This window comes from Lepisosteus platostomus, chromosome 15, assembly GCF_059453375.1.
Source record: "Lepisosteus platostomus isolate fLepPlt1 chromosome 15, fLepPlt1.hap1, whole genome shotgun sequence".
Taxonomy (NCBI): domain Eukaryota; kingdom Metazoa; phylum Chordata; class Actinopteri; order Semionotiformes; family Lepisosteidae; genus Lepisosteus; species Lepisosteus platostomus.
In genome coordinates this window covers 12,051,039-12,123,127 of record NC_142625.1, presented here as the reverse complement: position 1 = coordinate 12,123,127, position 72,089 = coordinate 12,051,039, and the positions used below count along the sequence as shown (strand labels likewise).

The window sequence follows — 72,089 nt, the reverse complement described above, 5'->3', positions numbered from 1 at the left end:
AATATTTAAGTACAGTATAATACATTTTGGCTTAACCTGCTTGGTTGAGAGATGGCCTCCTAACCATAGCACTAGGAGACTCAATCCCTAAAAGGAAACAAGTGACCTTCAGAACCACCAGTGTTGAAATTGCTGAAACAGAGAGAAGGAGCATGGAATACGGACACTACATTAAAGGAGGAAGAAGACATTTAAAAGCTGTGGAAGCCTGCTGACTGTGCAAGGGGCAGGACAGCTGGGATCGAGATGAGGGAAACTCAGGGCCAAAATGGATGAGTCAGAGGTAGGACACCGGACAGAGCCGGTGTTGACATTATGAGCAGCAGTGGCTGAAAGTGGGGGAACCAAGGGCTGAGTTGGATGCTGGGGATAATAAATAAATTATCTTTATACTTACTGTATAAAGAGTTTTCTGGACACTCCACTCAAAGCAGGTAATGGGGAATCCCACTGACACCACCAATGTGCAGCATCCACCTGGATGATGTGACAGCATCCAAAGTGTGCCAGTACACTCACCACACACCAGCTATCAGTATGGAGAAGAATAGAGTGATGAAGCCAACTCACAGATGGGGATTATAAGGAGGCCATGATTGGTAAAGGCCAAGGTGAAATTTGGCCAGGACAGAGTCAGGACCTCAGTGAGGACCTCGAGAGTCAGGGCATCTCATAATGTAATTCATGTGTCTAATTGTCATGATTGTAATCTTCTGGATATCCTGGTTTTTGGACTTTTGGACTTCACCCTGGTTTTCCCCCTGGACTCCTCCCCCCCCCCGAGCACCAGTGCACACTCATCACACCCCCCTGTTCGTTGACCAACCCAGTTCCTCGTCTTCTCCCTGTGTCTCTTCACTCCCTTCCGGATTGTGCTTTCTGCATAGAAAAACGCTTCATAACACTAATTGAGTTTCATCTGGGCTCCATGCTTTTCTCCCTCCTACCTAAAATATGCTTTCTACATTGATTTGTACAGTATCTCTACATTTTCCCTCTGTGTTTGTGTGTGTATAAACCCTGTCATGGACTAGCTGTCAGACAGTCCAGGCTAAGGAGCAGTTCCTCCTTGTGACCCTCTTTTTCAGTTTAGTTCTGTCTATGATGCGGTACCTTCTCCCACCTTCTTTTCTGGATAATTCTATCTATGATGGAGTTCCGTCTTGTGTTGTCACAATAGACTGTAGGCTGCCGTGACCCTTACCAAATATAGGAAGCTTTCTGATAATGGTTATGTGGCAAACTGGTCTTTGAGGGACTGTTTAATAGTGGACTTGGCACTTGAATCTAATAAGGTCTCAGTTATTTGAGGACATAGCAAATGATTATTACTGAGTTAATGAGATTAACAATGTGGAAGTTCTTTATATCCCAACACTACCAATTACACATTTTTATATAGACAACTGTAGAAGCCCTTTCAAGGAGAGACAAATTATTCATTTTTCTGATGTGTCTGTCATTGTCAGTCTCCTCCAAGACGTAGACACAGATAATAGGACTTTGGTGGATTATTCTGTTGAATGGTGTAACAACTACTTCCTTCAACCTAATGTGTCAAAAACCAAAGACCGCCAGCTGTAAACATAGTCACTGAGGAGTATAAAATCGAAATTGTCAAGAGTTACAAATATCTTGGCACTATTGTGAATTACAAGCTAATCTTTGAGGAAAACACAGATGCCATGTGTAAGAAGAGCCAAGAGCAATTGTTCTTCCTGAGAAAACTCCATTCCATGTATGTAGCAAAATGATGACTTTATTCTATAGTACTTTTATTGAATCTGTTCTAACAGATTCACTGTGGTAGCCTGGTTTGGTAACCTTAATACCTGCAATAAAAATAGACTTTGCTGGACAGTAACCAGCAACATTTTTGTAGTAGCATAACTTCTACATCTTCAGACATCTACATCAAATAAATAATGTAGACAGCCAATATAATCACTGACTGTCATGACCGCCTCTTGCACATTGAATTTGAGATCCTTCTGAAGAGGTGTTAGTGTGTCCTAATGCTCCAGTATAGTGACGGGGACACTTCGCTGTAAAAAAGTGCCATCCTTCAGAGAAGATGTAAAACTGAGGTCCTGACTCTCTGTGGTCATTAAAAATCCTAGGGTGTTTCTCGAAAAGAATAGGGGTGTTACCCTGGTGTCCTGGCCAAATTTCCCATTGGCCTTTACCAATAATGGCCTGCTAATAATAATCCCCATCTATGAATTGGCTTCATCTGTTCTTCTCTTCACTGATAGCTGATGTGTTGTGAGCGTGCCGCGCACTATGGCGCTGTGGTGGATGCTGCACATTGGTGGTGGTGGAGGGGAGTCCCCATTACCTGTAAAGCGCTTTGAGTGGAGTGTCCAGAAAATGCTATATAAGTTTAAGGAATTATTATTATTAATTATTTCTGCATGTGTCAATACATAACAAAAACAATAAGACATTGACTGTGGGACTAGCTGCTGACTGCTGTTAATTTGTCCCTAACTAACAATGAAATTGCCTGGCTGTCCCCTCTGTAGGATCTGTACCTGAATAGTAGCTGCCTGTTACAAGTCAGTCAGATCTGGAGTTGTCAAATATAGGTTAAGACACTGGAGAGCAGGGAAGAGAGACTCCTGATCCACAAGGAGAATATATAGTTAAATAAACACAAAGATATTAGAAGATTGGCATCCCCCAGGTAAGAAAGTCAATTTTTCTATGAATTGCTCAGGGAATGAGTCCCAGATGGCTCAGGGGAGTCAGACCTTCACTGGGAGACTCCTGAGGTTCAGCTCAGGTAGAGCTAGATATTCACTGCCAGGGCAATGAGTAACAAAGTTTCACGGAGAGACTCTAGATGTCTGCTCAGGTTTTGGTGGGATACTTACTGTCAGGAAGAAAGCAAGAATCGGAATCTCACAGTGAAATTCTGAATAAAAGTAAGATCTTCTTGAAAGGGGCTGGTTCCATCAGCAATTCTGGAGGTGATAGTGGTTAGAAAGTATGGTTATGTATGGGACAGCTGGCAGTGAGATCTTAGGGAGATCAGGGCTGAATGAATAATGAGTTTCAGGTGGGAAATCAGTCTCACAGTGAGACATTATAATAGTAGCGAAAGGCTAAAGATTCATACAGGTTTCAAATGGGAGCCATCTATGAGTAGGGAGACTTTAAGGAGAAAATGTTATAGAGACCAGGGAAGACTCTCAAGGTGTAGAAAATCTGGTCATTTCCGCTTTGGCTCACCAGTAAAAAGAAGATGGTGGAGGGTGAGACTGGCTAAATGGAAATGACCAGGTCGAGGTTTCATTCCACTACAACTTATACTCATTCATAAGGTTCAAATGGAATATGGAATAAAGCATGCAAGTGTTGAACCAAATCTGGATGAAAATAAAGTTAAAAGGTAATAAACAGGTTCCAACACAGCTTTACACACGTTTATCCATGCTCAGCTTCCATCAAAGGTGGATCTGTAACACTAAATCCAACTGCTTGTGAGGTGTGCTTAGAGTCAGTCTTAAAAGTAGGGTGACTTGGAGTCCATCAAAGAAATGTGGCTGATGTACAGTAAGTTTATCTTCCTTATTTTAAAAAATATGCTTCCTTATGAACTCAGTTGCAGTTTTGTCATGGATGCTTTGATGTATTGTGTTAAAAAAGAGTCCCACATGACAGTTACTGTTTGCTGATGTATGCCAAAATAAACTTAGGGGTAATGGAATTATACAGTACTGTTACCAGAAAAATGGTGATTTACTGCACATGTAATGTGCACTGTAAATCATTTTGTTGTATTACATTTAAAGCTGTTGTTAATAATACATTAATACATTTTCAATAATATCTTATCTTCCAAACGATAGTTAAAGATAAAGCAATTGTACAGCGCTAAACTGATTACTTATACAGTATAAGGCACTGATATTCTAGAGATATTATTGAAAGCAAACAAATTGTGTTGCCAATGTCATCACCACTGTACTGGAGTAGTACAGTAAGTTAGGAAATTAAATTGTTGTAATTTAACACCTTTTATGTTTTCCGCACTCATGGTTTTTCAGGGTTCCTTCAGACAAATCTCAATATTTTTCAAGGACATATATGTTTATTGTGCTTGGAGAAACACGTTTTGCAATAAATGGTTTGCGTGCCTGGAATGGGATAACATTAGCCATCTCTGTTATTAGTTACAGTACAATAAATGCAGTGTATTGCTGTAACAAAAGCAGTGAAATCAAACATCTTAGCTCTGTTTATTTTTACAGCAAACAAAGCAAAGTACATAGGTGAGGGCTGTATTTTACATTACCATAATTATTTAATTGTTCTGGGTAAGATTTCTTTATTGCAGTCATAACAGCTGACATTGTTTTGGTGAAATTGATATGAACATGTTTTCTCAAAGGACTCAATTGATATGATGACAGCTTGTACTTTTTTGGAAGTTAGAAGAGCAGAGTGAAAGACTTACACTCACAGTATCATGTGTCTAATCATTTGTCCTGAAGAGCACATACAAAGAGGCATGCTGTACATGCAAGACAGATCACATCACTTTCATGAACTATGAAAATCATTTTAAGATATTACACATCACTTTCTTATTTTGCAATCCAGGGCTTGAAAATGTTGTGTGAGTGGACTGGAACACTGACACTCACAGATTCCTACAATGTCTTACCATGAATTAGGGAGATGCCATGGATCTTAATTATTTTTACAATTTCTTTCCTTTAAGCTATGAGGATATTAAAGTCATCTCTAAGGTGCAAAATTCACTAGTTCAGCAAATTCTAATAAAGAATAAACAAGCTGATGACTAAAGTGTATTTAATATTGGTGTTATCTATCCTGGTTGAGAAAATGACAGAGTACTGTCAGTACTGTAACATTCCCCTAAAAGTGAAACAGATTTTGTGCACGCAGCTAAAAGTTAATCCGTTTCACAGGAACAAAAACAGAACACATCTTATTCCAGCATGGAATGAACAAGGCCTGTGTATGATGATTGTTTGAATAAGGAGATTCAGATAAGCAGTGTTTTGGAGGAACACAGATGGTGAATGAGAAGCATGTATAATGTGTCGCAATCGCAAACCCCTCCTCTTAAGGGCGCTCCAGCCCTTCCTTGTTTGCCTCATTCCCCGCACCTGTTCCTTGTTCCAGCCCCTTTTCAGTTCCCCCTTAAAAGCCAGATGCAGATGCCAATCTGGGCTCTGCAATGGTTCCTGTATCATGCGAGCCCGGGTCCTGGATGTGTCTGGCTCTGTCATGGTTTTAAGTTCCTGTTCCTATTCCTGTTCCCCCTGCTCTCTCTCTAATCTCTTGTCTTGGATGGATCACCTGGCCATGGACTTTTGCCTTGTTTTTGGACTTCTTTTTGGACTCGTCCCCGGATCGTTTACCTCGCTACACCTTCCCCGACCACCAGCACTCCTTGGACACGCCCCCCTGTTTTTATTCCCGTATCCTGCATGACTTTTTCCCAGTGTTTCCTCAATCCCGGATTGTGTCGTCCGTATAGGGTCCGAAAAGAACGCTTTCGTGACAGAGCGGTCCATCGTAGACGGACGATAAAAAACAGGAACCAGGTCGGAACCGGCAGGGGAAACGGGAACAGAAAATAAAACCTTAACTTGCCTGGTGCGGAAACCAGAGCAGAGCCCGGAACAGAGTGGGCGTCTGGCTTTTTAGGGGGGCTGGAAAGAGGCTATAATAATAATAAATAATTGCTTACATTTATATAGCACTTTTCTGAACACTCCACTCAAAGCGCTTTACAGGTAATGGGGACTCCCCTCCACCACCACCAATGTGCAGTATCCACCTGGATGATGCAACGGCAGCCATAGTGCGCCAGAACGCTCACCACACATCAGCTAGAACAAAGGGCAGGTGCACAAAATCAGGTCAGAAGTGAATGAGCCGGAACGCCCTTAAGGGGGAAGGACTACAATCGTGACATGATGTGGATGACAGGACATGAGTCACTAAATAGGTGGCGGCACTAGCAGGACCAAATAACTTGAGACTTAAACTCTGATGGGTAGCAGAAGATCCTTTGGTGACAGTGAAAAGCAGATTGATGCAGAAGAAAGAACAGAGCTACCACATGCTAAAAGTTGCTAGAAAAAATGGATGTAATATATTGCAATAAAAAAATCCAAAATAATAATTATTTACATTTATATAGCGCTTTCCTGGACACTCCAATCAAACCACTTTACAGGTAATGGGGACTCCCCTTCACCACCACCAATGTGCAGCACCCACCTGGATGATGTGACGGCAGCCATAGTGCACCAGAACGCTCACCACATACCAGCTATTAGTGGGGAGGAGAACAGAGTGATGAAGCCAATTCATAGATTCAAAAAGAAATTTAAGATGGATGCAGATGGAAGCTGTGAGAGACGGAAGAGTTGAGGACTGACGTGGCACCTGTTGGACATCAACTGAAAAGGGGGTAAAGGGGTGGGGAATAAACCCATTGCTGCAGCAGTCTGGGCCATGGATGCCAGGAACAGAGAGGGCTGTGAATCAGTTCTGCAGAGTCCTGAATCCAGAGCAGACTGACAAAGTGTTTTCCCACCCATGGGGTGGCATGGGTGTCAGTGAACAGGAGCTCCTGAAGAGACAGTGAAAAGAAGGATTGGGGACAGGGAGAGACAAAACAATTATAGACAATTAGAAACAATTACAAAGTATAGACCGGAACCATAAGATTGGTGGGTTGGATGCTTGACCACAAATGGAGTTCCTGTAAGGGCTGGTAACATCAGGAGAACTGATAAAAAATTGTGGATGGCCCGGCATCAGGAGAGCCATTTGGTTTTGGTGGATAGTTTGAGGTTGTAGAACGTGATATTGTCAGGGATCCAGCAGGTAGTTTTCCAAGAATCCTGTGAGTAGCCGAGAATTCTGCGGGATGCAGAGGCAAACAATCCAAAATCATAATCCAGAAGCAAGGTCGATAGGAGAAGCTAGAGATCAGTTAACCAGAAACAGCCGAGACAAACTGAGAAGACAATCCAAAAGGCGATATCCAAGAGACAAGATCAAAAGGGAAAAGTAAAGTCCAAAAACCAGGTAATCCAACAAGACAAAAAAGCACACTTGAAAACTCTAAAGGAGGCTTTTCAATAGTGAGCATGGTTTGGTGTGTGAGGGAACTTTAGATAGTGAACGGAGAGGGACATGGTTGGATAATTGGTTCAAGAGTGAGAATCTGTGGAATCTTATGTCTGTAAGAATGTGATGGGTTCAGTTAGAAGTGAGATCATGAAATAATGGGTTTGGGAATGTAATGGCGTTTGCGAGGGCAAGTGCGGGGCGTGACAGATATGGCTTGTAGGAGAAAAATATGATCAAGATAAATGCCAGAATGTCTGTCTTGTCTGTCATAAGTGCTAAACACATATGTCTCAAACCAAAGCAAAGAACACATGCTCTGTTCTCTGTTTTTGTTTCTCCAGATTAAGTATGAAACATCCCTTAAAATAATTTGTTGCTTACATCTCAATAGTTACCTTGCATTAGCATGCTGCATTGAAGTAAAATATGGCAGACCAATAGATGGTGTAATTATGTAAGGAATTGCAAAAACAATACCGCAGTATGCTGTAGGAAGTACTGTTCTTCACATAATACCTTTTAAAATAGAGTACCTTTTTAAAAGAATACACATTTTATAAGAGTATGGGTGCTGAATTCTACTCTAAGCCTGCATAAACTTCCCTTCCCAAATTCCCCCGTTCATTCAACTGGTGAAGCAATTTCTCACTTCTCTACTTTATCTACTGTGTAGGTGGTGGTGGTGTAGAATGGCTACTGTGCATCAACAAGGTGGGCACTGAACTTCATAGGAGGATGAAGTGGGCCCCTCTAATATGTAAAGTACTTTAGTATTATCCATTAGTATGAAAAGTAATATTCAGATGCAAATTGTTATTAATATTATTATGATACCTACTGCTACAATAACGGATTGAATGCTGGAGGATTCAGAATTCCACTATGTGGAATATTGGATGTTCAATAAAGGAATACAAAATATCAGGATATTTTTATTTTTTCCATTTAAAATCATCGAACTATAACTTCAATCTTTCTCTCTCCTAACTACTTAGTTTTTCAGGGATTTGTAATCTTTGCTTTTAAATGTTTTATGAAGGTTTGACAGATTCCCCTGAGATGGAAGAATAGCAGGGGAACCTAGCATATAAACCCCCTATTTTGGGGAGTTTTAAGCAGCAGACAGACCACATCTGTTGTTATTTAATCTACCTAGTTCTAACTCTAGTTCATTTAAATGCATGCTGTGGCATTATGTGGTGGTGTGTTCAGTATGGTAGCGGAGTCCTGGATTAAGGGTGATGCCTTGCCTTAGCAAGCAGAGCTGTCCCGTCTTAATAACGACAAGCTGCAGCTGTGAGGGGACCTTTAAGAATACTCTGAACACCTCCTTGGAGGGATGAACAAACCCTTGCAAGTGGAGAACCTTCCAGTGACAGTGCCGGAGGGGGATTGTGTCGCAAGAGTAAGGCCATTGTTTTTCTTTCATTTTCTTTTCTTTTTCTTTTCTCCTGTCCCACCATGCATTTCCACCAGGGCAAGCTGACCTTCTCCTCCCATGTCCTGCCATGTATCCCTACCTGGACAGGTTGAGTTGTTTTTTGTTTTGGCTTTGTGCTCCTTTTCTACCGGTCTGGATCCTACTAAATAGGGATAATCCAGACTGGATATTGTCATCCCAATCGATTCTTTTTTCCCAGGTTGGACCCCACTAAATAGGGACAGTCCAGCCTGGATGCTGCTCTGTAAAGCAGCACATTTTTCTTTTTCCTTTTGTTTTTTTCCCTTTTTGCTATTTTTTGGGGTTTTCGCTAACTTCACACTGGTGCCTATGCCCCTCAGACGGGGTGTGGACTTTAACCGGTGCTTGCCACGGCTCCTCCCACTCCCGCACTATTACAATGATTAACTCCTTCTTGTGACAATAAGTAGCAGTGGAATATAACCTCAACTCAGTCTATCCCACTGTCGATCCCATTTAGGCCAGTGTGCTCTTATTAGCTTCTTTTTTTTACCAGCAGGATGGTAAGGCAACAACTGAGGTTGCTTCTTTTTTTTCTTTTGTAATACTGTTTAAAGTCTCTTTCACCATCTATAAGACTGCAAGGGTCTGAGTAGACAATCTCTGTCTACTCTCGTAGTCTCTATATAGAGAATCAGCATCCTACAGATGCAGCCAATTCCTTAATCACCCACTGGTGGCCCAGTTGTTTATAAACTCCAATTCTGGCTGCTGTGTTACAGAGGTTTAAGAGAACATGGTTGATATTTTCACATTGCATCTTATTAATGTTGCCTGGGAATTCAAATATGGGTTGCTGTTCATGCTATAGAAATCCAGACATGGCCTGGAGTCATTCCTGACCTGTTGTATGTGGCATTTCAGAAATAACTGAAAGGTGGATATAACATTATCAGGAATAGCAAGAATGCCAAATGTGGAAGTTTTTTCTATAGTTCCAATACGTATCCAATTAGTCACACAAATACCCATTAATGGTAATAACATAGTTGTATTTGGACTCTGGATTTGCTGGAATTATTGCTGGAATTCAGAGCACTATGGGGGATACACCTTACATGTGTCCTCTTTAGTGTTCTCCAGAAATGGCCTTTTTTGTGACAAATTAAAACTCATCTCAAACATTCAACTGAACTGTTCTGTGACTTCTCGCATCTCTTCAACTCATCTGACATACAAGACCCAGGAAGTACAATATAGTCATCAAAGAAACAAACCCCAGAAAAGCAGTTTTTTTCCGCTAAGCTCTTCTGCAATCCAAGATGTTGTCATTCTGTTCGCTGACTGAATTGCTAATAAGTGAATTTGCAATTGTTAAATTTGTAAATGATGATGAAGAAAGATGTGAAGACGGGGGTTTGAATTTAATCCTTTCTGTAGGGGGTTTAGACTTCTAAGTCACAAGCTGGGGTTTATGGCAGGAAAGGGGGTTAACTGATAAGGATTGCAGATGCAAGCTAGGAACCCCCCTGGGTGTAATGTTAAACTGACCATTTGTCCAGAACATCGTAAACTGGCCAAATACCATGAACCCCCCTCTTTACCATCAGACCGAGTGACGTCAGAAACGGAGAAGAAAACACTATATAACCCAAAAGTTTGTAACAGTACGTTGAACAATACTTCGGTTTTGTTGTTTCTTGCGGGAAACAAGACTTCGGCTTTATTGTTCCTTGCATGCAATAAACTCATTTGTTTTACTTCATCTCGGGATCAAGAACCTTATTTCTTCTGTTACAACAATGAGATCTTACTGTACTTATATTCGTAGAATGGTTTTGATAGCCTCTCATTAATGTTTTATTTTCAAATAGTAGAGAAATATGGATTAAGATTTTTTTATAGAAAACAGAAAGTACACACAAGAGATAGATGCTTAAAAAGTCATAAGTAATTCACCTGTTAAATAGTAAATAGGACCACCGGCCTTCCTAATGTAAATCAATTATCTACATTCTGGTATAGCTTGTAAACTAGTCAATTTTGCAATGGAGGATTAGTGAACACTGTAGAAGAAGCAAACAAAATGTAAAAATTGGGAAAAGATTGGAAAGATAAAAATCAAGACTGGTTAAACACTTTGCAAATGATGTTTAATGTAGGGTTTAATTATAAAACCAAAACTTCCAAAGGGTGTGTTTAGACCTACAGTATGTTGACAGGCTGAATAAACGGAATCTTTATAGTTGTGAAAAGGGAACATTACAATGCAACCTGATACAAGTATTAAAAATTCTCAGAGGTATTAATGGGTTAATCCAGGGCAATTTTTCAGAATTAACTATGAAATACGGACCAGAGAACACAGGTTGAAATTACAGAGAAGTGCATTGCAAACTGTAAACAGGGTTAGACAAAGAGTATTGAAACAAGCTACCCACTCATGTTGTTGAAGCTGATACCCGGTCTACTTTTTAAGGAAGTGCTGGATGAGATCCTTAGACCAATTAGCTACTCACTAATTGGCTAGATGGTTTGAATAACCTCCTTGCCTTTGTAAGTCTGAAGTTTTTTAGCATCAGTCCCGTTATTTTTGTTCTTTTTCAATTCTGGTTCTTTGTGCAGTCAATATTCTTTGCATCGTGGTATTTTTTGCTTGTCACACAGTCACAGTGTTGTTCCTCATATGTTCTGGGGGACCTTCTGTGTGAAGCTTGCATGGTCTCGCCATACTAAAATGTTTTTTTTCCCTAGGTGATCTGGTTTCTACTCATTATCAAAAACTAAACTGGCTTTGTTAACTAATGTCTCAAAATTTTGCCTGTGTACATGTGTGTGTATACTACAATAGACAGGAGTCTCCTTCAGAGTGAACACCCACCTTGCACCCTGTGCTTCCAAACAGGCTTCATGTTGCTGCCAATCTTGCCATGTATGAGTGGCTTTCTGATAATGGGAGGATTTTTCCAAAATGACAAGAACAGGATGAGAATTAAGTCTACCTGCCTATCACAAAATAATGAAAACATGCCCCTGTCAATTTAATGTTTAAATATGTAGGCTCATAATGTGCAAATAGAAGATACATTAACATTTTAAATTACCTCGGGTCTCAATGCAGAATATTGGTTAAGTGTGGCTGAAATATTTGGTTAAGATATTGTAGCAATTTCGGGTTCGGCGAGGACGGACACAGTGACTCAGACTTCGTGGAGTAAAAAAAACGGCGCTTTATTTATTTCGGCACAACCAGCCAGCCAGCACTCCCATGCGCTCAGCCGAGAGAGAGAGATTGAGAGACCGAGCGAGTGAGCACCAGAGAGAGAGTGTTTGCTTTGGCAACACTGATAGTACCCATCGGTCATGCTAATAAAGCACCTTAAATTGAATTGAGAAAAGAGAGAGCAACACATGGGTAGTTACACAGGGAAGGGGTGTCAATTGGGTACAAGTAAAACGGGGTGCATAACCAGGGAACTATTTACACGAATCCGGGTGGAGTCTGGCAGTCTGCCCCCTCAGCCCCCGGGTTCAGTGAAATCTGGACCTGGCTGCTCCCAGGGCTCCTCTGCGCCCCTCTGTTCAAGCGCCCCCTCACGAGCCCTGAAAGGAACCACACGGTCTCGGTGCAGGACCAACACCCTCCCTCGCTTCCCGAACTGAACACGGTAGCAGACCTCCCCATGACCTCCAGGATCTCCCCAGGTCCCTCCTTTGGGCTGAGGCCCTTGCGGCGCCGCGGGTTGTAGACCTAGACAAGGTCTCCCGGTCTGCAGTGCAGATCATAGTACCGCTTCTGCCGTACCCCCACCTGAGTCAGGCGGCTTCGGGCGAAGCTGTGTACTCACAGCATCCGCTGCTCCACGTCTCACTCATAATCCGGCCCGGCAGCACCCCGTCTATCACCTCCAAGACCTCGAACAGCGCGCAGAACGCCTTCACTGACCTGGGGTGAGGGGCGAGCTCCTCCCGCACTGGCCAGATCCCTGCTGCCTTCCCACGGAGCACTGGCCTGATGTTGGGGTCTGCCTCCTGCTGCCACCCCAGGTCTGCCAGGCCCACACCAAAAGGCCCGCTTGGGGACGTGACTGCGGTGCTCGCTTCCCTCCTGCCATGGGTGGCCTCCTCACGCTGCTCCAGCCAGGCGCAATAGTGGCAGTCCGCTGCCTCACAGGGCTTCCGCAAGAGATTGTCTGCATTTCGGTGGCGAGACCCCGCACGGTGCACGACCGTGAAGTTGTACTCCTGCAGTATCTCAATCCACCTCGCCATTTGACCTCTGGCTCAATTTCAAAGAGCTCTGGCTCTTTGAAATTGAGGAGCCAGGTGAGGGACGCATGGTCTGTCTGCAGTTTAAACTGGGTCCCGAACAGATAGGGCTTGAAGTGGCGGACCGTCCCTGTCTGGCCCTTCCTGTGCTAGCACTGAGCTCACCCCTGTAAAACTGGCATCTCTATCCATCACATAGGGCAATGTCAGATCTTTGAAGGTCAGGACGGGGGCCCCCCCCAGTGCCTCCCCCAACTCCCGGAAGGCCGCCTCACATTCCGCATCCCACACAAAACGCTGCCCGTTCTGTGTGAGGTGGTGCAGCGGGGCAGCTGGGCAGCGAGGCCAGCGAAGTCCCGGATGAACCTCCGGTAATAAGATGCCAACCCCAAGAAACAGCCCGCCGGATGCAAGCCAACACTAACCGGAGGCTTGCCAAGGCTTGTTTGAAATCCCGGGCATGCACGAGTAAATTGTCTTGTGCTTAAACCGCTCATACATCGCCGGGGCATTACACAGTCCGAAAGGCATGACTGTGAACTGACAGAGCCCTTGGCCGATGGAGAAGGCCATCTTCGGGTGAGCCTCAGGGATGAGTGGAACCTGCCAGTAACCAGCAGAGATCGAGCGAGCTGAATCAGGTCAACCCAGAAATGTTGTCCAGTGCATCATCAGTCCTGCGCATCCCCAGTGTCAATTTAGTGCTGTGTGAGAGCCGTGCGGGTGCAGTCCTCATCCCTCGCCGCGAACAGATCTTCTTCTCTGAAAAGGAAAGACTGCAGCCGCCGTTGCTGGTCTCGAGTGACCTTTATTCCCCCCAGCGGCCACCCCATTAACCACCTGGCCGGGCGGCCCGGGAGTCAGTTCTGCTCGCCACTACCATCTCCGCTTCCTGGTCCGGTCAGCCAGTGCGCCCTGGACACCTCCCAACCCGCCAGCAGCAGGATGGATACATTCCCCCTGCCCCACCAACTCTTGCCGGCCCAAGTCAAGGCAACCACCCACCTGCTGCAACAAGTCCAACCCCAGGATACAGTCCTCACGGATTGGGGCAAGGCAGAAGGGGTGTTTTACCCTCGCAGCCCCAAACTGCACGGTGAGCGCCCACTTGCCGAGGACCTCTGCGCACTGCCCCATCACCGTCCTCAGGTGCAGGCTGGTGGTTTCCGATCCTGGGGATCCGGCTGCCTCGGTGCCCGGCAGGACACCAGGCCGCAGCAGTGTGATGGTCGAGCCGGTGTCGGCCAGGGCCTGGCAGGGTCTGCCCTCGATGAGGCAGGAAAGAAATAAACCCCGGTTGTGGCCAACCCTTCCCACAGCAGCAGACGGGGGTAGCATCATTCAAGGGCGGCCTTCCCCTCTTTAGGCTGCCCCACTCCCATTTCCCGATGGCCTCAGGAGTCCCCGGGGCTCTGGCACCCAGCACTCCTGGGTGAAGTGCCCCCTTTCCCCACAGCGGTTCAGATGACCCGCCGTCTTTGCTCTTCCGGCGTCGCCGTGTTGACCACTTCCTCCTCCCCTCCAGTGGTGCCCTCCGGTCATCAGCCTGCTCCACCAGAGCCAGGGCCTGCTCCAAGGAGACTGGCGCGGCCAGCATCACGTGGTGCTGCACCTCAGTCGGCGCAATGGCCTGGAGCACAAAACTAAGGTTGCTGCCAGAAGAGGTGTTAGTGGGGCCAGCAGGGGGCGCTCACCCTGTGGTCCACGTGGGTCCTAATGCCCCAGTATAGTGATGGGGACACTATACTGTAAACAGGTGTCGTCCTTTGGATGAGACGTAAAACCGAGGTCCTGACTCTCTGTGGTCTTTAAAAATCCCAGGGGCGTTTCTCGAAAAGAGTAGGGGTGTAACCCCGGCGTCCTGGCCAAATTTCCCATTTGCCCTTACCAATCATGGCCTCCTAATAATCCCCATCTATGAATTGGCTTCATTACTCTCTGCTCTCCTCCCCACTAATAGCTGATGTGTGGTGAGTGTTCTGGCGCACTATGGCTGCCGTCGCATCATCCAGGTGGATGCTGCACATTGGTGGTGGCGGAGGAGGGAGACCCCATTACCTGTAAAGCGCTTTGAGTGGAGTGTCCAGAAAAGCGCTATATAAGTGTAAGCAATTATTATTATAATTATTATTATTATTATTAATTATCTCCTGGTGGGCAACCCTGGCGGGCTAAGTAGACCATGTCGGGGGCGACCGACCCCAGTTGCTCTCCCACTAGGCGGCAGCGTTGGGCCAACCTCGCCTGCAACAGTTACAGCGCCTCCCCTCTCCCGCCGAAACGCCCCGGGTTCATCCAGCAGCGCCTGGCAGGCCTTCCCCTCCAGGACCGTGGCCAAGTGGCCTGCCATCTCCACCTGAGACCAGCCGTTTGCCCAGGCCGCAATCAGGAACTGGGCCTCAAAAAGTTGCCATGGAACCTCCCCATTATATCGGCTCAATCGCACCGGTGCTGGCTGGTGCAGTGGTGGCAGGCTGGACCCTACTGGTCTGGCGTCTCCTTCCCGCCACATGGCCTGAGGCGACATGGGAAAGGGTCCCTCCTCTGCTAAGCAGGCCGCTGTTGGGTAGCCCTATAAGGGCTGTTCACCGGTGGTGCTGAGGGGCCATCCCGGCCCCTGGCGGCTGCTGCTCGCCCCCAAAAGGCGCTTTACGGGGTCGCTCAGCTGCTGGGGCTACAGGCGCTTCTCCGAGTCCGACATCAATGGCTTTTCACTGTCCATCCTCCTGCTTCTGACACCAATGTAGTGATTTCGGGTTCAGCAAGGACAGACACAGTGACTCAGACTTCGTGGAGTAAAAAAAACAGCCAAGAGAGAAAGAGGGCGAGCGTGCGCCAGAGAGAGAGAAAATAGAGAGAGCGAACGAGCGCCAGAAAAAGAGAAAAGAGAGAGAGCAACACAGGGGTCTATTCGGGTAGTTACACAGGTATGGGGTGTCAATTGGGTACAAGTAAAACAGGGGTGCGAAACCAGGGAACTATTTACATGAATCTGATCTCACCAGACTGTACGCCCATTTTGCAGCGGGTCAGCTGCATTGGTCAGCGGCCCTCCTAGTCCCCGCCCTGACCACTACCACTCCCGTCTGCCCCTCGTCGTGCACCCCAGCCGGGCGCTCTTCAGCCATAGCGCCGGGCGAATGCGTTACAATATACTCTTACACAACGGTCCAGTGATGTAAAATATTTGCTCTTAATACATTGAATCTTTTTAAATAAAATTCTTCTTGCTAATAAAAATAAATGTGTTTTTATATAGCATCTTTAAAAGTAGCTAATCAAAGCACACTACTGTAAGAAGGGGGAAAAGTTTGCAAGGGGTAAAGGATAAAAACAAGGGTTAAGAACGCAGCAGAAGATACTGGAAGCCAACATAGACCTGTCGTCTACGAAGTGACCTGAAGTTTCTTGAAGGCCTACTCACGAATCAATGTGGAAGAATCAACAACTCACAACCAGGTCAAAATAATATTCAATGCAAAAATTTATTTGAGTTGTGTTATGAAATTGTGATACTAAATAAAAACTCAGATACAATAATCAGAGAATGTAATAACTAAAATTATATAATATTAAATAATAGTTAATATAAATTAGGAATCTTTTTCTAAGGCTAAACGCTCTGTTTTTGAAGTTGTCTGAGATAGTAGCGACGTCCTCTGCTCTATTTGAGAGTACAGGCTTTCCCGATTGTGCCCGGGAGGGGGCGCTGCTTTCGGTTTTTCTCGGCGCTTCCCGAATCCCCGCAGTGTCGGTGCCGACTCCACCGGACGGAGACAGGGCGGAAGGGGCTGTTCGTATCGGTGGACTTATCAACAAAGATGATGTTGAATGATCCCGGACTGTGAAGCCGAAGCTGTAGCGGAGACGAAGCGGGATGATTTGTCAACCTTTCCCTTGCACAGGTATTTTAGTAATCCCTAATACCTGGGCCAGGGTTTCACGATTTATTTGTCCTGCATTGCGGCCTACATCAACAGCGCAGCAGGGGACTCAAGTTTATCTTGTGGCCGTTTACTTGTGCCTGGCTAGGGTTGCCTTTTTTTTTTTGCTGTGTCGGTGACATTGTATGATATTTTAGCTTGAGAATGTTACCGTTTATAGGCCATGTTTATTATCTTAGTGTAGTCGGAATCACCAATTTAGATACCTAGTCTACCCGTAAAGACCCGTATTTTGGAACTGCGATCTGTTTTCAGATTTTGTGTCAGGAAATTAGCTAGCTGTAACTGAACGATTATCTAAAACCTTAAACGACTATGATGTTTCAACGCGTTATGTTGATGCAAAATGTTTGTATAGGTTTTTTTCTCCTTATGTCCGGGGTGTTGTGATCGCATGCTTGTAACTGTTATTTGTATCGAAGGAGTGAATGATCTCTGCCACGGCCAGAGGTACCGAGGTTTGTCCGGCTTCCTCTCATTATGTGTCGCCTTCATATTCGGAAACCACCATTTGTGTGATCTGCGCTTTACTGCGTTTTTTATCTTAACTACGGTGAAAAGAAACCCAGCCCTTCCGCCCTTCAGCGCTTCTCCTGTAACGAGGAATCCAGCTTTTCTGTGAGCTAGCAAGGATCTTAGTTCTTGTTCTTGAATCTGGTCTTCTGCTGTTTTTTTCCTGTACTATCAGAAAACCAGCAACCCTAGCTGCGTTCCCGTGGCACGGATTGACCCCCAACCTTTTCGTGTAGCTGTCGTAGCCCCAGAAACTCCTTCTCCAGTACTTGAGGCAGGAGTACATTCTCCCTGCCATGCGATCCCCAATCAGTTCCAGTCTTAGAGACTCCTGAAAAACACATTGGGGTTTTGTTGCTTTTCCTCTAAAAGTCCTCTGCGACTGTCCACGGGCTTAACGCTTGCTTATAGAGTGCGCTTTTGTTCTGGTCTTTCCCCCAGAAGCCAAAAGAGTGCTTATTTCTAAATAATGGGAGTTGCACAACAGTAGATAGGTAAATAAGTCCATTGCCACTGGTGAATTTGACCCTTTTGCATCATTGTGAGCAGATTTTAATAAAGCTGTCGCTCAATGTTTGAATCCCATTCCAAAATATCAACTTCAGCTTTAATGAAACAATACAGCAGACAATATATTGGTTCACATCCATCCGTGCTTGGTCACAGAGGGAGTGACAAATATTTTTGGTCTCTGTCCAGTGCAGTAGCAGTTGCTCCTTAAATTCTTAACTAGCCCTCACTGAAACCTTCCCTATACTCTTTTTAAAGTGCCTAGGTGCTTGAAGCCTTAAGAAATGTCTGGATGAGGTCAGTTAGGGTCAAGTAGGAACCAAAAAAAACAGAGGAAGCAAATTAATCCATCTAGTATGTAACCTTTTTCATGTTATTTTCTTATTTTTGTTTTTGTAAGAAGGTGTAATGGTTGTGGAGAAATATTTATTTTGAAATATATTTAAAAATTACAGCAAAGTGTATTTAATTTGTGTTATGTAATTTGGGTTTGACCTGGCAGAAAACTCTTTTTGGTTTGTGCAGATTCTAGAAGAGCAGATAGCACATTAAGTTTTGTTACAGCATGAGACTCAGTGAAAAATGCTTTAGCCTCACCTCATCTGATGTGCTTTACTGAAACTAGACAGGACTATAAAACTTAAGCTGTTGTAATATTCACCTAGTTGCTATTTCCTGACAGCCATAAATGTAAAGGAACAAGTAAAGGTTTATTCCATGCATAAAAGAGAAGAAAAGAAATGCATCATTTCGGCAGTGGAGCCTTCTTCAGGTGTGTCAGAAACTGTAAAGTGTAGACTGACCATGACTATTGTGACTTTCTGTCATTTTTATCTGGGTGTGCCACATACCACCTTTTAGCACAGTCAGACACACCTAATAAATTAACATGTTTTTCTAAGCTTCTTCCTGTATTCTGCAGTTGACTCCAAGGAATTTGTCAGTATATGGTACATCAACAGACCTTCAGCAATGTTGAACTTTCTGTCAATTGAGATTATTAATACATATAAAGCCTACAGAGTAGCTTGAAAAGTATATTTTGTACTTTAAATAACTAAAAAATTTAAAACGCAATACCTGCTGCATTTCGTCTTAAAGGTAGTGTTGTTGGTCTGGAAGATGGACCTCACAGACCAGGAGCGTACTGTAACCTGGAACCTCTTCATTTTCGGGACAGAAAGTATAAAGTCATGTCTATTATCATGTCTTTAAAGATGCAGTGTAGTGCAAGAGACTTGTCATCCACAGTACAGAGGTTGTTTGAAGTTCCAGCAGCCATAGTGCACCAGAACGCTCACCACACATCAGCGATCAGTGGGGAGGAGAGCAGAGTAATTAAGCCAATTTATAGAGGGGGATTGTTAGGAGGCCATGATTGATAAAGGCCGATGGGAAATTTAATAATAATAATAATAATTGCTTACACTTATATAGCGCTTTTTCTGGACACTCCACTCAAAGCGCTTTACAGGTAATGGGGACTCCCCTCCACCACCACCAATGTGCAGCATCCACCTGGATGATGCGACGGCAGCCATAGTGCGCCAGAACGCTCACCACACATCAGCTATCAGTGGGGAGGAGAGCAGAGTAATTTAGCCAATTCATAGAGAGGGATTATTAGGAGGCCATGATTGGTAAGGGCCAATTGGAAATTTGGCCAGGACACCGGGGTTACACCCCTACTCTTTTCGAGAAGTGCCCTGGGATTTTTAATGACCACAGAGAGTCAGGACCTCGGTTTTACGTCTCATCCGAAGGACGGCGCCTGTTTACAGTATAGTGTCCCCATCACTATACTGGGGCATTAGGACCCACATGGACCACAGGGTTAGCGCCCCCTGCTGGCCCCACTAACGCCTCTTCCAGCAGCAGCCTTAGTTTTTCCCAGGAGGTCTCCCATCCAGATACTGACCAGGCTCACACCTGCTAAGCTTAAGTGGGTTGCCAGTTGTGAGTTGCAGGGTGATATGGCTGCTGGCATAATCACCCTGCATATAATTAATGCTGTACATTGTACAAAGTGTGTTGCACAGGGAAAGTGCGGAGTGGTGTGACAATTCATGATTATTCAAAACTGTCATTACGAATCTGCAGATAGCAAAGGCTTACTGCAGTCAATTTTGAAATCTAGTTGGTGATGATTATTCAAAACTGTGCGTGAGATACTCTATAACTGTTTTAAATTTCACATTCATTAATGCATTTTTTTAATCAACCTACACTTGATGCAAATGCATGAGATTTTCAGACCATGGAATGAGATAAAATTCATGAGATTATATACCATCATGGCTGCTGGCTGGCAAATGATCTTGCTGTGTATCATTATGAAAGAAGAAAGTAATTCAGGATGAATTCTTGCGTACGTTTTTTTGGTGTTCATGCATGTTTGGCCAGGCATTGCGGATTTTTGGTTAGGCAGTCAGCTTGGCCTGTATACAATTGTGGGAAACCCTGAATCGATATCAGTAAACAAATTAAGCATTTTAATTTGTCACCATGTTTTAAACTCGAAGGGTTAAAACGAATCGTTAAAACGAAGGGAGAGTCAGTGTTGTGAAGATCTGCCATTGCAGCAGTAAAGGAAGACTCCTTTCCCAACACACACAGGAAGGATAGTTTTCAAAGTAGTGCACTACATCAAGTTCAAGTTTGTCATGTGTACATGAGTACAGTGCAATACTTCTGTGTTTTGTCACTTGACAAATAACATAACATTGACATAGAAAATGACATTACAGTTTCATGGAGATAGGAACAGGGTAGCAGCTATAATTATAATGAGCATTTAGGTAACAGCTGTGTGCAAAAGTGAGCGTGGTAGTATTTTGAGTTCAGTACAAAAACAGAGGGTTGTAAGTGGGGGAGGATTTAAGAGGAGGAGTATTATGGCTGTGGGGTAGAAGCGTTCTTTGAACCAAGAGGTCAGGGCTATATACTCCTAAAATTTCTGCCAGAAGGAGGAAGAAAGAAAAGTGAATTCTCAGGGTGTTACTGGGTTTTGATTATATTATTTGCCAGACTGAGGCAGTGTGTGGTGAAAATAGACTGGATTGAAGGGAGTTCTGTACCAGTGATGGCCTCAGCTGTCTCCACCACCTGTAGTTTTTTTATGTTCATGAGCTGAGTAATTGCCATACCAAAACATAATGCATCCAGTAAAAATACTTTCTATAGTGCATCTGTAGAAATTTGTGAGTGTTTTTGTGAGACATACCAAACTCCTGAGGAAGTAGAAGCACTGGTGGTGGTCTTGTGATTACTTCGTCTATGCAATGAGACCAGGTCAAATTGTTGGTGATGTAAATGCCTGAAGCTGCTGACCATCTCCACAGCAGCCCCGTTGATGTAGACAGGGTTGTGGCCTCCTCCCTGCTTCCTGAAGTCAACAACCAACTCCTTAGTTTTGCTGACATTGAGGAATGGTTGTTGTTCTGGCCTGGTATACCAGGTCCTTAATCTCTTTTCTGTACTCTGTTCCATCATTATTAATGATCAAACCTACAGTGGTGATGTTTATTGACAACATCACAATTGGGTGATGTTGTCAATGAACTTAAAGATGGATTTGGAGCTGTGTCACACAATCGTTGATGAACAGGGAGTAGAACAGGGGGCTCCTGTGTTGAGGATCAGAGTGGAGGAGATGTTGTTGCATATTTTCACAGATTGAGGTTTTTCCGTCAGGAAGTCCAGAATCCAGTTACAAAGAGAAGTATTAAGGCCATGTCCAAGACCTTGGTGACTAATTTGGATGGTATTATGGTATTAAAAGTTGAGCTATAATCTATGGATAGTAATACAGTATAGGTGTCTACAATCTTGAAATTATAAACACCTATACTATATTACTATCACTGCCTAAGCAGCTGTGGACCTATTATGTGGTCCCATCAGGTGTGGACCTATTATGTCTGTATGTAAACTGAAATGGATCAACATTGTCTGTGAACCCGGGGTTCAATGTTTGTCATTACCAACCTCTCAAAGATTTTGGTCTTGAGCTGTACAATAATGACTTTCTGTTAACCATAAATGCCAAGGTATTAAATATATAGTGAACAATTGGGAAATCCATGTTTGTGCACAGTGGTTGTTTTCAGTCTGCACAATGTAGCACGAAACATTGCTGCACTCAGATGTAACCAATATTGTAGACATTGATCAGAGGAGAAAACTTGCTCTGCTCTGCTGTTTAACTGTTCTCTTTTTCTGCAGAAACAAAGGTGGTAGAGAGATTAAAACTGACCCTAAAGTCATTAAAATAATTTAGATACCTGCACTGTATCAAAAGAAAATGTAGTATGGTTTATGTAATAATAGCTCCAATACTGCACAGTTAACAGACTACAGCCTTGCCAAGTTCAACAGTACTTGGATTTTCACTCCAATATCTCTCTTGAGTGCTAAAAGGCTTCCTGTTGATGACACAACAAAGTGGGGACTCTTACTTTAAAAGTAATTTAACAAAAATGTTCCCATGTTAAAATTTATTAACATATACTTTTTCATTGTTCATATTTTCATGTTTCCTGTCAGGTTTTGGCATTGTTATAGTACATCTGTGAACCTGTAAGTTAGATGTCATGAAAATTGCTTAGTTACGTGATAGGACAGAAAACGTCTGATTAAGCTTAGTGGCAAAACATTTCTTTATTTAACTTGATAAGTCAGTTGAGAAAATGATTTTCAGAGAATTGCAGAGCACCCATTTAATTAGGACTTACTGAAACTAGCACAGTGATGTATACCTTGGCCATCTATACATCAGCAGCTTGCCTGAGATTTGAACCCACAACGAGACAGTCTGAGTCCAGAGCGCTAACCACTGCTCCACACTGCTGCCTCTATAGTCACTCTTTCAATCTAGTTTCAGTCTGCTTTTTTGCTTAGAGTTCCAGTGCTGTAATTGTGCATTAAGCATGTGAACTCTTACTAACTAAAAGTGGTTTTGTAGATGAACTTATGCTAACCTTGTTTATTTTTTATGACAATTGGAGTGCAAAGACATTATTGCTTTTAATAGTAGTATTGTCGATAATTTGTGCACTAACCAACTTGCACCTTTGAGGATCATTTGTGCTTTGGACAAGCAAGTCATAAGCAGATCTACAGCACTGATGATTATGTGATTTAAAAGATTGTGACTGTTGCCAGATATAACTGAATCTCATTTGAAGTGGTGGGTTGGTCATGATGCAGCACTCATACTTCCTCAGAATAGTCAGTGTTATCTAAATGTGCCATTAGCAAGTGTTGCTTCTAACATTATAGCAGAAGAATGGTCTAGGTTTACCCTGAAAATGCATTTTTTTGTCAATTGATACAAAAAATATAATGTAACATAGACATATACACCATGAGATTAATTAAAACGATCCTACTTGTGTGGAATATAACTTGAATAAAATGAGTTAATTGTTTACCACTGCATTGCTTCTGCTGTAGAAGTGTTCACAGAAGTGACCAATTGTATACTGTATGTTGCATTATTACATTGTTAAAGGGGCAGACGTTGTGGGCAAGGTTTTTGTTTCGTTGATACAATGGTGTCGTTATTTGAATGAAAATTGTTAGCTTGAGCCTTTATCCAAATGGTGTCTTTTTTATTGTACACCACAGGGTTTTTAGTTATTGCATTTTGTGTACAACTAAAAAAGTCAGCGCATTGATTTTTATTTACAAATAACTATTTTGGGGTGCAGATAAACATGTCTGCACCCCAAAAGTCAGGTGGCTGTTCTAAGGTTGATCTGAATCCTAGTTTCTGAGAGCAGATTTGTGCTATGTTGCAGGTAGTTATTGGATTGAGTAGAACAGAAGCACCATGTATTCGGAATGGCGGTCATTGCACCTGGTGGTCCAGAGTGACCAGGGACACCTGAGTGTTCTCCACAGCTACCCAAATGCTGTAGGGCGCGATGTGGCAAATGCAGTGGTACGGCCGCTGGGACTGGTCCTTAACACGCCTTCCTCTGCTGGGGCTGAGAGTGTCCTCAAAACAGACAAAGAGGTAAGTGTTTTCTCCCAGCTGCAGGAATAAGGAACTTCTTCACAGAAGGGTTGGAGCATTTTGCAACACTTTGTAAAATCTATGCTACAGAAGTAGAGCCTCTTACATTATTAAAGAAGAAACTGGATCCTGCAATGAACTTCTGTAATGATGCAGTACCTTCTGTCACTTAGTATCACACCTTTAACTAGCCTGTCTGGACTACACAGGAAATACTTTCACTGCTAACATGAAAGGGCAGAACACAAAAAGCAGTAACAAGAAAATCATCCAAATTAACAAAGAGAAAGGCAAGTCTGAGGATCGTAAGTACATATTTTTAAACGCCTGTGCGGTGCCAAAAGAAAATGTTTTATCCAATAACAGTAGCTCTCACAGTATGGTACACTTCAAAGATACATGTCTTGCCTTAATGTAACCATGGATGTTTGGATTTCCTGTTAAGTGTTTTTGTTTTCTCTCCATGCTGCTCATAGATCAAGCTATAACTTCAGAGCAAATAAGCATAGGATCACTGAACTATTTTTGCCTGTTCTGAGCATCATGTTCTGACTTGTCTAATTGATGTGACATGATGCCAGCCTTTCAGAAGAAAAGGGTTTTGCACCATGACCTCAGTGGAAGTCCCAATAATCCCACTATGATATTTTTTCAGGTGAACTGCATGGTGTACTGTCTCACAATGGTTTCAGTTCTCCACTATCTGGAACTGGTCATGCACACCATGTAACACTTTGACTGACCCTGCATGTGACAGACAATCCTTCAGTTCTATTCATCTTGTCAGAAAGGATGATTGTTGATAATTATCAGAAATTGGGAATAAATGTAGTGTGACTCAGGAGATGCTTGGCTGCTTTTTGCAGTTTCTAGCCCAAAAATAGGAGCTGCTTTTATAGATTTTGCCAAGTGATCAGGCTTTTGAATTAAACTAACTTAATTCTAAATGTTTTCAGAAATAAATTGTATTTCAGATCTGCAGTATTTAAGTTTCTAAGGATCTCCATATCATTCACAATGCAATCTATGTGAAAGACCTTTACTGTATTCCAAAAATTATGTTGTACATACATACAGTTTTTCTAAATGCTCCAGTTTACCCTTTCCTTTAATAAATGTTGCAGCATAATTTGTGTGCTTTTGCAGAAACATCGATTTTTTCAGTGTTCTATATACGTTTTAAGCAGTGAAAAGGTATCCTGTATCCTGTAGGTTTCACTGATCATTCTCTCACCCTTATTACGGTTAAAAAACTGAGTTGCAGTTATTAGACAAGACATGTTTGTAATGTGGCAGTCATTTAACCCATCTGTAGTATATTTAGGCATGACCTTTATTGAGTGTGCACTCGGCTACATATCCGGTGATCAGAAGAAGACAAGACTTGGATCAGTCTGGGAGTATGATCTTAGCCGAGCCTGGATAGGAATCGGCTTGTGTTGGTCAACTCAGAAGTGCTAGGCAACAGGGAAAGTCACTGCTTCCCAAAAAATACACAACTTCTCCACAACTTAATCCTATGATGCTTTGTCAATAATGTAATTTTAGGGTGTAGATATTTTGTTGGATTTTTGTGATTGCACATCCCATATAAGTTCTTTTGGTTGGCCCTTTGCAGGTGAAGTGGACGATGGAAGTTCTGTGTTACGGGCTGACGCTACCTCTTGATGGAGACACTGTAAAGCTGTGTGTGGATGTATACACTGACTGGATTATGGCACTGGTGGCTCCACGGGACACTATTCCTCAGCCCATCATCAAAGAACCAAACCTCTATGTGCAGACTATTCTCAAACACCTCCATAACCTCTTTTTGCCCAGGTACCTCAAGAACATTGACAGGCAGCAGAGTCCAAGGGAGGGGAAGAAAGAGAAAAATAAGTAGATAAAGGAAATTACTCACTCTGGCATCTGTGACCTCTTTTTTTTGTGTGCATTGTTTATACCTTAGCCCTATGTCACATGGGTTTATTTTCACACAAAGTAAAGCTGAATGTAAATGCATATAATAATGATAATGCATAAAGACATCTCCATTTATTCTCCTGAGCTAACCACTCAACCTGTATCACTGAATTAGTAAACAAAGCAGAACTGAATACCCTAACAACAGCAACTGTTTATAGTGCATCCAGTAGTTTTTAAATAAATAAAATGAAAGTTATAAAATAAAAAAGCTCTTTGGGTCATAAAATAAAAAAAAAACTCAATCAGAGAGGGTGCATTGAGCTCTTGTGTGGTTGATTGGTGTCTTTGTCTTATGGCTTGTGTACCAGTTAGGTAGATATTCCACATTGCTAACGCATCTTCCTTAAACCAGAAGTTTGTACAGTGTTATATGTGCTTTGTGCTGCAGTTTATATTTGTGCTGTCTCAAAAGACTTCCTTCAGTGAGGTCCTTCCCAACTTTAGTTATAACTAAGTTTTTGTAACTCAGTTATTTTCAGTTACAGTGGCATTCAAAGAAAATATAGATGGATGGAAAGGGAAAAATTAGAATTACTATGGGATTCCTTTGTTTTTTCACAGGTTTTTCCTTTGTCTGGTTGTCGGCTGCCTGCACTAATGCCAGAGAACCAACATTTTCTTGGAATTTTGCTGTAAAATGTATTTTTTTTTCCTTCTGTCTATTAAAGGCCAGAGCATTACAGCCCCAATCACTTCCGACTGTGCCAGCAGGTGCTAACAGCAGTACAGAAGCTGGCTAGAGAGTCAGGCAACATGGCTAGAGAGACCTGGGAGGTGCTCCTGTTGTTCCTGCTGAGGATCAATGACACCCTGTTAGCACCACCAACAGTGGGAGGTCAGTTCCAACCACCTGCACATGGCCTCACTCCATACAGAGGTCACATTGAAATCTGCGATATCTCTTGGAGGAAACAGTTTGGAAAGCCTGTATATTTTGTAGTTGAAAGTTTCATTTTGTGGCAGAATAAAAACTTTGAAAAATTTGAACAATATAAGCTAGCAAAAACAAGTGCAGAGGAAGTGGCCTTTAAAACTGAAAATGGAAATTCATGTTTTTTCTTGATTTATTTGCACAGTGCTTTGTAGTGGAATGGTGTTTGAATTACTTCATAAGAGCTTTTTCCTGTTTATCCAAGAACATGCAAACAACATTAATGATGTTTGTGAACATCATGCTGTCAAGAAAGGGATAACATTGTGGTGAGTCACAGCTAGGACCCATTACATTTTTTGCTCAGTGTTATATTTTTTTTAAAGGAGGAATAGCGGAGAAGTTGGCTGAGAAGCTGATAAGCGTGCTGTTTGAAGTGTGGTTCCTGGCTTGCACCCGCTGCTTTCCCACCCCTCCCTACTGGAAAACAGCCAGGGAAATGCTGGCCAATTGGAGACATCACCCACCTGTGGTGGAGCAGTGGAGTAAGGTCATCTGTGCTCTCACCTCCAGGTATAGAAAAGTAGTTAATGTTTAAGGGAGAAAACTTGCAAACTTTGCATGTGCAATCTGTCCACTCATGTTGCTGAAGCCAGTGACCTAGATTCTTGCAAGAAACAGATGAGATCCTGAGATCTATTAGCTAACTCCCAAATAGGCTAGATAGATTGCTTTGAAGCAGTAAGATCAAGAATTGTCAACTGTCTACAACTTTTCTCATTTTAAAAAGCTGTGAAATGTATTTTATGTTATGTGGTAAGTCTGTGTAGATTTTTATGTTTATGTGGAAGCATTTGAAGATTTTACATTTAAAGCTCACCATATTTTTTATATGGAAAAAGGAAAATGAAATTATTTTTTTTTTAGGTTGTTGCGATTTACATATGGTCCCTCGTTTCCCCCATTTAAAGTTCCAGATGAAGATGCAAACCTTATTCCTGCTGAAATGGACAATGACTGTGTTGCACAGACATGGTTTCGATTTTTGCACATGCTGAGGTAAAGTACTTTTTACTTTAAAGTATAGAAGTATTTTAAAGTAAAGGAAGTCTTTGATTTAAAATTAGTTAATTGTGATATTGGTTTCTGCAGAATATTCAGTTTCAGGTTCCAAATTTTTATTTTATTACGACCCATTCTACCACACATGCATTGGTTTGGGGGAGTTTTACAACCATACTTGAAACTGCTGTGATTGAATGATTTAGTACAATTGTGTCTAATATACAATTCCCTCTAGAGTTTTTGGCACCCTTGGTAAAGATGAGCAAAAAAGGCTATGAAAAAATGTCTTTGTTGTTTATAAGCTTGATCTTACACTGAAAATATGAGAGAAATCTAACCTTTCAGTGTGGTAAAATTATTCAAAAAAAAAATCCTTATAAAAAATAAACATTTTTCTCAAAAACACGTTGCAATTATTGGCACACCTAGAAATTCCTATGGGAGCTGTGGTAGCTCAGACGGCAAGGGCGTCTAGCTCCTGACTAGAAGGTTCAGTCGGGTTCAGTCTCAGGTAGAGGCAAGCGATGAAGCTTGCTCTAATTCCTTCCAGATGGCTCCTAGGTCCATTCAGCCAGCTTTCCAAATGAATTCCGGGTGTAATAGGTGAAAAAAAAATGGTAGCCCTAACCCCCATTCTCCATGGTCCTAAAAAGAGACCTACCTACCTAGAAATTCCTATGAACAAAATCTAATTGACAAATATTCCCATTCATATTTTACCTTTTTTAAGAACACCTGACTCTTTAGGAACTCTTAGGTGGTCATCCATGACTTCCTGTTTCACTGGGGTATAAAGATGAGGTGACACGCAGGACAAACACCCTAAGTAATCCATCAATGTGGGGAAGATCAGAGAACACACAAATGAAATGAGTCAAACGGTTGTTGACCTTCATAAATCAGACAATGGCTATAAAAAATAGCTTCACACCTGAGAATACCAATCTACACTATTAGGGCAATAATTAAGAAGTTTCAAACAACCGTAGCTGTGATGAACCTGCCTGGAAGAGGATGCAAGTGTATTTTGCCCCCACGTACAGTGAGGAGGATGGTTCAAAAGGCAAAATTTTCTCCAAGGATCACAGTTGGACAATTGCAGGAGTTGGTTGCATCCTGGGGTCACCAAGTCTCCAAAACTATAATTAAACCTCCATGCCAACAAACTATTTGGAAGGCTTGCCAGAAGATAGCTTCTGGTGTCGTCAAACCACAAACGGAAGCGCCAGCAGTTTGCTAAACATCACTGGAACTTTGATTGGAACCGGGTTCTATGGTGAGATGAGACAAAAATAGAGCTTTTTGGCACCAAACACCAGAGGTGGGTTTTTGGCATAAAAAGAGTCAAGGTCATGCAGAAAAAACCTGATCCCCACTGTGAAGTATGCGTGTGGATCTGTGATGTTGTGGGGCTGTTTTTCTTCCAAAGGCCCTGGAAATCTCGCTAGGATACATGGCATCATCGACTACCATGAGATTTTAGATCAAAATCTGGCTTCCTCCCCCAGGAGGCTAAGACTGGGTCGTGGTTGGATGTTCCAGCAGGACAGTGATTCAAAGCATCTCCAGATCCACACAAAAATGGTTCACTGACCATAGAATCAAGCTTTTGCAGTGGCCATCCCAGTCCCCTGACCTAAACTTCATAAACTTCATTGAAAGCCTATGGGGTGAGTTGAAGAGGCGAATCCACAAGTGAGGACCAAGGTCTCTGAAGGATCTGGAGAGATTTTGTATGGAGAAATGTTCTCGGATCCCTTTATACGTGTTCTCCCACCTCATCCAGTATTATAAGTGAAGACTCAGTGCTGTTATCTTGGCAAAGGGGGGTGCACAAAGTACTAAATGCAGGGGTGCCAATAATTGACACATATGATTTTGAGAAAAATGTTTATTTTTATAAGGATTTTTTTATTTTAATTTTACCTCACTGAAAGGTTAGATTTCTCTCATAGTTACAGTGTAAGATCAATCTGATAAACAACAAAGACATTAATCCAATACTTCTGGAGGGCACTGTAGCTGAAAGGTTCTGAATAGGTTTATATTTCAAACATTATAATGGACATTCTATAAGCAGTACTTTTCTTTTAAAAAAGTGTCCTAGTGTTGTCTAAACACTAGAATTTGTCCTGTTTGTAGGGGGCAATACAGAGGTAAGAAAATTTAGTAGAATATATAGTTTAAGAGATTTTCTCTTAAACGTATTGAACTGTAAGAACTTAACAGCAGTCACATCAGCATTCATTAGGTCAAAAAGTTGCCATTGTGTTTCATTTGATTCAATCTGTTATAGCCTGTAGTCTTAAACTGTTACCTGACATGGACTTGAACACTGTTGTGGTTACTGTGTTGCAGTAACCCTGTGGACTTGAGTAATCCTGCTATTGTCAGCACAACGCCAAAATTCCAGGAGCAGCTGCTCAATGTCAGTGGAGTCCCACAGGAAGTCATTCAGCACCCCTGCCTCAAACAGCTGCCTCAGATATTCTTCCGTGCCATGCGTGGGATCAGCTGCCTGGTTGATGCTTTCCTAGGTAGGGTAACAGAAACTAGGAAGCAACTTATCTTCTCTGGGATCCATAGATCGGAGCAAACGTAAATATCCAATTATTGCATTGATTGAATAAATACCCTGTATGCAAAGCTATAGATTTTTATTTCTGTTGAAGTCCTTAACTTGCCAACAGACCTTTTTAGCTACATGTATTGTTACACAGTAAGATGCTAACATGACCTGTACATCCTGAGCCGATAATCTTGGTCCTGAAGCAGTACTTCTGACAGTGTCAGCAATTCTTTTCTGTTTATTTCTTTAAAATCCTTATGTACTGAACGTATGTACTGTATTTATGTTTAGGAGCTGGTTGGTTCAGTGTTTTTCAAAGACACTTTTTTAATGTTTAAAAAACATGTTCTCTTTCTTTCTTAGGAGTTGCAGTCTCTAGGAGAGAAATGCGTGAAAGACTGTCCTCTTATGGTATATATTTGTCATAATCATAGAGAAAGAACTATATTAATGTGGGTAGGAGAGTGTCTGAATGAAGAAGGTTGATTTCTGTTAATAGTAATTGTGGTTATGTGTTGTAGGTTGGGAAGGTGTTGTGCTCTGGTAATGAGTGAAGTAAATGCGCAGACTGAAAGCAAAATACATTGCTTTAGCCTTGTTACCAGATTTTACCACACTGAGTTATGAAGGAAGGTTGTAATGTATTGCGAAACAACATATTATTTTTCCATAAGTAAAATGTAAAATTGCAGGGCTCTGGACCATGAAGAGAATAAACTGCCCATGAGTTTGTTTCACTTATAGCTCCCCAAATACAGTGCATAGGGTCTCTTTTCAAGTCCAGGTTACGTTCCTAAATAATATAACTTACAGCAAAATGTGCAACAGCATTTTCTACAAGAAGAATCTTTAATGTTTGTTTTTGCTTTCACAATTATTTTTCATTTTCCATGAACCTACCTATTAAACCAACATCGCTTGGAATTTTTACATTGAGTTACAATGTAAGTGCGAAATAGTGGGGCAATTTATACCGGGGACTGTCTGCACCTATAAAGTGTAATTTTTAAAATGTCATACTTTGCATTGTTACTTTCATGAGAAAGACAAAAAGAATGTTATGTTTTTGCCACCTGCTGACCTTTGTGAAGAGAGAAAACCCTTCACTCAGCTTTCTAATAGCTTTTCCCTTTCAGAGGGTTGATATTTATCGGTGCCAGTGGCTGTATATCTTACAGACACAGACATTACTGCAATTGATTGGCCAAACATACTAGTATGCCTTTTATGTATATGTGTATATATATGTATGTTTGCTTCTTAATGTATACCTTTGTAAATAAACTATTATATCCGGCAAGAAAGTAAAAGGTTAAAATTCAAGGAGACTCCTTGGGTAGAGAAGAAAAGTAGTAAAATATTGAGTGTCCATAGGAGCTTATACAAGTAGATCTCTACGAATACCGAAGTTGTTTGGTAGCAAAACTGGTGGCATAGGAAAAGTCAGAAATGTGAGATGTACAGTTCCTAGAGTTTCCCATTGTTCTTCTATTAGAGTACAGTTGTCTCTAATAGAAAAGGCAATAAATTGGAAAGTATTGGTGCATGTCCTGAAGGCACAGTGTATGTTGGGAAATGAAGCTCATGAAAGAGTACTACTATCATAAGATCATAAGAACTGCTGTTAGCATGAACTGAATAAGTACAAAGGGATGTTGAAGTGAGGATGTAATTAGCGGTGTAAAATAGGTCACTTTTAACTACTGCTGTGATTGTATGCATTGTATACTGTATGCTTAAAATGCTATGTTAAACAGTTATTTCTTTTTTTTTCATAGGAGTAGCAGTTTCTAGAAGCAATATGCGTGACAGACTCTATTCTTATGGTACACTGAATCTGGACTAAATACCAATCATCAGAAAGTAATAATAATAGTGTTTGGGTGTGATGGGTTAAATGTACATATGATTCCTACTGGTTGTGGCTGATGTAACGAGCAAGGCAATCACAGTAGTGATTGACAAGAAAAGATGTTGGTAAAAGGCTTTAGTAAGAATAGGTATATGTATAGATATAAAAATACAGTATGTGTAGTTAAAATTAATTAGTCTTGAAGTTGCTCAGTTTTATTATGCTTCATGTACCTTACAAATTACCAGTCTTTTTAACTGTTCACTGGCAGCGAGGCATTTAATGTAATCTGTAGCTAGATATTCGGTTTGGAGAATACTGTATATGGTGTGACGGTTGACCTTACTTCTTGGAGGTTCATGGTTGAAATAACTTAACAGAGCACAAATAGCTCAAAACTCAGATCTCAAGCAAGTGACTCTAGAGAAGCTGTTGTAGGTCACCATGTAGTCTCTGTATGCCATATAACATTTTACTAGAAAAACCTTTGGCCTTTAGAATAAAATCCCCAGCGGTTCAATCTGGAGTTTTTGGCATCAGGTTTAAATATGGATGTTTTTTAAAATAAAACCAAACCGTAATCTAAAGAGATTTTATAAGTCAAACAGTCTCAACTATTTTTTTTTCAAATTCTAGTACCCAGTAATAGTTAATAAATTGGTATAGATCACAGAAATAACTTATCACAATACTGAATTTAAACTAAATGCGACACATTTTATCTTGCCTGATGTGGTCAATTTGTTGTGTCAGTTTGAATTATCTTATCTGGGGGAACCATAGGGCACCTGGGATTGTCCAGAAAAAACAGCACAATGAGAACAAAACAATAGATGTGGAATATTTATTCCTTTCCATTATCACTGAAAATGTCCTAAATAACTTCTATGAGAATGGAAATGAATAAAATCCATAAAGCTTTAAATATAATATTTTTAATGTCTTGCTGCTTGGGATGAAACATTGAATGTATCTTAAATTGTTTTCCATCTCCATTTTTATGTGATTCATTATGCTTATTTTTATATTTTTTCTAATATTTAAAAAGTCCACTATAATGTCTTTCTTCCACAGGTGTCGCAGTGTCTAAGACCAATTTTCGGGAAAAGCTTCCTTCTTATGGTATATATATTAGTGCACCCAAATAATCAAAAGGAAGGTTTTGCAATCTGGGTTAAAGGGTTTGTAGGAGTTTGCAAAAAAAAATCTAATTCTTGATAAGGCAAAATATGAACAGATGTGCTTGGTGTTGGTTTCACCGTGAATAATAACTGACATTTCCAATTGAAAAAAAACCCCAAAGGTTGTGTTTTTCAGTTCCTACCTGTACTGTATTATTCAAAGATGGCCACTCCAAATTCTTCTCAATAAAAAGGAATGTCTTAGCCAAAGGTTTCAATGTACATACGATTTACAGTTTCTAATTGTGTGGATATTTTAAATCTGTAAGTAAGTGTTTAGGTTAATGGGAAGGTTTTGCTTTGGCATGCATCCATAACTACTCTGTTGTTATTATCATCATTTACAGATTGAAACTCCATCTGGTTTTGGAAGTTTATAGATGAAATTGCAGAACATTTCTATTTGAAGGGCTTTCTGTCCTGTTTGTAGAATAATCTTCATGTGTGGATTTAGAAGAACTACTTTACTTTTTATTCCAGATTAAAATAGTTAAAAACAACATTTATTAGCCTAGCAACAGCAAAATGATTCCTGTCTGTGGTTCTGACTCATCCTAGATGGGGCTACATGCTTTAAGTCATCAATGAAATGAAGAGAATCAAAATATTGCCTTTTATGTCACTCCTAGACATGTCTCTTACATAGACAAATTACTGTACTTACACATTCTATTAGTAGTGAGACAGTTAAATGTTTTGGCAGTAATGTAGCATTATGAGGTATGGTGAATGGGAGAAGAATATATTTTGGTAACTTGGAATTTTTGTAAGCCAAGCCTTTTATACGGAAATGTTCACATTTGGCACCTGGCATTTGCCAGATCGTATACACAAAGAAGTTGCAATCCATTATTGATTTATTTAAGGTAGTGTGTCTCTTACCTAATCAATAGCCATGTTGCATGAAAATGTTTTAAGTGTGTTTACCAAGCATGTACTTTATTCACCAGGTAAATCTAAAACTATATCTTTTCAAACATACCTTCAGTTGAAGAGTTGCACAGTGTTTTTCTTGATTTCCTTACAAAACCACCAATCCTTCAGCAGTGATTGCTGTTTGTCCAAAGCCTCATATCTGAAGACTAACAGTTTGGATGCTTTAGACCCCTCTGGCTACCGTCTAATGTGGCACCATTTTTTCATAAACCTTGTTTGGAAAAGACGTGGTAAATAGTATCACCGAAAACCATTAAAACTGAACATTAGGAAGCTTGAATGTATACCAAAATATTTTTGAATGTTAACTTAAATCTTGGCTTTGTAATTTAGCTTTCAAAATGTTACTGTTTTTAATACTTTAATGCTATTAACTCCTAAGATGAGTATCTTATCACAAAAGGTGTCATTCATGTCTTTCTGCATATAGTTTGTTGCTTAGTGACATTTTAAGCATTTTTCACCTTAGATGGTTATGCAAAGAGGGCTAAGCATGCATGAAACTGCACTTGTGGAAAGAGGCAACATTGTAATCATATTAATTTTGCCATTCAGATCAGCACTCTGGGAGAGGGACGTTTTCTGACACTGGGAGGCACATGTGATCAACATATCAAGGTTGTGTCCTTTCTTTTTACTGCCAACTCTTCCTAGGTATCTCTCGCCCCAGATCAGATAGTGCCCCACCTACTCCGGTCAACCGGCTGAGCATGCCTCCAGCTCCTACCACAACCAACACCACCCCACCGCACAGCCGAAGGCATCGCGCTGTCACTGTCAACAAAAACACCATCAAAACCACTACAGTAAGTGCAGCTCCAGCCTGACTACAAGCTGGATGGTTGCTGATAATGTATTCCAATTATCCTTCCATCATAAAGATATTTAAATACTATCGATTATTTATTTGAATGTTTTTTAAATAGAAATGATATAATCTCTTTATGGGATGGCATGGTGATACAGTGGTTAGCACTGCTGCCCCTCAGTGCTAGGGTTCCGCGTTCAATTTGTAGGATGTAGCTGAGTGGAGTTTGCATGTTTTCCCCATTTTTATGATGGTTTCCGCAGGGTGCTTTAGTTTCGTCCCACAGCCCCAAGACATGCTTGTAGGCTTGTGTGTGTCCTTCAAGGGACTGGTTGGTTACAGGGATAGGCTCTGGTTCCCCTGTGACCATTTGTTGGATACAGCGGTTAGAAAATGGATGGATGGATTGATGGTCTCTTTTTTTAAATGTTTATTTAATTTTTTTACCTGATTAGAATGCTGTTAGGGGAATTCTCATTTTCAATTTTTTCCATTCCATTGCCATTTTTGTTTTTCGCATTCACACAGAGTCTGCATTCGAAAGTATTAAACTCAATTTGCAGCTAGGATATGAAGCTCCTGAATTCAACACATGCTAGAAATACATATTTTTTAATCCTATTCATTTGAAAATACTTTGTTTAATGCTGCAATTTATTGATTTGAAGAAAAGAAGAAAAATAATTAATAGCTTTATGTGTCTTAATTTGACTAATTTGGTCCATCCTTTATATAAAAAAATCTTGCCTTAGCAAGACTATACGAATGTGTTGGAGTTTGTGATGCTCACATTTCCAAAACCTCTTCATCTGGTAATATATTAATTTCCTCTCCTAGGGAAGTACAGCCCACCCTTCCAAAGTGCAGCATCAAACATCAACAACTTCTCCTCTGTCCAGTCCCAACCAGACAAGCTCTGAACCTCGGCCACTGCCAGCACCTACCAGACCAAAGGTCAACAGCGTACTGAACCTCTTTGGCCAATGGCTGTTTGATGCGGCCCTGGTTCACTGTAAACTACATAATGGAATGAACAGGGACAACAGCATGACTGGTAAGAAAGTGTTTTAAGACCACAAAGTTAGGTTTTTTTATCTTATTTTTTTTCTTTTTTTCCCTTTTCCTATTGTTTCCAAATCCTACCTGCAAGATTAACAGCTCCATCTGCTTTACATCTGAAAATGCAAGTGCTTATTAGTAGCTTCTCTAGTTTTGCCAAGGTAGGGCATCAGGTTAACCCCATTCAGCTCAGAATCTGCAACAGCTTTTTATACTCTGCTGGATCCTAAGTAGTAATAGGAGCAACAAAAGACAATCTAAATCAATGCCTTGTATATCTTAATACCATAAGCTTACAGTAAATTCTCCAACTTTTTAGTGCCATTCACAAGATTTGTTTTCAAAAAGGAAAATCAGCAACTTTTGGCTTGATTAATATGGTGAAAATGTGTTTGTCCATACTTTGTAAATATTGAAATATAGTGTGTTGTTACCAGTTTCAAACTTTGAGCTGAAAAACTTCAGATGTGTGGTGAAATCGACTCGAGCAGAAAATATTTTTTGTCTAGTTTTAGATATCTCATTTTGAATTGTCTTGGCGTAGCATTAAAGCTTTTTTATCTCATGTGCCTTCTACTTTGTATAACATAGCTGCTTTATTTATTCAGATGGGAGGAGTAAATTGTTCATAACCATCATCTATCAAGGATTTTTTGTGGTGATTGTTAATTGTTCTGCATTCCATAACACCTCTGGGAACACTCACCAATGCTGCAGTAGCCAGTTCCTCCTGTGGCTTATCGCTGTACACTGTCCTGTCCCCATTGTGTGCTGACAACTGTCCAGCAGGCACTATTTCTTTAGTCAAATTCCTTTTTGTTTCACTTGTTTTCACAAAAGAAGAGAAAAATATGTCCTTAGATAAAACTGCTAGACAGTTATGTATTTAGTTATTTAAGTATCAGCTTTGTTGATGTGCTCCTTCTCAGAAATGTTTGAAGCCTGAAGCTTTAGGAGCATTTTATGGAGACCAAATCTTTTTTTCAGTTATGGTTAGCCTCCTGGTATATATTGGATGAACAAATTTAGAAATGCCGGGTTGTTACATAATCTGTATTTCATTTAATTACTTTAGTTTTCTGGTTAATAACTGTCTAATGAGTCTAACAGATCATACCTTCATGTTCAGGTGGGTAGCTGTGTCAGCATGCGTAGGATGCAAAGGAACAAGTAATAGGTGTGACACCTGAAGAAGGCTCCATGGCCGAAACATTGCATTTTCTTTCTTCTCTTTTCAGCATGGAATAAACCTATTACTTGTTCCTTTGCTTATCTTCATATTGTCAGTGCTACATGTAATGATGATTGATATCCTCCTTTCTCTTCAGTTAGTCAAGTGTCCTGTATACTGCAAGCACCCAAAAATAATTTGCTGTGTTTTGCCTCACAGTGCAGTTAAATGTAGTTCAGGTGGGTAGCTGCATCAGCATGCATAGGCTGCAAAGGAACAAGTGATAGGTTTATTCCATTCCACAGAAGAAAGAAAACACAACATTTCGGCTGTGAAGCCTTCTTCAGGTGTGAGATGTGAGCCTTCTTCACACCTGAAGAAGGCTCCATGGCCGAAACGTTGTGATTTCTTTCTTCTGTTTTTCAGCATGGAATAAACCTATTACTTGTTTCAGTGCAGTTAAATGCCTTTCTTGCTGGAAGACACACTGGGTTGGACAGAACTTTATTGCAGGTCGCAAAATTGTCATGCCAATATATTACTGAATTAAAGGATTGTATTGAAGGAAATTAACAAATGGTTTCTAAGGTTTGAACAGTATTGGTGGAATAAGTGTTTTTGTCGCTTTGTAGTGGTGGAAAAAATACATAAAATTGACCTGAATTTACCACTTGTATCAAGATATAAGTGTTTCTTGGGTTATGTCTAGAACATTTGCTTTTATGAGATTCCTGGCTTGAATTCAAGAATATCTCAAAGTATCAGTGGGGTAGGCCTGCTACTGATTCAGCTTGTTCAATGCACAAATACAAATGTAGAGGTATACTTTTCATACAGGCAACATGTCCATTTATCATCCGTACGTACTTTGTAGATAGGATGCCGGAGGGATGGAGCATCTTTTTGAGAAGAAGTCTTTAAGAGCCTATTGAGGCAGGCTTACCTACTGTAGGTAGTAGGGTGTACAGGTCGGCCTTTTTATTTTACCCGCACCCGCCAACAGTTGTGAGGAACAAACCCACGCCCCCCGACCCCATTTAAAATGATAAAAGTACTGACCTGAACCCAGTCTGAACCCAATCCATTAGAAATTACACCAAACAATAGTGATGCATGGGTCAGCTTTTTTTTTTTACCCCCACCCCCCTGCAGTTGTGAGAAACGAACCCGCACCCGCCTGACCCGATCTAAAATCTTTTTGTTTTTATTCCGAGCCAGCCCGACCCGTGGGTTTGAGTCAACCCACGCATCACTAGTAGGTAGTCAGTGAGAGTGACAGCTGTGGGAGGCTTTACAGTGGCACTACTTCTAAAAGCCACCTGCTTCCCCTAAGACACAGAGCTGGTAGGACAGAGAAAGGAACCAAGAGAGCATTTCTCCTGAGTGGTATATGTTGAGATCCTTTGATTTGTTTCCATTTTTCTATGAGTTCAACATATGCAGAGTTGCAGAAACGAGCAGCTGGCACGGAGCTATGGTAGTGCCAGTATTCTTTTATCTGCGTAAGTGTTGTGAGTGAGCAGACCTGATATGTGTAGCAGCAACTTATACAGCAGAAGGTGTGTGGCAGTTGTGGGGATCCATCAGCAGTTAACCAGTCTTATGTGAATTTTGTAAAGTGTGAGTAAAAGGTTATGCAAAAAAAGTGAATTAGTAGTCCAAAAAGCAGGAATGTTGCCAGGAAAGGGCTCATTCTACATGGAAAGTAATGAACGATGGAAGGATATGACTTTCTGCTGGCTTCTGGCAGTTTTTGAGAGGGGTGTTGCATCTTATTGGGTTATGTGTACCGAGCATAGGCTGACGGAACTGGAAATGTGCCTCTAGCTCCAATTTGAGTGTTACAGCAAAGCTTTGAGTGTTTTATGTTGATTCTGATATTGCAGACTGATGGGGTACTGGAGGTACACTGGCAGCTGAGAGGAACCAGTCCTGTTCATGTGATTAGTAATGTTGATGTATGTAAGAGGCAGCCTGGTGATCCAGTGGCTGTACGCAGATATGAAGTTGAAGGGCAGCTTGGAGAAACACCAGTGAGCTAGTAGCTGCTAATGTGTTAGTTTTACATTGAGGAGCTAGGTGCTCCAGGACATCATTCTATTGTATAAATACACAGAGGAGCCGAGTGCTCCAAGTTAGTGATACAGTGAGGAGCTGAAATGCTACCAGACGCAGTTGATGCTGTGTCAGACCGCTAGTAAGGTAAAGTAGACAGCAGTTCTGGCCAAACGGGAGTGACCAGTAGATGATTTTACGCTGTTACTACCTGTGAGGGACCAGTATGTGAGATGGATGTTTGTGCCCTGGTGGTTTGAGTCCGTAAGTAATGGGTCACGAGCACGGGCACATGACAAGCCTGACAAGCTTGTGAGAGGTAGGAACTAGAATATGGATCACAGAGCCTGGGAGAACTGTGAGTGAGTCATAAAACATAGGTCTGAGGCATGAAAAGGATATCGAAGGGATGGGGTGTTGTTCCACTGAGGACGGTGTAGTTTGACAGATGGATCTTTGAACCCTTTGCTCTCAGTTTTCCAGGCTGATAGTTAACTCAGTTGGAATGTAAAACAATTAGGAGGTATCCTTGTTAAAAAAAAAAACACAGGTTGCCTTGAATTCTAGGAATTTCCCTGCACTCCCTACCATTATAAATGGGTTAAAATGTCAGACAGTTCAAAGCTGACCTGGACAGTGTCAGAAAGAGGCACGACTCCGTAGAAATTAGTCTAGAATAGCCCATTTTGACTTCAGTGATGTTTCTTTTTGGTAATTTGCAGGTCTTTGGCAAAGTTATGGTAGTCTTCATATATGTAAAACATAGCACACATATGTTTTATTAGTTCAGTTTCATTCATACTGAGCACAAGGGAGGCAATTTGTTGACAAGACTTAAAATTATATAAATCTAAACCCTCTTGATGCAAAAAAAATATATATTTCCTCTCTAAAGACATTTTTTCTGAGCTGAACGGGTTAATAAAGGGAATAATTAGTTTTAAACTTATCTTGAATGTTCTGCTGTCTTTCTTAACCTTTTTCTTGTTTTATCTGATTTTTCTTATCTATATATTTTTGCATGTGATTGTCCAAGTCCTGGCTGTTATAACCTGACTGCCACTCTTATATGTAGTTAGTTTGCTTCCATGCAAAGATTTTCCAGTACAAAAAAAATGTGAAAGGAGGCTGCTTTTTACATTAAAAACCTGATTTCATCATCTTTAAAGATATTTATATTACTGCTGTCCTTTGATTTGTTTCCATTTTTATTTCTATTATCTTGCAGCATCTTTTATCCAAATTCTTCTTTCTTATAAATCTTGTAAGTAGGAACGGTAGCTTCTATTAAATTGCAGTCAGTTTTTATTTTTTGTATTTGTTCATCGCCACCATTTTCCCTCCTATAATTTTTACATTTTTGTCATCTGGTCCTTGTTGCTATGCACTGATTTCTTGGGGAAAGAGAGCTATCCACTTCCTTCCTCCCTCTGTCTTCGAGTGGGAAAGATTGCTGGCCAGAGACCCTTCTGTCCTCATTAATCTGACCCACCATGTTCTACTAGTCTGTGATCACTTCATTTCCCCCAGGTTTTGCACTAACCATTTTTGTTTCTCAAAAATTATCCTATGTTGTTGAGTGTAAAGTTTTTTTTTTTTGTCTGATTTTCTTCCTTAGTTGTTTGGTTTTTGTATGTGCCTAAATGCATGAAATTAGTGTCTGTCCAGAAAGTGCTAGTTATGTTCTGTTTTTAAAGACTCATGGGAACTGACAAAGAGACTTTGCTGATGTTTATTTTATTTGGCTGCATTCTTCAGTTGAATTCTTGAATCTGCAGAGAGTAATGGCATTGAAAGAATAAAAACAATGCATAGCTGACCTACATCTAAAGAATTTCTACAGTAGCATTCATATTACAAGAAAACAGTAAGTAACAATGTCAAGAAAACAACAGTGAGCATTCAGAATGCTCCCTGATTTAGAATGACTGACACAATTCTTCGGGAAATTGATAAGATGTCTTCCTTTGTGTCATGGTGGACCATGGTGCCATTATCTTTACTGGGGACGCAAGAAGCACAAGTTTTGCTGTGAGTCTGGAAAGGACAAACAGCAGTACAACAGCTACTCTGTGCCAACCTGACTGACCTGTATCTGAATCTGGGAACTGTGGCACAAAATATGATTTTCTCATTTTGAAAATCACAGTGACATATGTTGTAATTGTAGCCTTAAGTGACTTAAGTTAAACTAGTTTTTCATACAGACACAAAGTACTGTAGAAGAACTTATAGATTTGTATCTCCATGGGAAGGAAAAATGTTTCAGCAGATAGTTAACTAAAATTGTGGGAACTCTAAAAACATCTGTAACAATCTACGTGATGACTTACCTTCACAGCTGTAGTATAAAAACTAAAGTAAAGTGTCACTGTAACCATACCTTTAGTAAAAAAATTACATCTGTGTCAAGCCAGTCTGACACATGGCTTAATATATGCTCTTTGCTGAAATTTGCTGCTATCACACTAATGCATGTCCACATGGAAATATGAAGCTAGTTTTAAGTCCTTTGGTACATTTGAAAATGAGCACTTTCATAGGAGTAAAATAAGTAAAGTTATTTTTAAAATCCTAGTTGAGCTCACGCTTTTGAAGTCTTTAATTCAAAGTTTTTGAGTGCATCCTCCAACTGTTTATGATCTGCTAACACTTATCTAGTGGCAGGATGAAGCCTTAAGTTAAAACTCAGCTTTTTTGCAAAATCTTTGTGTCAGAACTCCCTTTGAGCCACCCTGAGACTGAGAGTTGTCCAATTCAGGTGGCATTCTCTTTTCTTTGTCCTCAGCGATAGCAACCCAGGCTGGTGTGGAGCTCCGTCGAAAGGGTTCTCAGATGTCAACGGACACCATGGTCTCCAATCCAATGTTTGATGCCAATGAGTTCCCGGATAACTATGAGGCTGGGCGAGCAGAAGCCTGTGGAACACTGTGCAGAATATTCTGCAGTAAAAAGACTGGTGAAGAGATTCTGCCAGTGTACCTATCTAGGTAAATCATGCCATCTTTATCATGTTAAAGAACTAACACCACTTAAGCATAAGGTTATCAAATCTATAGGTTATTTTCTTTTCTATATCCAGAGATCTCAACCATTTATAACAAATGTAACGTCATGGAAGCCACTTTGCTTCATGGTTATGTCCTTTGCCCTACCTTACAGGAATATTGGATGAGAATATTCAGAATTTTATCTGAGGTGCTACTGTAATTGTCCTGGGAGGGGCTGGGGAGGCTACAATTAGCCCACCAATGCTTCTTAGCCTATGGTTTAATCACTGCAAAGAAACTCATTCTTATTTTCTGGAAAAAGAAGGAGGTGGCCTCAGTGAAGCTTTGGCTCACTGAGCTGACTTATACACTGCACTTAGAGAGGATCAGATTTATTCTGTAAGACAAGTTCAAAGTGTTTTAGGAGTTATGGGACCCTTTAATTTCATACCTTGAAAGATAATACAATTGAACTATACATAAAAAGTTGTTTTTAAGACAATAGGAAGTACACCTTCGGGGCTGATTTGTATTTGTTTTGTTCTATGATTGTTTTGCTTTACCTTCTGTTACAGAAAAGTAAATAAAATATTTTAATATTATTTTGATGTATCTCTCAATATGATCGTGAGTACTGCACATTTTGTTTATGCAACACTTGTCTGAAGAATTTTTATTTTCTGTCATCTAAGATTCTCAATTTTCTTCTCTTCAGGTTTGATATGGTTCTGATCCAGGGTCTGCAGATATCTGAATTTATCTGTCGCCCTGTCCTTGCCAGCATTATCCTCAACTCTTCTGCACTGTTTTGCTCAGATCTGAAAGGAATCAATGTTGTTGTTCCTTACTTCATCTCTGCACTGGAAACCATTTTACCAGATAGGTAAGAGCTGTAGATTATACTTAGGCATACGAACAGTGTAGCCTTAAGAAGCTAGGTGGTTAGGCGTTTTCAGTGCTGTTATTAGGATGTTCATTGTTCAAGTGCTGACTCAGTGTTTAGTTGTGTTACACAGAGCCTGTTACTAAACTGCCGTGTGCTCCATCCTTTGTGTGAGACATTCAAAAAAACCCTGTGTCCTGGTTTTGGTCATTTTAAATCAGTAGTTGTTGATGCAAAGTTCACTTTCCAGACTTGGGAAATAACAGAAATAAATATAAAAACGTCTGCTGAATGACTTATTGCTACTGCTATTCTTGTTCTTTTTATTAAACTTTGTTATGCTTCTTAACCAATGGTAACTACAAATTTTGAATTTGTTATAAATACCTCTATTGATGGTTTTAAGAAAAATGGTTTTTATTTGGTACTTTGTGAAACAGCCAGCAGCCGTATCACCCTGCAGCTCTTAACTGGCTATCCACCCACCCTGCGGTCTGTGTAGGTCCTAATGCCCTGGTTTAGTGGTTGGGATACTATACCGTAGTGGGCGCAATCTTTCGGATGAGACGTTAGACCAAGGTCCTAACTCTCAGTAGTCATTAAAGATCCCCAGGCATGATTATCCCAGTGTCTGGGCCAAATTCCCCCCCCTCAGCCTTGATATTGTCCCCACGTATGATTGGTTTGCACTTACCCTGCTATGGACTGGCGCCCCGTCCAGGGTGTACACTGCCTTGCGCTCCTTGCTTGCCGGATAGGCTCCGGCTTCCTGCAACACCATATGGTATAAAGCGGTTTGGCAAATGACATGACTTTGTGATATTTGCAGTTTCCTTTGCATTTATGCATTCAGAAATTTGAAGTAAACTTATTAACTTTTTTTACTGTCTGTAAACCGTCTATTGCTTGTGTTAGAACTATCCAAAATTGAACAAGGCGCCATGTTTATACATTCAGCTAAACAATTATTAACCCTATTATTAAACTAATAGTGATTCAGTTATTGTACCCATCTAAACTGAAACAGTTTACCCATTTACAGGTGCAATTCTGCTTCATCCCTGTGTGTTGCCTGTCTTGCAGGGAATTGTCTAAATTTAAAGCTTATGTGAACCCCACTGAGTTGAGGAGGTCATCCATCAACATTCTGTTGTCAGTGCTTCCTCTCCCCCATCATTTTGGAAATGTGAAATCGGAGGTATATTTTTCTGCATTCAGTTTAATATAACAGAAAGTAATTGTACAGTTCTAATAAATCACTACTCTTTAATAAAGAAACTCTATATGGGGCTTACAGTCATCTCCAAAATTATTGGCATTGTTGATGAAGATGAGAAAAAAGGCTGTATAAAACGAACAACACAGGTATTAAGTGCAGTAATTATTGGCACACCTTTTTTCAGTACTTCGTGAACTTTCACTTTTCAGGGATCACAGCACTGAGCTTTTTTCTATAATGTTTTATGAAATTGGAGGACACATTGAGAGGGATCTTAAACCATTCCTCCACACACTCTTGCTAGATGCTTCATATCCTCCGTTATGAGCTTGTAGACTGCCCCTTTCAATTCAAATTACTGGTTTTCAATGGGGTTCAAGTCCAGTCACTGAGATGGTTGGTTTAAAATGTTTATTTTGTGGTTAACATTTCCTTTGGGTTTTTAATGTGTGCTTTTGGTCATTGTCTTGCTGGAAGATCCACTTTTGGCCTTGTTTAAGCCTCCTGGAAGAGGTAATGAGATTTTTGGTACTTGGTAGAGGGTAGCGTTCATGACGCAGATGACCTTAACAAGGGCCCCAGCACCAGTGGAAGCAAAAAAGCCTCATAATGTCCATAAATCCATAAATATCCATTACAAATCCACCATCAGATTTTGAATTAGGTAAGAGGTTCTTTTATATATACACAAGCCTCTTTGGATACCAAACTTGCCTTTGGGTGCCCAACAGTTATCCTCTTTGGATAACTGGACTGTGATCAGTATAAAATTGTTTGTGTCTGGGAACTTTTACTGACCTTCCTGTCCATTGGTGGCTCTTAACCTATGTGTTACTCATTGGAATTGTGTCCTGCAACCTTAACAGATTAAATTTAATGGCTTTTGGTTTTGTCAACCCTGCTACCACTTAAAACATTTTCTGTTATAGCAGTTCATACTGTGAAGTACATTAAGTACTTTTTTTCTTAGGAAATGTAATTTCAGTGGATTGTTTCAGTTTTTTGTTTTTTTCCAGGTTCTTTTGGAAGGGAAGTATAGCAATGATGACAACTCAATGCAGGACAAGGCGGTCACATTTCTCTCGCTGAAGCTCAGGCTGGTCAATATTTTAATAGGAGCTCTACAGACTGAGACGGATCCGAACAATACACAAATGATCCTAGGTGTGTAAAATGACATGAATTAGATGTCAGGCAGGTGATTTGTTTTCTAGAACATAACCTTAACATTAAAACTTTTTTTTTAAAAAATACATCCGTTTATACTGTTCAATTTTTTTGTTTTGGTTTTATATGTGACTTTGATATGCTGTAAGTAGCCTCTGATGACGACATTTGAGCATAATTTTTACATTCTATTTTTTAGGTGCAATGCTAAATATTGTTCAGGATTCAGCCCTTTTAGAATCAATAGGGACTCAATCTGAATTGGTAAGAGCATTTTACCTTTTCTGTGTTTAGTACCTATTTTGTCATAACACAAGCACTGGAAAACAGGATCAGGATGTAATAGCACTATAAAATCCTTATTGGTGACAAACTTTATTTCATGGCTTTAATGAAAGTATAAAGGTCATCTTTCAGTCTTTTTGTTACATGCATACAGAATAAGGTATTAATTTTCTGTAACAGTGTACAGTGGCTTGATTGTTGGTCCAGAGTTACTCATCCAGTAGAGGTCTTTGCTTGTAGTGTGTAATGAGTTCTGTAGATTGACAGTGGATTGACAGTGGAGATCCAGGCTAAGATGTCTAGCTTTTCTTGGCAGTCCTTTGAGCTCAGCTGTATAAATGGGTTCAGTAATGGTCATCTCACTGCATTGCTGTGGTGTTGCAGGTTGGTGTCGAATGTGACCAGACGGCTGTAAAGAGCCACAGCCGAAACAGCAGTGGAATCAGCACAGCCAGTGGGGGCAGCTCAGAAGCCACCACTCCAGACAGCGAGAGGCCCGCACAAGCACTTCTGAGGGACTATGGTAAGGAAAAAAAAGATACAGTTGCTTCAAACATATTTATTCCTGTAACATTGTACTCTGTTGAAAAACAGGGCAGTTCTTTGTTATCTTGACAATCTTTTAAGGAGCCTCTGAAAGCATTTTTGCTATGATAAAAAATGTGATTATTTGTAAATTGAACCCCAGTGTCTTTAATTTTACTGATTGCAATCTAATAATAAATAGTCTTACACTTACATAGTGCTTTTCTGGATACTCCAGTTGTGTTTATTTAATTCTTTGAAGTATCAATTCAAATTGTGTTTTATACACAATTTACCCCATATACATATTCAAGGCAAAAAAAGAATGAATTGACTATGAAAGCAAAATGGAAAGGTCATAATTACCCATATTCTTGTAGCAAACCTAAATTAATTTGCACAACATGAACTTAATGAGCCACACAATTAGTTGTGCTATATTAGTTATTCACATTATTTCAAAATATATACAGTAGTCACGACATTTGCGACGGTTTGGTGCTGAAAGCTTTCGCGGATAGAAAAATTATTCTGTAAGCAGCTCTTCCTCTATACTATATACAGTATATAATGCATTGCAGTATATAGTTGGTATGTTTAAAAGACATAAGCAGCCCTCCCTAATGTGATAATTAAAGCACTGGCTTTACGTTAAAAAATAACATTCATCAGTTGAAACAAACAACAGTAATCACTGATTTACAATAATCTGCTAAAATAAATAACTTGAATCTCTCTTCTGCATCTAGTGGGTCCCTACATCTCTACATTCGTTTTTTTTACAAAACTTCTATTGTCCTTGTAGTGGTAATGAGCACTGTAAAGTAGAGAGTTACACCCAGGCGGTTTAAAGTGTGATTGGAGCATTACTTTTGGTTTGTTTCTTATATAGCCGAATGCATAACAATAGTCTACTGTTATAGCTTGTTGTTGGCTCTGGTGTGCAAAATTCTTTAAGTTAAACAGAAGGGTTATTTTTACAATTGATTCAGACTGATTTCATTCCCCTCATTTAGCTGAAACGGATAAAGAAGTCATGCAGTAGTTATATGTATTGGAAGGCGCTCTGTTTTATTAACAGACACTCCGACTTAAACCTGTGTTGTACAGTGATGTAGACATAGGTAATTTCATCTCCATTAAACAATGTGCTTATTGTGCAAAACCTGCTAAATTAGAAGAATTGCAGAAGGTGATAAACTGTACATTATTTACTGGAGCGCAGCTGAGTTCAAAGAAGGAAGTCTGTGAAGTACCCCTGTTTATTGGTACCAAACATTGATGAGACGTCACTGTTCTGTACAGATTACAGAAAAGTGAATGCTGAATCTCCACCAGACATCGTATGTACTGTTTAACCGTATTCAAGGACCGATGCGCTGTTCCCATTTGTACCAGGGTTACTCCCTGGAAATCAGTTCTTTTTAACTTGCAGTTTGTAATGTCGGGCGCTCTGAACGAGTTAAGCTTTGATGCAGTATAAATAAATTTCTCACAAGCTATACTGTAGTTGTTTTAAAACTATACAACACCGCGCTGTTTGCATGTGGCAAGTCTTTGTTCAAGTTTTAAAACTACAGTATGGAAAAACGAGTGTTAAGAAAAAACAGGACATTTGATTACTTGTTGCCTTATGTTAAACAGCAACAAGGACAACAGAGCATGCTACTGAAAATTCCTTCCCCTACCCCAGAACTGTCTATTCTACATAACATTACACAGCGGGTGTTAACACTCCTAGCCTTTGTGAGAAGTACAGAGCTGCATTACGTAAAGTGGCTGCAATGGAATATACTAGTAGGTAAAAGTTAATTCCAAGCTGGAAAGATAAGACACAATGTGTCTTCTCTATAAATCTTCAGTTAAGAGACTGTCCAGGATAATTTATTATCAATAATGTCTTCCATATTGTATTACGATTGGAACGTTTTTTACAAGTGTAAATCCACCTGTTTTCTAACAGCTTTATCCAGGACAGGTAGCAGTTTAACCCCTCCCCCTTAACTATGCCTGCCTGACCTGTTCCCATTTTTAACCATTCTGTGTCCGAATCGCAGAATAAATTAAAAATTAAACATAAAATGTGTTTACAAAGAAAGTGGATTACAGTAATACTACCAGCTATATAAATACATATATTTAGATCCTTAAATTAATATAGTAATTAATTTCTTTAGATAAGCGATTCCATATTATATTCCCTATTTAGCAGATTCTAAAAAGTATGAGGTTTTTTACTGCAATAATAAGCAAGTATTCATAGAAAAGGTTAAAACATGGAATGCAGAGGACGTTTCAGCAATTAAACGGAAGTCTGGAACACCCTGTCTCCAAAGTAGATGTTTAATAAATTTAAGTTTGTGAAAATAAATCACCCCAAACAAAATACAATTTTAAAATACAAGCACTTTGAAATTATTTGTTATTGTTAATAAATCACTTTTATGAACGTGTTATGATATTTAGAAATACCAACAAATTCAATATAGTGTCGATAATATTTACTATTTTAGTTTTTCAAAGAAATGTTTATTTGTTAAAAGAAAACTCATGACGAGAGCTGGGTTCAAGCCCCCGACCTCCAGCATGCAAGGCACACGCCTAAGCCATGACACCAATGCACCACTTAACAACTTAAGCTGTAGCTGAAAAGGGCAGGCAAAAAGTTTCCAAGTAATTGCGGGTGAATCAGTCAAATAGATGCAGATGTTTACAAATAAAGTGTACCTCTGTGATAATTTCAGCTAAAGATGCAGCCATTCAAAATGCAAGGAACGCATGGAACGCATGTACCGCGCAAAATTATCCACAGTTCACTGTGTTGTACCGCAGTACGTGATTGGCTGGCTAAAATGACAGACGGACACTCATGGTGCATTGGTTGTTAGTGAAATGATATAATCATTTAATCTCTTTACTGTTCATGTTTTAATCCGCTTAATATTGAGTATTTATATGGAATTTTACAACTAAAGGGAAATTTTAGTAGCTGAGCATAAAAAAAGAGGAGCATAATGCGTCTGAAGGTCATACATGATATTAATTTAGGAACATACACATATTATGTGAACTGTATATGGCTGGTATTGGTAGTTTAAATAAAAAATACACACCAGTTTCCACTTTCTTCCTAAACATTTTAAGCATTGATGTCTTTCATTCGGTTACATACTGTGGTTATTTTAGAAAAGTTTTGATGTGCTCCTTCTGACTATAATAAATGTATATACTTCATTAAAAAGTTATAATGTTGTAACACTTCCAGTGAATATTTGTGCTTGTTATCACAGTAAAAAACGCATACTTTTTAGAATTAGATAGGGAATATACTATGGAATCGCATATCTAAAGAAATTAATAACGATATATAATTATAATTATATAGCTCAAATTAACACAGTAGTACCATATCTTTGTAAATGTCTGCATCAATTTAACTCATTCACCTGTGATTATGTGTGTGGTGTAATGGCTTAGGCATGTGACTTGCATGCTGGAGGTCTGGAGTTCAAACCAAGCTGTCACCATGAGATTTCTTTTAACAAATCAACATTTCTTTGAAAAACTAAAATAGCAAATGTTATGGACACTATATTGACAACTTTGATATTTCTAAATATCGCAGCATGTTCGAAGCTAAGTGATTTCTTAATAATGAATAATTTCAAACTGGTACTGTCCTGTCACTACAGTATAGCTTGTGGGAAATAAATTTGTCCTGCATCAAAGTTTGTCATTCAGAGCACCCTACATTCCAAGCTCCAAACTTTTCATTTGGTCTATTGCTACAATATTGACAGCAATGTAGTTAAAAGGAACATGTCAAAATGTTTCCAAAATAACCACAAGTGAATGAGTTGAGAGATTTGATAATAGAGAAATCATAACAATGACCTTGTGTTGCTAATCATGCATACCCAACTGTACTGTAATCCACTTTATTTGTAATCACGTTTTATTTTTAATTTGACTCATTCACACATGATGAATTGTGAGAGAGTGATAGATGAAGACAAGATGGAGGTTGTTGTCAACACTAAATTCCTCAGAATGCTGTGGGGAATAATGTCAGTCACCTGACCAGCTGATGCACTGCATCAGAGAGAATGACTGAAGGATTAGCCCATTAAGAGCGAGTTTTTTCTAAAGAACCTGAAGGGAAGTAAAAATGCCGGCAGTCAATGTGGTTATGTATCAGGAATGTTTGAAAATGTTGCAATAATTCTACAGTATATGCTTTTGGGAAAACATTCGTTTTCGAGCAGGTAATTGCTCACTTCTGCTGCCATAGAGTGTTTTGGAATCTACATGCTCTCCCCGCATAGTTATCGACAATGAGAATGTCTCTGGATAGGCATACCGTATAAATGATAAAGCGGAGGCTGTGGAGAAAAAATCGCAATGGAAAGCAACAGGTTTGATATGTACAGTAAATGTGACACCTGTGGTGCGTCGAGTGCATATCCTACAGTGTGAGAGCATTTGCAAGGCTATTAAAAAAGGTTGATTGAGTTAACAGTCTGGGTGTGGCGAGTTTCAACTGTTTCCTGCCAGTCTTGGGCGAAAGGAACCTGTCTTTCAATAGAAGGTTCGCCTATTCTACTAGTACATGAGAATATGGGGGGAAGGAAAAGTGCCTGTGGTCATTTTTTTCACTGACAGACTAAGTTGTGTTGTGTTAACACAAACTCTGCTTAACAAATCTGCTTGTTAGAGCAAGGTATCTTTCTGCTGTCTAAACCATTTTTTACAGCTTTTAAAGTCTCGCAGTGTTTGACTTAGGCAGGAACATGTCATTGTATCTTATTTTTTATTTCATTTTTAAAAATTAATGTAAGGCAACCAGAAATCAAATGTCTTTGTGAGTCTTTGTGTAAGCTGTAAGTTCTTTTTACTTCTTATTTAAACATTTGAAACACTTTAATTTTGTAAATGCAACACGCATTCCGTACAGAAATAAAATGTTTAAAACATGTTTTCTACAGGTGTTAAGCAGATTAGCAGGTTGCTGACAAAATAGTGCACCATCCAGGCTGCAATTGAATTGGGGATCTGTATTCTTCACACCCTACGCATGCTTACACAGCTCACTAGGTGAATTCTTGTACTTACAAATTGTAAATATAATGTTTACATTCTGTTTTTTAAATTTTTCACTTAAGCATATGGAGGAGTGTCAGCTGTCAAGGAGAGCACCCCACCGACAGACTGACAAAGCAATTGGGAAGTGTTAACTATCCAGTCATTGCAAGCCACTGCTGCAGCCACAAATAAAAAATAAACTTTTTTTTCTCCTGATGGTAACTGTAACAAATTGTCACGTTTCACCTCCTTGCGAAACAATCATGACATGCAGGTGTGAAGTAGAGTTAACAGCTTCAGATTTAAAAGGTTAGTAATAATATATTCTGTGTTGCATTAACATTGGAATGTTCTTACAAGTATAAAAATATGATACACAACGTGTCTCCTCTATAACTCTTCAGTTTACAGAGAAATTCCACCAGAGACTCACGCCATTGTCCAATAATAATCTTCTTGTGTCTAATTTTTTGTTTAGCAGGATTTGTGCGATAAGTACATTGTTTAATGGGGATGACATTACCCACGTCTATATCGCTGTACAACACAGGTTTGAGGCAGAGTGTCTGTTAATAAAACAGAGCGCCTTCCAATACATATAACTACTGCATGATTTCTTTATCAGTTCCAGCTAAATGAGGGGAATTAAACAAGTCTGAATCTCGGAATGCCAATTGTAAAAATAACCCTTCTTCCCTCCTTTGTTTAACTTAAAGAATTTTGCGAAGAATTCCTTAATCACAATACCATCACTTAATTTACCCAAATACACAAATTCTTGCCAGAGCCAACAACAACCTATAATAGTGAACTATTTTTATGTATTCACTATATAAGAAACGAACTGAAAATAATACTCTGATCGCGCTTTGGACCATTGGGTGCAGTACATGTCCATTACCACTACAAGGACAGTTTTTTTAAAAGAAACGAATGTTAAAATGTTTCCAAAACGTCCACTTGTGATTCTTTAGCTGCTAAGTGACGCGATTCCGTATAACTATCAAGTGATGTTAAATCACTACATTTATCCTTTTATAATAACAGCAAGTGGTGTTCTTACTATGTATTCTTAGAAAAGGATAAAACATTATAACTTTTTATGAAGTACACAATATAAGCTTAATAATGTTAGAACAAGCACGTTAAAACCAGAACCCACTAAGTTACCAAGTTAAAGACTTTGATGAGTAAAATATTTATGAATAATTAAATGTATTTATGATGAAGGTGGAAGGTTGTGTACTTTTGTCCAACGGAGCAATCTTGCTTTTATAAAATATGCCGACTTTTTAACGTTTAATGATTTACATGTTATAATACACAGTTTACAATTATTAAAAGTCTAAAGAGTATACAACTTAAATTATTCACTGGAAAAAGATTGTCTCTCTGCAGTGACTGGGAATTGAAACCGGGCGTTTTCTGGCGACAGCTTAAATGCTGTACATGAGACGTTAAGCTTTAATAGCTTCCACCTGTCGGTTTTACAAGGTACTTCTGGATACTATTATCATAATTCGATTAAAATGCGGTATGATGTGCCACGCCTACATAATTTTAACACAGCGTACTCCGCGCATTTTGAATGGCTGGATCTGTATATGAATATAATTATATCATTATTTAGTTCTTTAGATCCATGATTCCATATTATAATCCCTATTAATCCAATTCTAAAAAGTATGCGTTTTTTACTGCAATAACGAGCGCAAGTATTCATAGAAAAGGTTAAAACATTAACTTTTTATGAAGTATATAAACTTAATATAGTCAGAAGGAGCACGTAAAAACTTTTCCAAAATAACCACAATATGCAACCGAATGAGACTTTGATGCCTATAATGTTTATAAAGAAAGTGGAATACTGGTGTGCATTTTTTATTTAAACTACCAATACCAGCCATATACAGTTTACATAATATGTTTATATTTCTAAATTTATATCGATTGACCTTAAGATACGTTATGCTCCAGTTCTTTTTATGTCCAGCTACTAAAATTTCCCTTTAGTTGTAAAATTCATATTATGCAGATTTAAACGTGCGCAGTAAAGAGATTAAATTAAGCAATCGTTTCACTAACAGCCAATGCACCACAAGTGTCGGTCATTTTGGCCAGCCAATCACATACTGCAGTGTAATGAGCTAAACTGTAGATAATTTTGCGCATTGCAGGGTTTTACCGTGCATTTTGAATGGCTGCATCTGTAATTGAAGCATATTGGTTTAAATGCAAAGTGTATTGTGTAGTGCAAAAAATACAGCATAAGTTACTCAACAACCTTATTAGTAAAATGAGCATTATAAAGCAGTCTGTGGACAAAGTTATTTGGATTTTTTTTTATTTTGCTCTGTGACAGTAGTTTGTAACGAGTAATTTTATTTCTGCTTGTGAATGAACACTAATTTACCATTTCTTCCTATAGGAGTTTCCTTTAACAAATTGCAGTTTTTACCTTTAACAGAATGCAGTACAGTATAAGATACTACATGTTAATAATATTACATTTAATTTACTATGTTTGATTTCAGTCATGGGTGACATGATGGCACAATGGTTAGCATTGCTGCCTCACGGCCTGGGTTAAATTCCAAATCTGTTTCCAAATTCCAATATGCTTTGAGTTTGTATGTTCTTCCTGTCTTTGCGTCCGGATTTCTCCCACAGTCCTGCATCTGTTGCTTGCCAGGATAGGCTTCATCTCACCCATGACTTGAATTGGTTGATCGATTAGAAAACGGATGGATGGATTTCAGTCATGCATCTCAGCATTTTCTGTGCTGTAGATAAGATGTTTTGATTTGTGATTTTAAATTGCTTTTTAAGCTTTTTGTTTTTTCTGCTTTCACTGGTCTTGTCATAGCGCATTGTTAAAACAACTTTTCTTTGCATATGTAAACTAATAGCAAATGAACAGTACAAACTGTTTGATAATTTATTTGTGTTGTGTGTTGGAATAATACTGCATGTAGTTTAACAATGATCATACACTGTGTCCTTCCCTATTTGCAACTTTACCAAAGTTTTAAGGTAATATGGACAATTCTTCTGATGGCCTAAAAATTAACATGTCTAATATTGGTTAGATTTTATACATTAACATTCTTACCGCCTGCAGTGTATTTATGGTTATTAAGATATTTCCAGATGCAGTTTTCATCACAATATACCATATTAAAAATGTATTCTATATAATCTTTATCTAAAGATATAATCTTGACCATCTGCAAGACAAATTCAATACAAAGACCTCATGTGCAATACTTCGGGAGCTTATCTTATTGTGCTGCGCAAACTTTAAATTTTATATTAATATATTATCTACTATTTTAGTCTAATTAGAATTTAAAAAAAGTATATGGCAGCTTCTCTATAACCTTCTTATTTGATGAGGTTAGATGGTACTATGGTATATGGATGCCTGTGGTGATCTCTTAAAAATACAGCTAATAATAAATTGGTGTATTAGAATCCTTCAAGATATTTTGGAGTACACATCTTAACGAGTTTAAGGAGGACAGATGTGTTCAGTACCGGTTATATTGTAAAAGGAAATAAGAGACATTCTTCAGAAAGTCCTTCTCAAAAGACTGGCGCTGAAAAGCCTGCATGATAGTACCTGTGGTATTTGCCATAGGTGGTCGTGTTGTAATTGTTTGCTTACTGGCTGAGCGTGCCTGTTGCTTGTTGGATTGCTTTGCTTGTAGTTACTAATACTTAGTTTTCCCTCTCTGTGGTGTGTGGTATTGGGGTTATATCATAGCTCTTCATACAGATACGGCTGCGGGGCTCCTGGTCCGTAGCATCCACCTGGTTACGCAGAGGCTGAACTCTCAGTGGAGACCCGATATGAGCATCTCACTTGCAGCGCTTGAGCTCCTGGCTGGTTTGGCTAAGGTAAGAAGAAAACACAGTGGTAAAATACAGTAAAACCTCAAGGTAAGCTGGTTCTATATTTGCGATTTTGCCTATTCGCATGAAATGTTTCATGACCACTTTTTGCTGCAGACCATATCCACAGGCTGCAAAGCAGGTGTGTAAAATGCAGGCACCCACTTCTTCCTCTTCATTCTGAACATGCATCAGTCTCAGTAGTAAAGGATACAAGGTTAACAGTTTATGTAATAGTGCATCATGGGTTGTGCTTTGGTTATTAATTTTCCTTCAGGAAAGCATTAGATGTGCATGGTTTGTAGTCCTGTTATCAAAGCAATGTGGGTGTTGTGCTGTGAAATAAAAAAGAAACACTAAAAAAATCCTTTGTGTCATAGTCCATGTCATAGTCTCAGTTTTCACATGGAAAATTATAAAAGACAAAATTAGATGAAAGAGAATTAGACAAACTGCAGGAGAGTGAGTGAAGGGAGTGGGTATATTTAATTTACTCATTACTGTGCTGTAATAAACTTTAGTTTCAGTACAGCAGTGCTTCATTTATAATAGTAATCAAAGCAAAATGTAAACAAAATTAAAAATTAGTTCACTAAAAATGAAAAAATCTAATACAAACTAATCTATATCATAACATTGAACTAATGTATTTGTATTCATTTCAAATAATTTGAATTACAGGGGGAATGATATTACTTTTCAAATCTTCATTTTCATAACTTATTTCAGAAATGTTTTAAAAGTTATAACAAAAAATATTACTACAGAAATGCTTGTTTCATGATTTGCAATACCATTCCCAATTTTCCCCATATGATTTTAAGACCCATATTTGCCATTTATATCCCAACCTTTGCAAATATCAAGATTTGACTGTAAATTCCCCATTATATGAATAAGTATTATATTTTGCTATACTTTTTCACTTTTGTGATCCTTAACCCCAGCTTTTAAGGGGACCCATTGTATTTTTCTTGTACTAGGGGAAGGTTTATCAATTCTTAATTTGAGTACCTAGCAACAAGGTATCATGTATTACTTTATGGAAAATACTGTTTTAAAGCAAGTGTCGTTCTGTTACTCTTCAATACCTGTAATGTCTCTGTAATACATAGAAATCTGTGTTGTTTATATTTAGCATTATTGCATGTCAGTTCTGCATTTATCAGAAATTAAATTTCTAGAACCTTGGCTCTGCTGACACTTATTTCTAATTTAAAGACTTAATGTTGTCCCTTCATTGTACTGAGCTGTTTATCAGTCATTCAGTAATATACAGTAATAATGTGCATTACAGCTAGTGATAGTTCAAAACATCATGCAAAAATGACTCGGGAATGTTCACAACCAGCTTGATTAACTTGCCTGGTTCTTTAAGAAGCACAGTTCATTTAAAATATTGATATCTTATTTTAATAAAAAGCTTTGTTCTTTTTAATGTGGCTCTGTCTTTGTCTGAGACACAGGTGAAAGCTGGTGTAGAGAGCTCGGACAAGAAGCGTGCCGTCAGCTCTGTATGCAGTTACATTGTGTACCAGTGCAGCCGCCCAGCCCCACTGCACTCCAGGGATCTCCACTCCATGATTGTGGCAGCATTCCAGTGCCTGTGTGTCTGGCTGACTGAGCATCCTGACATGCTGAACGAGAAGGCATGTGCACACTCCAGACTTTTTAGAAGTACATTTTAATATAAGTCATATACAGTGGCTATCAAACGTATTCACTCCCCCCCCCCCCCGGACTTTTTTGCATTTTATTGTATTACAATATGGAATCATCATAATGTATGTATTTGGGAGTTTTTGCTATTGATTGACAGAAAACATTTTTTAATGGCAAAGTGAAAACAAAATGCTGCAGATCATCCTAATAAATTATAAATATAAAATGGAAAATAACTGACTGCAATCTTATTTATCCACTTTGAGAAAATATTCGGTAGATCCACGTTTGGCAGAAAAAACAGTCTTGAATAAGTTTCTACCAGCTTTGCACATTTAGATGCCTTTCTTGTTTGCTAAGTTGCTCAAACAGCAATTTTCAACTACTACCACAGATTCTCGATTGGATTGAGGTAGCTCTGTGAAGTTGTCTCCCCTACAAATAGCACTAATGATGAAACACACTGCATTCGTTTATTGCTGCTTTTGTGCCGTTGAAAGTAACATTCATGCCGCTTTCATTACCAAGGCATAGCACCTTATTTTTCTGAGCCATGGCGTCACTCAGCCCCCCTACAACGGCGCAGGAGAACTGAACCAATCTTATTCGTTAGTGCTGCTTTTGTGCATGTTTTTGCCATTGAAAGTAGCGTTTGTACTTTTTTCCTTCCTGAGATATAGTGCCTTCTTTTTCAGGGTGTTACGTCACTCAGCCCTCCTACAACTATGCAGGAGAACCTAACTGGTCTCATTTGTTTGTGTTTGTGCCATTAAAAGTAGCTTCCCAGCCTCTTTCCTTCCTGAGATATAGTGCTTTCGTTTTCCGGCTGCTGTTTTCACCTTGAAAAGTGAACATTAGCAAATATTAGCATTTTTTTAAAACAGGCTTTAACTATCAAATCTGTAGAGGTAATCAGTTACTCATTGTGTACTTTTTACATGAAAAGTCAGTTCAAATGTTGATGACAGATTCAACCCTTCTTTTGAGCCACTAATTTAAAAAGGTTAGAACTAGTACTTAGTACTTATTTTTTAGGGGCACTATTTACTAAATTAATCTAGGTAGTTCATAACACATCTGAAAAACAGCATGGAATCTCTACCATTTCATACATACAGACCTTGGTAATATTTGAAAATAGTACCAACAGTACCATTACACAAGATGTAATGCAATAGAGATGGGTCATACAGTTGCATTTCTACCAGAGTGAGCTCCATGAAGTTGGCCCTGCTGATGTATCAAAGTTTCCCTACAACCATGCTTAACAGTAGGGATGGTATTCTCAGGATGATGTTCACTGTTACTCTTGCGCCAAACATAGCACTTACCGTTGAAGCCAAAAGGGTTAATTTTGGTTTCGTCAGACCATACAGTCTTCTTCTATTTGGTCTTAGATTCTCCCACATATCTTCTGGAAAAGTGTAGTGGAGTTTTGATGTGAGTTTTTTGTCACTGTTCCATAAAGCCCAAATTTGTGAAGTACTTAAGCAAGTGTCAATTATCATTTACACAGTTTCTCCCATCTCAGCAATGGAAGTCTGCTTTTCCTTTACAGTTGTCCCAGACCTCTTGGTGGACTCCCTGACTAGTACACTTCTTGCTTGGATACTCAGTTTTTCAAGACACCCAGAGAGATATTTATTCTCAACTCATGTGAAACACCATAATTGCACACAAGTGGACTCCATTTAACAGTTTGTGACTTCTAGAGACATTTGGCTGCACCAGAGCCTGTTTGTGTGTTATAGTAAAGGGGATGAATGCTAATGCAATCACTTATTTTCTGTTTTATATTTATAATTAATTTAGGAGGACCTATAGAATTTGTTTTACTTTGACATTATAGAGTGTTTTTATGCCGATCAATGGCAGAAAATCCCATTGAGCCTATTTCCTATATTCTGTATTGTAATATGTAAAATGTGAAAAGGTCTAAGTTAATACTTTTCATAGCTAACGTAAGCCAAGAACACACTGCATTTCAGTTACCTTTTGGCTTTATTTGGAAAAATAATGTAAGTTACTCCGTATTGTATTTTATGCCATTCTGTCTTGTCTAGTTGTCTCAGTGAGTTATCTATGTGTTTGTGACGGTGTGTTTTACATTGTTGTGTTCTCAGGATTGTTTAATAGAAGTGCTGGAGATTGTAGAGCTGGGGATATCAGGAAGCAAGTCAAAGACCAGTGACCAGGAGGTGAGGTACAAGGGAGACAAAGAACACAACCCTGCCTCCATGAGGGTAAAGGATGCAGCTGAAGCAACCCTTTCATGGTGAGCTAACATCTGGAAGTCACTTTGTGTTTCATATATATACAGTGCCAAAGCAGACGTTTGTGAACCCCCAGTATTATGGGAGTTTTAATTTCATACCATAAAACCCTTTTTACTCAAAACTGGTCTATTCTTAAATAACTAAAAGGGTTTATATTTACCAATTCTGTGCTTTTGAGACAATGTTGTGTAAAGCTGAAAATGAATAAGAATTAGTATATGTGAAAAAATACATGAATGAATACCATGAAGTTTATTTGAACAATTGGGGATAATTAGAATCAGATGTTTAAATAATTTGTTAAGGTTAAATTTGGTTAAAATGTAGGCAGCCCTGTGAGTTTGTTGGTTTTGTCTTTACCATATTAGTTCATGTAAACATGCTACAAGGTTTCGTAGGTCCTTAATTCATGCAAGTGAACTCTTAGATGTCATGACTTTAGAGCTTTGTAAGAAAGCATGGTCCAATATTCCTGAAAGCAGATCCAAGAGACAGCTAAACAGTTACAGGAAATGTTGCTGTACCAATTACTGATTTTAAGGATTCATACTTATTTACGAGGATATTTATTGTTGGATTTTTTAATTCAAAATATATGTCTTTCTATCATATGTTTTATCATATTATCTTAATCTGTTATTAAGGTATAATTGTTATACATCTAAAACATATGAGAATATGGGACAACAAAGGAGGTCCAGAAACTTGTTCTCTGCACTGTACAGGCATTACACAGATAAAATTGATGTTGAATGTGTAATTTCATCATTTGGATTAGAAATAACCACTTTCATTACTTTTTCTTTAGGTACCTGCATAATTATTGCCTGCTTATAGATGTCTGTTTTTAAGGTGTATTTTTGTCATCTACAAGGCTCCCCATTACTTTGTTTCCTGTTGTCTTTATAAGCTTATTTTTCTGTTTGTTGTTGTGTTGCTGTTCTGTGAAAGCATCATGCAGGTGCTTGGAGCCTTCCCTTCTCCCAGTGGGCCTTCCTCTCCGTGCAGCTTACTAAATGAAGACACACTGATAAAGTATTCCAGACTGTCCTCCACAACCAGACATAACTTCCGGTATTTTGTCCTGGATAACTCAGTCATATTAGCCATGCTGGAGCAACCCCTTGGGAATGAACAGAGTGAGTGTGCCTGCTTGGGCAAAAAACAGCTAGGCTTGGAGCACTCCTCATTTAAAGGGGGAATTGTATTAAAAGGGAGAAGCATTGTATTAAAAGGACCAAAAAAGGGATTTTGGAGTGCCAAAGATGCTCACCTGGAGTCTAATCTGATCCCTATAGTTGGACAGTGAATCTTCTACCATTCACAATACGACTAAAACAAGGATTCCCAGTTTAGTGGCACAAAAAATGGAATAAAATGCTTGTGGTGGACAAGCTGTTGTCTTTTTGACATGCAACAGTGGTACTTGTGACCTATACTTGTAAACACATACTTTCTTATAAGCCTTAAAACAATTGATAACCTTGACATATGCTCTTAAACATACATAAGCATACATATGCAGTAAAATATACATAATCACCTAGCTCATGCTAGTCATAGCAGGAATATCATTTCTTTTTGGAGAAACAAATGTAATTACATAAATTCTAATCACAGTATTACCAGGACAGACAGTCCTGTGTGTGTTTAAAAAGCATTAGGTAATGATATTGCTGTGTGCATAAGGGCTGAATACTTGTAAGTGCACATTAAATCTCATTTAATAGGGTTAACTTTTAATTTTAGTCATTTGATGTTCCTGATTTATAGTTTACTGGTAAGCTAGGGTTTCATAGTCAATTGCTGCACTATGCTCCTTAGCAGATCCCTGCCCATCAGTGACAGTGTTGATACGAGGGATGTCGGGGAGGCATGCCTGGACAATGCAGCTGTACCACCAGCCAAGAGGAGGAAGGGCAAACCAAAAGGTAGGTGATTGGCTCTGCACTGTCAGTTATTGGGCCACTATGCTGATTAAGCTCAGTTCTTCAATGTTGAAGGGAAAGACTTTGAAAGTGGGTACTTTTATATTACCATCATCTGGGTGTTTAGGAATAGTATTGCATATAAATTAAAATGTGCACAAGGATTTCTACAGATGTCACTACAGTTATTTTTGACTTCATATATATGTGGGTTATTGGCAGTTCTATTTAAGAATGTCCCTAGATTAAATATGGGATTCTTTCCAGTCAATGGATTCTCTTTGTGTAGGTGTTTGTTCCAGAGAGTCGTCCAACCCCCAAAAATGATGTTGGTGTAAAGTTTAACGTTAAACACAGACCATTCCCCGAAGAGGTAGACAAGATTCCGTTTGTGAAAGCTGACCTAAGCATTCCAGATCTGCATGAGATTGTGAATAAGGAGGTAAGAGGAAGAGTCACTTTTCCACATCAATAAACCTAGGATTTCACTCACCAGAATACTTTTTGAATGTCAGTCCAAAACCTTACTGTTACAGCCAATAGATTGTAGAGGATTACAAATACATAGGACTGTAAACACATACTTCATAGTACTATAAGCCTCTCTATTATTTTTTCAGCTGATTTAGACCTTTCAAAGGATACTTCTTTTCTTATTACTGTTCTTATTACTTTCTTCTAAAAATATCAATGTTTCTTAGTAATGCCGCTAATGTAACATTGCAGATTTATTTGCGGAGGTTCAATTCAATCCATTTCAATTCGGAGGTCCTGTAAAGCTGTTAACTATACAGATTGGATGTAGAACAAACCACTTAAGATTTAAAAGGAACCTTTTAGTGCAGACTCTTTGCATAGTCAAAACATAAATGAGTTAACAGAATTCTCAGGTAAATAAACAGATATTGCTATAAGTGTATATAGACCAGATTGTCTTTTGGCTGACAGGCTGAACAATTCATGACAAGTACGACAACAATGAAGTACAGTGATCCTGAAGTGAGTTGTGGATAATCTGTCAGTGGGATGAGGGGTTAAGATTCACAGGACTGTTTTCTGCTGCTTCTCAAGCAACATAACTTTTGCTCTTTAATTTTAATTTTGTACATACCGTGACTTCCCAAAGCAAAACAAAATGGCTCGCAAATTACTTTCATTTCCCTTTTTAATAAGTTTGTTAGTCCATCAGAGCTCTTTTCATTGTCTGTCCTTTATCCAAAATTCACTCTTGTTTGCAGAGGCCTTTGCCAGGAATATCTCGGAAGTGCTGCGCTTCAAGTTCATTGCAGGATTTACCATTATGAAGGAGCAGTTTTTTGTATTTTAATTAAATAAGAACATGGTCCCCGATAAAATAAACATATCTCAATGCATGATAATCAAGTTGGGTTGTTGCAATCAATTCAAAGACATGGGTCTCCATCTTTTTGGGGAGTTTGGGTGATTTGTGTGCAGGATATCTTTCCTTCTGGTGGCAGTCGCACATCTCTTACCTTGTTAGGTAGAAGAGGAATCTATTTTTTAATTAATTTTAAATAATCTTTTTGCCTTCAGCTAGAAATGCAGCATGATAAACTGCGTAATGTGATGGTGAAACAAATGGAGTATGAGACGGCTGTGGAGCGGCAAAGCGAAGACCGCTGGAGAAATAAGACCTTTCCTGACCCCCTCATAGACTGCAAACCCCCTGCTCCCTCGCAGGAGTTTCAAACCGCCCGCCTCTTCCTGTCACATTTCGGTTTCCTCTCGTTGGAAGCACTGAAGGTACAGAAGACATGGGGGGAGGTGCTGGCTTTTCATGGAAAAGTGTCTCAAATCTTGTAGCTGTCATGAAGCTACATGAGCATTTCTGACTCAAAATGTCATGTTTTAAGTAGAGAATCAGAAAAGGCTACAACAATATGTGCAAGTTTGCATACTTTTCATGTTTATATTTTTACTGTGCATAAATAAATGATAAAGCACCTAGTTCTAAAATGTAATTGTTGTGTGGCCAGAGCTTGTAGATATTGTCCATTCAAAGTAAACTAGAAACAGTATTTTTTTAATATTTATTTGTAATGTTAAATATCTCCATCTCAAATTATTTAATAATAGTGCAAATTACTTAGTTCTCATGTTTTGTTATGTTTATTGTACAATTGTTTTCAAAATATAAATGATTCTTAGCTAAAACAGGGACAATGAAAATGTCCCCTGTCATTCTCCAGGAGCCTGGCAACAGCCGATTACCACCTCACCTTATTGCACTGGACTCTGCCCTGCCAGGATTCTTTGATGACATTGGGTACCTGGACTTGCTGCCCTGCCGCCCCTTTGACACTGTTTTTGTATTTTACATGAAGGCAGGACAAAAGAGCAGCCACGAGGTGAGAAAGGTCCTGTGTTACAAAACTCAGTATAAATTTTTCCATTCCATATGGAAAGTTAGATACCTACTATTCAAAAAGGAATTAAAAATCACCTTCGATTTTTAAGATAAAACCTGTTTAAGTACTGACAGTGACTGAAGTGCTGTGTTCTGTATGATTTTATTATATTGCTGCCGTGTTAAGTCAACAACAAAGAAAAAAGGAAGTTGTAGTTGTATTGAGATGTCATGGTTAGGGACATGCTGTAAATGAGCTCAGTCTGTTCTGTTAAAACATTAACCATTCTTTTCGGCTATGCTTCAGATCCTGAGAAATGTTGACTCATCAGCAAATGTCCAATGCCACTTTCTGGAGTTCTTACTGTCTCTGGGCTGGCCTGTGGATGTGGGGAAACACCCTGGCTGGACTGGTAATGTGTACACTAGCTGGTCATTAAACACCGGTAATGGCAGCGAAAGACAGAACCAAGGTGAGAGTCATAGTCACTGCTAGTTTTTAGTCTTAAAAACCATGGTTTCAAATAAAGTGGGTCACATTAAATTAGGTTGAACCTCATTTTACTGGTCAGTTGTTCTTCTCCATAATACAAAGAAGTTCAAAGCCACCCTCTGTTCTTTAATTATAATAATAATAATCATCATCATCAGTCATTATGCTTATAATAATTGCTTACACTTATATAGCGCTTTTCTGGACTCCACTCAAAGCGCTTTACAGGTTATGGGCACTCCCCTCTGCCACCACCCCACCTGAATGATTTAGTGGCAGCTATACATCAGTTCTCAGTGGTGTGGGGAAAATGAAACCAGGTCATAGTTGGGGATTATTAGGTGGCCATTTAATATCTATCAGACAATAGTCCTGAAAGGCTTGAAGTGACATTGATCTCCGGGGTCATGTCACTTGCCAGTTGACAGGGATTTCTCAAGCAACAGTGCAGAATTGGCAGAGCACCACCGTTATTTTACCAGCGCTCTGTTTTCCTGGACCACTGCAGACTTGCATTTCTGCTTGCATTTCTGTTGGTGAGGGGTACATTTCCCCCCCATCTGGTAGCTGAAACTCCAGTATGGTGCTGCTTTATCTGTATTTGGTGACTTGAACGTGAGCAGGTCAGAGGAGTCTGCATTCATTGTTCTCATTCTCCCCTATTTGTGTTCACAGGGTTTTTAGCCATAAGGTAAAACATGAAAAACACAATTGGCTATTCCAAAGTATATTAATTCAACAAGATATTGTTTGTGATGTTAATGGCCTTATGCATAGAAAGCTTAACACCTGAAACATAATTTGTTCTATGTTTCAACATGGCATTAGCCTTGGCTTCTTTTTTTGTTGCTGAAGCCGCTTCCCACTTGAACAATGATGGTGATTCTAAATTTGTATAAAGAATCAAAGGTGCTGACAGTGAAGTGCAGTTTATGGCAGCCCTTACATGCTTTTTTGCTCTACAGAAGAGGCAGTCACTTTAGAGGATACTGCTGGAGGTGTTTTCAATGGAGAGAAGAAAGTGCTTTACTACGCGGATGCTCTCACTGAAATAGCCTTTGTGGTTCCATCATTAATGGACTCTTCCGGTGAGGATTCGGGGTTGGATTTGTTTTAGTGCATTACAATTTAGTATTAAAAATGTTTCAAGAATGTCCATATTTCTGACTGTATTTAACATCCCTTTTTAAAAACAAAATCCATATAATCCAGTTTATTATTTAAAAATAATGATTTCTTAACCATTGCAACTATAAATTCAAAATTCCATATAAAATGTTTATTCTGAACCAGTACCATTCATAATAAGTAAAAGATTATGTATATGCAAAGTGCCAATATTTATTTTAATAACATTGTTTTTTGTTGTTTTTGTATTTTGGATACAAAACAGCTTAAAATTTAATGTGTATACATTTAACTGATCTATTTTAGCTTTTAATGGAGTTCTCTGTTTTCACTCTGATCAAGTAAAATAGCATTCAAAATAATCAAAATTGATGATCTTGTCTTTTCAGCTGATTCGTCAGAGAACAGCTTCCCTTCAATGGAATCAGATTCCCAGATGGATCTACTGCCAAGTTTACTGAAACAGTCCAGTCTCACACTGGAGCTCTTCCCAAACCACTCGGAAAACCTCAGCTCAAGTCAGAGGGTAAGTGCTCTGAAGAGGATTTTCTCTGTAGTCTTGAGCCAATACAGGTTTCTGACACTTAGAAATAAATAGAAATATTTCCTATTTTCAAAAGCTTAGTAAAGTCTTGTCTTCATACAATATACAAAGATAATTTGTAGAGGAACTTTTCAGTTGTTTTAGTGATTTATGTACTTATTGAGTGGTCACCACTGTAATCGCTTGTCCGTTTACAATAAATGTAGTTTAATTGTGTCAGTGCTAATAGGGTTTATATTCTTTTCATTGATTATAAAAATACTTGTGCTTAGTATCACCAGAAATCCCATAATTCATGCTTAAGGCAGGGTTTTATAAAATGTATTTAAGTATGCAAAGTGAAAAGTACGTAATTTAAAATATCTGATCTAACTCCCCAAAGAAGTCCAAAAATGTTGCTCCCTGCAGAAGAAAAATCCAGTGCAGTGATGTTGTCTTATTGGTGTTAGAAGCTGTTTTGAAAATACTGTATGTTTGCATTAGCTGAGTCCCACAGTGAAATCCAAGAAGATGCCTCCAGGACGGACAGTGCCCCCACTGGGCCCAGAAACCAAAGTGTTTGTTGTCTGGGTGGAGCGCTATGATGACATTGGTAAAATTAAGTTTTTTTTTACTTATTTCTTATCCAGAGATCCAGAGTGAATACAAGCTTGGCTAAATATTCAGATACTCTAGAATCTTTAATAGATGTTAAGTATATGGAATATTTGATATTCATTGTATATTTACAATGAAACTGAATGCTTTTAGGAACTCAAATGTTTGTTCTGCAAATCATGCAAAGGTAACTTATTTCATTTTCTATTTCTTACTCATTACTCATTCACTCCTTTGGTTATTGTGATCAGTTTTCTGTACCCTGTCATGCAGAGTCTGTTTTTTTTTCCAGAAAACTTCCCTCTTTCAGACCTCTTGGCAGATACAAGCACTGGAGTGGAGGCAACAATGAACAGCAGCACTTCACTCAGGTATCCCATTCCCTTTGGAGACTTGGAAAAAGTGAACCAAATGGGTCTACTGTTCCCTGAACTGCAATAGTATACACAGGAGGGTGTTTCATTGCCTCAGTGCATTACCATTGAGAACCACTGTTGAAGTGCAGGTCTTTTGATGGCTAACACACTCTTTTCATCCCTCTTCTCTGTCTTTCTTTGTAGGCCAACCATGTCAGAAAAAGATGTCCCTGTTATTTTTATTCACCCTTTGAAGACTGGCCTGTTTCGGATTAAGCTACATGGAGCTGTGGGAAAGTTCAGCATGGTTATTCCTCTGGTGGATGGCATGGTCATTAGCAGGAGAGCTTTGGGTGAGAGCATCAGGAGTTGGAAATGCTGGACCAATATACAGAACAAATTACCTTACTGACTTCTTTTAAAGGGGAATTGCAGTCCCAATTTTCAGACCGTTATAACTCGATAACAAAATAAGTATCGCAAAATTGTGAATGAAGTATGAAACCATGAATTTTGAGAAACTACTGTATGGTCACCATGTTGCCACAGGCCCAGGCGAAAGTGAGAGTTTGCGAATTGTGACATGAAAGTGTCCCTTTTTGCTCACTAGTCACTGTAAGCAAATGAGAAATATAGTCTCATAACAACATTAATCCTTTGACTTTTTGAACTTGCATTGATAATTTTAAATGATGCCTCACTGTTGAGCATTTTTCTGTTCAGAACGTAGTGGTCGCACACAAAACAGAGAATCAGCAGAAATTTGAACTGTTTCCATGAGAGATGGGTAATAAACACAGGCACTGATGTTGGTCCCATTGACAAATGATCTTCTTGATGAGATTCAGTGGTGATGTACGATCAAATAAGTACGGGTTAAGCAACAGACATTTCTCCTTAGAAATATTCAAAAATGATCTGTATGCTGAATTAATATATAAGTAGTATTTGTCAGCAAAACCATTTTGGGAGTCAATATGCTGAATTCAAATCAGCACTTATTGCCAATAATTCATTATAATCCCGAAAGTTTCTTTTTCTCTGGAAACTGAAGCTAATATTAATTAAAATTTACACTAGCATGAAAAAAATAACCTGTTTCTATACATTTATTTGTTCTGGCTTTTTTTCAGGATTTTTGGTCCGACAGACCGTGATTAATGTTTGCCGAAGGAAGAGGCTGGAGAGCGATTCTTACAATCCACCCCATGTACGGAGAAAACAGAAAATAGCTGAGATTGTCAATAAATATCGCAACAAGCAACTTGAGCCCGAGTTCTACACCTCACTGTTCCAGGAGGTGGGGTTAAAAAATCTGAATCCATGACACGGACAAAATGGACAGCTCAGTTTCTTTCTAGATTTTTAAACTCTTAATTTTATCACTACTTGGTGGTTGTGCGTTTTGAATGCAGAGATAAACAATGTGTTCCATAGGAAAAAAAGGCACACCATCACGGCCATGCCAGCCAACTTAATGTCCTGGTCCCGGGATCTTAATCCTAACCAGATCCCTACACGGAGGACCTTCAATCTGTAATCGTCACAGTACTCGATAGGGTGAGAATTAACAGCTTGATAGCTTCATTTGAACACAGAAAACATCAGCAAACAATAGTAAAAATAAAAATTGGACAATGTTGCAGGGTTTTGTTAGTCAAATAGTGCAATTCCACACAACCTTTCAAGTGGCCTTTTAGGACCAAATCATTTGTACAGAAGTCAAGCGTTGTCACTTTTCCCAAAGAATCCAGTTCAGTCCTGCTGTTGGTCATCTTATCTTATTGTTATTCATGGAGCAGTTCCTGCATAGGTCTGTCCTTTGCTTGACATTCTTGATTACTGTAATTTTGTCTGTTTTGTCATTTTTGTTTGTCTAGCATAAATGGAACAACATGTAAACACATTCAGAGTGTCCCTGTAAATATAAAAAGGGCCTTGACCATTCACAATTACTAATATACATCTAATGGTACAGTGTTAATGTTTTCTTCCTCTTACAAGGTCATGAGATGAGACACCACACCAAGTCATCTTTAGGACTTTATTTTTTTTAACACAATGTGACCTTCTAGTCATTAATGTGTCCTATTTTTAAAAATGGTTTCAGACAGATGGAATTTTTCTTCAGCTCTGTTGATTTTCTCAGGTTGTTTATCTGAAATAATTTCCAGCCTTATATGGTATTCAGTGCACATTTTAAAAAAGGAAACCTGCCTTTCAGGGATCCTATTCCATTTTAGTTGAAAAATGTGTACTGAAAAAACCAAACACCAAATAAGTCAGAAGGTGTGAACTCATTGCACAGAGCTGCAAAGGCCAGGTATTCCCTTGTCTTGATCTGATTTCCCAGTTAAGATAAAAAAATACCTTTTCTGACCGATAAAAATACTTATTTATTTCTGGAATTATGGATCTCCTATCTTACCCAGTGATATTCAATAATCACGTTGCTTACCAAGGAGCAGAACAGACACATTATTTTGTTCAGGAACTGTCAGACTATGACACTGTATCATTTTTATTATTCACAGTCGTTGACAGTTGTTTGTCGATTAGTACTAACAAAGTGGACAGCATTTCAATGCAAGCAACCCAAGTCTTCCTTCTTCCTTCTTATGTCTGCTCAGATCCTGAGTAAGAAGAGTAGCAATATTTTTTTTGATGTGGGAATGCTCCTTCCATAGTTTAGGAACAGTTAAAATCAGGTAATGCATCACCCCTCAGTACCTGTTTCAGGCCGTCAAGACCATGTTTTGCTTTTTTATTTTTTTCATTGACCAATTTGATCTTTCCTTTAATACTGTTACCTATGAGCTTTGAAACCCCCCTGTTTTGAGCTTAGATGATCCTAATAGTCCATTTCACCACAGAAACATCCCTTCCTGATTATGCTGTTTGTCACTCGTATCTTTTGTTAACATAGCCACGGTGTTCTGTTGTTGTTTTTAATGTGTTAAGATTGAAACAGCTTTTAAATCTTTTCACTTAGGGTCTGCACGTTGCATATGCTTTAACAAGTTACATTTGTAGACGTGTTAACAGACATTGTTCACATTGATTCAGAACATATATGAATGATGTTGCTGGTGCTTTAAAAAATGTGATCACTTTAATATATCTATGAACTGCATTTTGATCAGTTTTAAATTATTAAATTTAACTGCTTTTTTGCAAGTGTATTGAGAAACTTCTTTTTATCCTGTTACCACTGGCACTTCAACTTGATTATGTACTTAAAAGACAAAAGCAGTTCACTTATAGCATCCTACAAGGTTAAATGATGAATGATGTAGTGTATATTTACAGAACCATTCATGCAAAGTGTCAGGAAGAAAACCTGTGCTTTTCATACTTCATGAGCTATTCAGACAAAGGGCCTGAGTGAAGTGAAGTATTTAAATTATGTCATGTGGATTTATAATCCGGAATTATAATTACAAAGGATTTATAAAATATTCAAGGGCTTAAATCGTATTTGGATAAATATTTTGTGGAGCTGTCACCAACATGACCATCAGTAGCACTGCCTTTACCATGCTGGAATCCCTCTCCTGAACCTGTTCTGTTGGTTATGTCTGTATGACCCCCCAGTGGATTTTATGTCAACATTGTCAAGTCTTTCTCTTGTGTGTTCCAAATATGCTGTGTTATACCTAGAAAGCAGAAAGTGTTATTGGTGTTCCTACCCAGATTCCACCTAATGTTCTTAAAAAGAGAAGTTAGAACATTGAGATTCAATTATTGTTCACAATTTTGGAGCTTTTGGCCATTGTGAGGGTGTGGAGCTGGTATTTCCATTATGCAAAAGCTTTCTCTGACTGGAAGTATACAGTTGAAGTTTTTATACTGTTTTAAGGTGGTTTCAAATTGCTGGATAAGTCAAACACTAAATCTAGTTAAAGGCAATTATATTCAGTAAGGTTTTCTATGCTTAGTGAGAGTAAAATGTGAAACTTTAGACTGTTGAATTATCTTCTGAAGAAACAAAAGTATATTTGAAACGGAATGTGTTCCACTTTGGTCATGCACATATGGCTTTAGACTGAGCTATAATATTAAAGTTGTCATGTGTGTCAGAAAATATCATGTACAATCTTAATCTCAGCATATTGCATAAACGTAGTTTTTTTCTGTTATGTTCCTATAAAAATAATTCATATGTTCTCTGTAAATATTGCAGGCTTTAACTTGAGATGTATAGAAATGGAGGACTATCTGTAAATATAAAGATGTGAAGTATATTTCATTTGTCTGTATCTCTTTATTCATTAGGAAAGGCACAAAAAAGCTTGTTTGTATTTATGCCAATTATATATGTGCCCAAATGAAACACATTGGATATTGAATGTAACACATGTATTGAATAAAATTTTAAAGAACTTCTTGTCATACAGAATGGCATTGTGGATTTTGTCTTTCTACACCAACACTAAACCCCTATTTCTGATGTTTTTATTGTATTTGAACTCTTGGTTATTACTGAAGTAATAACTTTTCTGATTTTATTGTTTTTGTCTCAGTTAAAATTAGCACAAAATTGTACAAGTCAGTTTGTGACCCAGTCGTCGCTAGTTTGAGCTCTATCATCCAATTGTGATCTGTGTTCCCCAGGAAACTACACAGTTGGCTGCACAGCTCTGGTGTGGCAGGGGTGTTCTTAGTTTTCTGCATGACCATTTACCTGTTTGTACCTGTGAGTTTGCAGTACAGTCAGTAAAAGCTTTATTGCATAATAAATGATTATTTCTTTAGGGGTTTTACAATGCAAATGGGGAAAAATGATTATATAGTTCTATATTGTAGGATTTGCAACATAGACAACCTAAGGTTTTAGAAAAAAGTAATCTAGATAGATACTTTATTGATCCCTTGAGGGAAATTGCAGTGCAACAGCAGCTTAAGACAGACAGTGTAATGAATGATAAAATAATAATACAATACAATCAGTACAGTGAGAAGTGCACTAAGATGCGTTGCTCACAGTCCAGAACACACAAAGAACAGAACAAACCAGAACAGTACACAAAAAAGTCATATTGCACAATATGACTATAAATATAAATGTATTCCACAGGTCCTTGGCATATTTTGCACAAAAACAGTTTTAAAAGGGAAAAGAAAAAGAACAGATGTATCAGTTTACTGTTCAGTCCAGAAACAGGTCACTGTCAATGTTGCCTCTGCGCAAAAACAAGGTGGATGAGTTGTACAGTCTTGTGGCAGAAGGCAAGAATGACCTCCTGGAGTGCTCCCTGTTGCACCGTGGATAGACTGAATCAGTCTATTGCTGAACGTACTCTTCATTTCTACAAGCATGTCATAGAGGGGATGGGAAACGTTGTCCATGATGGCCTCTAGTTTGGACACCATTC

General features: G+C 39.2%; 1 protein-coding gene across 11 annotated transcripts; it reads left to right on the top strand.

The window, feature by feature from the left end:
- The first annotated feature begins 16,538 nt into the window (after positions 1–16,538).
- Positions 16,539–71,113, top strand: ralgapb (Ral GTPase activating protein non-catalytic subunit beta). 11 transcript variants are annotated; one of them, XM_088608258.1, is made up of 34 exons: positions 16,539–16,701; positions 23,565–23,782; positions 25,401–25,603; positions 26,419–26,585; positions 27,008–27,194; positions 27,549–27,680; positions 30,045–30,223; positions 30,619–30,666; positions 32,034–32,081; positions 33,182–33,229; positions 34,879–35,030; positions 35,870–36,086; positions 40,546–40,581; positions 42,106–42,307; positions 43,023–43,190; positions 44,274–44,388; positions 45,426–45,573; positions 45,776–45,840; positions 46,246–46,384; positions 55,247–55,368; positions 56,829–57,011; positions 59,148–59,299; positions 60,252–60,439; positions 61,125–61,231; positions 61,518–61,670; positions 62,783–62,992; positions 63,439–63,597; positions 63,904–64,069; positions 65,055–65,177; positions 65,607–65,743; positions 66,245–66,353; positions 66,651–66,729; positions 66,919–67,067; positions 67,848–71,113. In XM_088608258.1, the coding sequence occupies exons 2-34, from the start codon at positions 23,597–23,599 to the stop codon at positions 68,039–68,041; spliced, it is 4,671 nt and encodes a 1,556-aa protein (XP_088464384.1). In that variant the 5' UTR covers positions 16,539–16,701; positions 23,565–23,596; the 3' UTR covers positions 68,042–71,113. The 11 variants fall into 11 exon arrangements, with proteins under 11 accessions (XP_088464384.1, XP_088464383.1, XP_088464382.1 ...); XM_088608257.1 differs by having other exon boundaries at positions 16,540–16,701; positions 55,235–55,368; positions 61,128–61,231; XM_088608256.1 differs by having other exon boundaries at positions 16,540–16,701; positions 55,235–55,368.
- The last annotated feature ends 976 nt before the right edge of the window (positions 71,114–72,089 follow it).

Bases quoted from the DNA above. Each gene is read 5' to 3' on its own strand.
- ralgapb (XM_088608256.1), top strand. From the start codon at position 23,597: ATGTATTCGGAATGGCGGTCATTGCACCTGGTGGTCCAGAGTGACCAG. The intron at 40,582-42,105 runs GTAAGTAGGAAC...CTTTGTCCTCAG, and splicing joins TCTTCTTTCTTATAAATCTT to CGATAGCAACCCAGGCTGGT. The intron at 62,993-63,438 runs GTACAGAAGACA...GTCATTCTCCAG, and splicing joins TCTCGTTGGAAGCACTGAAG to GAGCCTGGCAACAGCCGATT.